General features: G+C 35.7%; 1 protein-coding gene across 6 annotated transcripts; it reads left to right on the top strand.

The window, feature by feature from the left end:
- The first annotated feature begins 20,373 nt into the window (after window positions 1-20,373).
- Window positions 20,374-47,141, top strand: LOC101900236 (transmembrane protein 135). 6 transcript variants are annotated; one of them, XM_059123343.1, is made up of 7 exons: window positions 20,374-20,820; window positions 20,884-21,017; window positions 44,885-45,059; window positions 45,128-45,931; window positions 46,010-46,150; window positions 46,276-46,442; window positions 46,504-47,141. In XM_059123343.1, exons 3-7 carry the CDS (start codon window positions 44,916-44,918, stop codon window positions 46,634-46,636), a joined length of 1,389 nt encoding a protein of 462 aa, XP_058979326.1. In that variant the 5' UTR covers window positions 20,374-20,820; window positions 20,884-21,017; window positions 44,885-44,915; the 3' UTR covers window positions 46,637-47,141. The 6 variants fall into 6 exon arrangements, with proteins under 6 accessions (XP_058979326.1, XP_058979324.1, XP_058979327.1 ...); XM_059123341.1 differs by having other exon boundaries at window positions 20,881-21,017; XM_059123344.1 differs by having other exon boundaries at window positions 20,374-20,826.
- Window positions 47,142-62,640: the final 15,499 nt, after the last annotated feature.

The following is a 62,640-nucleotide window of genomic DNA, read 5'->3' as shown; positions in this document are numbered from 1 at the left end:
TTTCATCCGAAAACTTCCAGAATATGCACTTAACCCATTTAAACTTATTGCTAATGTTTAATTATAGAATAATGCTGAAGTTTCCAATTAAACTGTCATAAATTGTCGATTAAGCTTATTCATTGGAATCCCTCATCGAGACATCCATTCCCACGGTCGCTCGCTCGCTCATGACCACATTAGAGGCAATTGGTTCTATTGTCCTATGGCTTTTTGTCTATGTGATGGTAATTATTATTACTATCCGCTTCAAATTTCCTTGGAAAACCAAAGCAACAACAACATCAGCAAACTTTGTGAAAAGAGATTGCTCTGAAACTGAACTTTCTTGTAGTCTTTGGACCAACTTAACTTTACCTAGCTATTGCCTAGTATTTGTAGTTGTTGTAACTGTCATTTAAGTCGTTAACATGGCAGACTCGTCGCTCTTCACACACTTTCTCATGTAAAACTATTTTAAATAGGCAAAATAACTAACACACACACTCATATACACATATACACATGTATGCAAATACAAACAAACATTTGTAAACTAATTTTTGACCAACAATTACCCATTGATGATGACGACATGTGAATGAATGTGTGTCAATCCAGCCAGTCCATCGATATGTAACAGAGGAGTAAGTGTGTGTGTGTGCCTGTCTAAGTGTGAATATATGCTCGAATAGAGAACATTTCCGGTTCAATAAGTCCAAAATGAAATTTATATCTTGCATTACTTAGTCCAGTCTTCGAATTCATAGAATGTTTTGCCACAGGGCTTACGGCCGCAGGAACAAATGACCATTGGACAGGACAGTAAACCATAATAAATTATGGTCCGAACCGAAACGAGAAACGAGTTGATAGGCTGTAAGTTGTCAGTTGGTCGATAATAATAGTTGTAGTTGTAGTAGTAGTTGTGGGCATTGTTGGTATATCAAACATATTAAACCAGTTATAAATTTCAGCTGGGGCAAATTATTTTCAAGAAATGGAGAGAAATTATAGAGGGCGCTCATTGGAGATAGAAGTAATTTATGAGTAATGATATGAGAGAGGAGTTCAATAAATAGAGTAACATTGAGATATATTTTTGAGAAAAGTCTTCTACCGATAGAAGGCCTTTGAGAAATATTTTACAAATCAAAGTTTTTGAATAACCATCGATTTTCAATTTCTAAAAGTTTTTTTATATATTTTATTTTTATTTTTTATATATAATATTTTTGTTTATCCTTAAACCACTTACGTCTATTTTTATTATTTTTTTAAGCTGCAATAATCAGGATTTTTTATACTACTTAAGGCATAACAAGCCAAAAACTACAAATGTCTCACAAAAAATATTTGAATGGCCAATATTCGTGTATTTTTTAAATTGGGAACTTTTCAAATAATTTTATCAAGGACCAGTTGTTATGAATTTTTTTAAATTATTCTTTTCCAGTCAACAATTTTTGTGGGGGTTTAAAAAATATTTTTTAGAAAGGGGGACTTTTATACCCTCAGTCAAATGGCTAGAGAGGTTATATATCATTTTATACGGCCAGAACGTGCCTCATCGAAACAAGGGTTTAGACCCTAGGTGTCTGTAGACCAAATCCGTTTCAGGACATTTGGAGTTGATCTAGTCAGTACGTCTGTCAGTAGGGCGTGTCCAATTTGGTCCAAACTTGGTACATCGTAATATTATTATCAAACTTAGATCGAGTTCGGAGATGAGCAATATCGGTCCACCTTCCGGTACTTTCCCCACAAAAGGTAGAAATTAAAACAAAAAAAATATTTTACTGCACAGAAAAAAAGGATAATCCGATCTTGCTCCAACTTTGCACATCCTAATATTTGCGTCAGTACTAGATCTAACAATATCGGTCCACTCCTTCTGGCACCTCCCCCACAAAGGGTTAAAATTTTAAATAATTACAACTCTTATAAAATGATATGGAAGAGTCCGATTGTCTTCAAATTTCACAGATCCCAATATTAACCCAAGGTATGGTGTTAAGATGGAATATATCGGTCTACTCCTTCTGGTAACTCGCCCACAAATGGTCGAAATTTTCAAAAAAAAAAAAATGCATATATAATATAATATCAGGTGTGCAAATGGACAATTTGGGTCCACTCCATCAAGTACCTTCCCCACAAATGGTCGAAATTTTGAAAAATTACAACTCTCATAAAATGTGATGTTAGAGTCCGATTGTCTTAAAATTTCACACATCCCAATATTTATATTAACCCAAGGTCTGATGGAATATATAGGTCCACTCCTTCTAATACCTCCTTAACAGAGGGTCAAAATTTTGAACATCCATGAAGCTCATAAAACGCGAAATTAACATCAGATTCGATTCAAACTTGGTACATCTCAATATTTCTATCAACACAATATCTGTTACAAACATGGTAGAGATCGGACCATTCTTTCCGGTACCTCCACACAAAGGGTCAAAATTTTGAATAACTAAAACAATCATAAAATCCGAAATCAGAACGCGGTTCCCTTCATATTTCACACGTTTCATTATTTTTACTAACACAAGGTCTGGCGTGAATATGGAATATATCGGTACACTCCTTCTGGTACCTCAGCCACTAAACCTCAAAATTTTGAGTAGCTCATAAAACGTGAAATTAATATCCGATTCTATTCGGACTTGGTACATCTTAATATTTTCATCAACGTAAGATTTGATATGAAGATGGTAGAGATTGGACCATTCTTTTGGTACCTCACCCACAAAGGTCGAGTTTTTGAATAATCAAATGATTATAAAATCCGAAATAAACATCCGGTTCTTTTCATGTTTCACATATCCCATTATTTCTATTAGCGCAAAAAATGTTTTTGCTAACGCAGGATTTGTTATGAAGATGATATATATCTGCGAACCCCTGTTTGGTACCTTTGGTATCTCACAAAGGATTACAATTTCCAATTCTAAAATCTGTCATAACTTGCGAAACAATTCGGCGATTTTTTTACAACTTGCTATATTTCTCTTAACCAGAAATCTGATAAGAATATTTCATTTATCGGAATCTATGATTTAACATAAAAGTGGATATAAATGTTCGTTATCCTTCAAACTTTGCACATATCAATATTTTTTCTATATTAGATGAAGTATGAAAATAGGCTACTTCGGTCCGCTACATCTGCTACCTCACACATATTTCCACATTTTCCAAAAATTTGCACATCTCTCATATAAAATATAGGAAGTAGTCGATATAGCCCTAATCTGGCACATTGTAATATTTATATCAGTCTTAGGTCAGAAACGAATTGGCCAACTGCTTCCAAATCTCCCCCATAAAGTGTCAACAGCTTGTAAAGGATTATAACTCAAGGCTGGGGGTATACATCTGTCGGAAAAAACAGATTGATACTACTTTAATTGTTTTAATGTCATTATGTACTTTAGGCCAATATTTTTAAAAAATAATTTTTAAAGGACTTCCAATATTTTTTAAGGACTTAGAGAACAATAATTGTGTATTTTTTAATATTTTTGGAAAGTTTTTAAATATTGTTTCCAAAGGATATGGCTAGAAGATCTTTTACAAACCTTCTTTAACGAGGAGTTTCTTTACCGTTCTAAAAGCCATTTTACCTGTCTTCAATAAGTCTTTTGTACCTTTAAAATCATTTGCTGATCTTTTATGGGAAGACCTTTTGCAGGCGTTCTGTGCCAAAGAGGATTTTATCAGGTCTTGCCTAGAAAATATTTTACAGCTGCTATATGACGGGAATACCATTTAAAGATGTACATATACAGGGTGAGATGATACAACTGCAACCAACTTCCGACTGTTGTCATTTCTAAGCCACTTGCCTGACAGCTGTTAAAATTATTCCAGTTACAGCTCATTATATTCTTTACAAGCGTACAAAAGCATTTTGGTGAGAATTTTCCAGAAGGAAAGTAATTCGTTATGGAATTCAAGCGTGATAGTGTGATTTGTTTATATTTGGCTGGAAAACCACAATTGGCTATCGTTAGAGCACTCCAGCATTTAAATGTGAATAAATCTTTTGTGTCTCGTACCATCGCTCGTTACCGTGATACTGGTAACGTAGCCCGACGTCAAGAAAGTGGACGGAACAAAACAGCAACATCAGCAGAAATTGTTGGAAAAGTAAAGAAGCAACTTTATCGAAACCCGCATAGCAGTGGCCGAAAAATGGCTCGTAATCTGAAAATATCGCAATATTCCATTCGGCAAATATTTAAAAAGGAGCTCTGGGTAAAGTCATTGAAACACAAAAAAGTCCAAGAACTTATACCGCAACGGAAAGAAAATAGATTAAAAAAAATAAAGAGTTCCTTCACTTGGCCGAAAGTGGTGAACTGCCGAATTTGGTTTTCTCCGATGAGAAAAAATTCGTTGTTCAGCAGTTTGTAAACAAACAAAATGATCGTGTTTACTTGCCAAAGAGGTCAGCTGAAAATGTGCACCTTCGGCTGGTCACTAGAACTCATGCGCCGGCCATGGTGTGGGCCGCCATAAAAGCCGACGGTTGCTCTCCGCTCGTATTAATCGACCGTGGCATCATAATAAATGCCGAATATTATCGCGAAAATATTCTGAAAGGTGTATTAAAGCCTTGGGCACGCAAACATTTTGGCCGCAGACCTTGGACATTCCAACAGGACTCAGCACCATCGCACTCAGAACGCGCCACCCAAGAATGGTTACAAAATGAGGTTCTTCTCTTCATTTCCTGCGCAAAATGGCCACCAAAATCTCCGGATACCAATCCGTTGGGCTATTGTATCTGGAGTATTTTGGAAAGCAAGGTTGGTACTAAAAAATATCAAAGTGTCAATCACCTAAAGCAAGCGCTTCGCCGGGAATCGGCCAAAATACCGCAGAGCAACATTCGGGAAGCGTGTGACGGTTTCATTGGCCGTTTGAAGGCCATAATTCGTGGCAAAGGTGGCCAATTCGAATAAATCTAATCTTATTCTAAAATTTGATGCTATTTCCGACATATTTTGCTTTCATTCAATGAAATTAAAAAAAAAAAAAAAAAAAACTAAAAATTATATCGTTTGACTTTGTTGCAGTTTTTTTATTTCACCCTGTATAGTACAACTTTTACAGTTTTCTTACGACTGAATTTCCTTTCACATATCTGCTATGGCTCAAAATCCTTTAACTGGTTGTTAAGAATAAATTCCTTTTTACCTATCTTCAACGACTAGAAAGCTTTTTATAGGTCTTCCAAGACCAGTAGGCTTTTTAAAATTCCTCTGTGACGAGAAGACATTTTTACACGTCTATTATGATTGGTGGTCTTTTTACTGCCTATAAGTATTTTTACAGATCCCCATGACTAGAAAACCTCTTCCAAATCTTCTTAGACCAAAAAGTCTCTTCTAGAGATTTTCATAGACTAGGAGAGCTCTAAAGGTCTTCTAAGACTGAAAGATTTTTTATGAGTCATATACGGCTAGAAGTGCTGTTACGGGGGTTCTATGGCTTGTAGACATTTTCAGGTCTTCTGTGGACAGAAGACCTTTTGCAGGTCTTCTATGGGTAAAAGAATTTTTAGTGCCTTTAGCAATAATCAATGTCTTATTATAGTGTTTTTTATGGTTAATAAGCATTTTAAAGGTCGTCCCGATCTTTCCCCCAAAAGTTTCGCTGGATATCCTTGCTACCAACCATTGCGAAAATCACCATTATCACTATCAACATAATAAACGATTACTTGAAATTACTTTGAACTGCAACAACAACGATATCCTAATATGCCACTCATACACACTGATAAACAAATATCAGGCACTCTCAAACACACACACTCATATATCCATGTATACACACACGCACACAATTTCCTAATATCCTAATGCATTGATGGATTAATAATCATTGTCGTATCTGCAGCTGTGTGATTTTACTTATGGATGGATATGAGTGGTAAGTCATTTGGCAGTTCATTTATCCCTTTTTGTTGGGTACAAACACACACACACTCACACATCTACATATCATATGCCTCCCTACTCTCAATTTACTCCCAAAATTTTTAATGTTTTTGAGGTCACTTTAGATATTGGGTCTTTGGGTCTCTGCTATGGCATTTTATTAATTATTGTCTTTGTTGTGCTGACCGTCTGTCTGTCTGTCGGCCGAACATATAATGAAGTCGATGCTGAATTATCCCTTGGGTTCGGACAACATCAAGGAAGCGATGAAAGGACATGTGAGTGTGTGTGTATGTTTGTGTATACATTGTAGTATTTGTTTTCGGACACAAACTCCAGATATTTACACATCTTTCTTAATATCAATAAATTGCATGAAGTTAAGTGTTTGCTTTCGAACATTTATCCGCATGTTTGATAAAAATTTATCAGAGATGGGATGTCGGAAATCGGGGTGTTTTTTGACATACGTTTTGGAATGATAATATTTATAATAATAATAATAATAATAATAATAATAATAATAATAATAATAATAATAATTATAATAATAATAATAATAGTAATAATAATAAAATAAATTATAATATTTATACCTTCAGCAATATGGCTACAGAGGCTATATATCATTTGATACGGCCAAAACGTGCCTCATCGAAATAACGGTTTTAGACCTTAGGTCTCTTTGGGCCAAATCCGTGTCAGGACATTTGGAATCGATCTAGCGATGTCCGTGGATTTTCAAAATTTTGACCCTTTGTGGGGGAGGTTCTACAAAGACCAATCTTCACAGCAGATCTTGTGTTAGTAAAAATAATGGGATGTGCGAAATATAAAGAGATCCAGATGCTAATTTCGGAGTCTATGATAGTTTTGGTTATTCAAAACTTTGACCTTTGTGGGGGAGATACCAGAACGATGCAAATATTGGGAATAGCAAAGATGGAACAAAATCGGATTATCCTTTCTCTTTCTGTGCAAAAAAAATATATATTTTTTTAAATTTCGACCTTTTGTGGGGGAGGTACTAGAAGGAGTGGACCGATATTGCCCATCTCTGAACTCGATCTAAGTTTGACAAAAATATAACAATGTACCCAGTTTAGACCAAATCGGATACTCCCTTCGAGAGTTATCGTGCGTACCAACCAGCCAGACAGACAGACGGACGGACATCGCTAAATCGAATCCAAATGTTCTGAAACGGATTTGGTCCAAAGAGACCGTATTGGATCGAATTGTATATACCCTCTGTAGCCATATGGCTGAGGATACAAATATATATATATCGGTGCAATAGATATACCGAATCGAGTTTCACCAAAAGGAAAAATTCGGTTGAATATGAAAAAATCTATCCAATTTAGGCTTATATTACATATATGGTGGACAATGACCCCAAAATCAGATGAAGCTATATATCGAAGGTATATACAAATCTGAACCGATCTCGATAAAATTTGGCAGAATTATTTTCGAGCTGTATCTGAAGTCTGGTATCAAATATATTTTGGCTCATTCCCGGCGAAGAGCTTGCTTGAGGTGATCGGCACTTTGGTATTTTTTAGTGCCAACCTTGCTTTCGAAAATACTCCAAAAACAATAATCCAAGGGATTGGTATCCGGAGATTTTGGTGGCCATTGTGAGCTGGAAATAAAGCGAGAAACCTCATTTTGTAAACACTCTCGGGTGGCGTGCTGAGTGCGATGGTGCTGAGTCCTGTTGGAACGTCCAAGAACTGCGGCCAAAATGTTTGCGTCAATTATTCTGATGCCACGGTCGATTCATACGAGCGGAGAGCGACCATCGGCTGTTATGGCGGCCCACACCACCACCATGGCCATCGCTTGAGTTCTGGTGGCCAACCGAAGGTGAACATTTTCAGGTGACCTCTTTGGCAAGTAAACACGATCATTTTGTTTGTTTACAAACTGCTGGACAACGACTGTTTTCTCTTCGGAGAGAACCAAATTCGGCAGTTCACCACTTTCGGCCAAGCGAAGCAACTCTTTAGCTCTTTTGAGTCTATTCTCTTTAATTTCCGGTGTAAGTTTTTGCACTTTTTGGAATTTCAATGGCTTTACCCCAAGCTAATTTTTCAACATTTGCGGAATTGAATATTCCGAACTGTTCAGCTCACGAGCCATTTTTCGGCCACTGCGACGCTGGTTTCGATCAAGTCGCTTCTTTACTTTGGAAGCATTTCTGCTGACGTTGCTGTTTTCTTCTGTCCACTTCCTTGACGTCGGGCTACGCTACCAGTATCACGGTAACGAGCGATGGTACGAGACACAAAAGATTTATTCACATTTAAATGCTGGAGTGCTATAGCGATAGCCACTTGTGGTTTTCCAGCCAAATTTAAAGATATCACACTATCACGCTTGAATTCCATCGCGAATAACTTTTTTTCTGGAAAATTCTCACCAAAATGTTTTTGAAAGCTTGAATGAGCTTTCACTGAAATAATTTTAACAGCTATCGGACGAGTGGATTAGAAATGACAGAAGTCGGAAGTTGGTTGCTGTTTTTCCATCGCGTCCTGTAGATTGGCATTTACCCTATTTTCAATGTTTATACCCTACACCACAATTTGGTCAGGGTATTATGTCTTTGTGCATTTGTTTGTAACATAGAGAAGGAAACGAGATACACCCATAGTTCCTTTTGATGATCTGCATAGAATCACTTTCTGAGTTGATTTATGCATGTCAGTCCGTCTGTCCGTCCGTCCGCCCATCTGTCCATGTATTCTTGTGAACAAAATGCAGGTCGCAGGTTTATGCAGGTTTATTATCCGATTGAGATGAAATTTTCCAAACAACACTTGTTTGGCCCAAGGACGAACCCTATTGAAATTGGAGATAATCTTTGTCCGATTTGCCTTTTATTGTGCACCAAATGTGTAATATCAGCCCGAATATTATGGAATTTTGCACATACAACCAAATTAGGCCTGAAAATAAGTATGCCAAATTTGATCGAAATCGTTTCAGATATAGCTGTAGCTCCCATATATTTTGTTCATCCGATTTGTTATTTTAGTCCTCCGCAGCCCTAATATGCACTCCGTAACAACGATATTCAGGGAAATATATAAAATACAGCTCAGGAATATATTTGCCAAATTTTATCGAGATCGATTCAGATTTGGATATAGCTTCCATACATATCTTTATCTGATTTCAAATTAATTTTGCACCAAATGGGCAAGACAAGTCCGAATTTAAAAGATACAAATGTTTCGGCATATTTAGTCCTTTGAATTTTAAATTATAATTATAATCATAGGGTGAATGATTGAATTCTCCCATAAAATATGTGGAGCTCAACTAAATTAGCAAAGTGGTGTAGGGTATCATAAAATCGGCCCCGCCCGACTTTAGGACTTTCTTTACTGTTTTTTTTTTTTTTTTTTTTTAATTCGGATGAAGATTCCTTGAAATCCGTTGATTTAAGGCATATTGTATCTTCAGCAATATTGCAGATAAAAACAAGAGAATTATTTTGATCTAAAATTTTAAAAACATATGTTAATATATTGGCTGAGGGTATAAATCTGTCGGTCAGACCGACTGATCCTTTTTAACTTGTTGGGTTCCGTTTAGAAATTTTGCATCTTCCAGGGTCTATAGTAAATTTTTAAATTACGATCTCGTTTAATTTCAAAAAAAGAATATTTTCAAAAAAGGCCACAAGTACCGATCTGTCGTCTCGTTACCATTCCCTATGTTTTTGTCGGCAATATTGCCCAAAACCAATAGATCCCAAGGAATCTTAATCCGAAATTTAAAAAAAAGAAGTAGAAATGCGTAACTTTTCTCCTCTATTTAGGTTACATTTTCAAAACAAACTTTAAACATTTTTAATAATTTTTCATATATTTTCCTTGCCCAGTAGTGTTATCTGTAATATTTGACCTATATATACCTGTATTTTACATTCATACATTACATTTTCGACTTTAAGCCTAGCAAATCTTCTCCGATATACAATCTATAATATTTACCCACATATACCTATAAATATATATATCCACAAAGACAAAGATATATATGTACACATGTACGAGTATGATATTCATATGTTATACTGATGCTGAAGGATATGTTACGATAATATCCTTACAGATAAACACGCTCACACACACTCCATAAAGATATGAAAGAACAATGAGATCGTACAAATATCCATTGTATACACAGATATGAATGTGTAAGCATGTTTGCTTGTATGTATGCTGCCAGCGAATGCTTGTCGATTGGCCATTGTCGGCTATGGCCTGTCGACTACTGACTACTTCTGCTGAATAAGCTTTCAAGCATTTTAATCGTAAAGATATATTAATTATCAATTTAAAAAGGCATTAATTAATTATTTCATTATGTGTGTGTGTGTGTGTATGTTGGTATGTATGGGGGAAATATTTATTATTATCTCTGAGCTGGAGCTGAGATATATGACACAATACCGAGACATACACACACAAAGGGATGTAGGAGCATATAATTCCCAGAAAACCGCAATACCTTGAGGTGTGTGTGACAAAATATACATTAGAGAAATTTAATGGAACTCTTTTATCGTTTTTTTAAAGTGACTATTAAGTTTCCTATTTTGGCAATAACTTTATTATTAAGTTTTTCGAATTATTGGGGTATTTCAAATCTTGGGTTTCTTATTTTTATTTCCAGAAAAAAGTTATTTTTGATGGAGTTCAAGCGTGATAGTGTGATTTCTTTATATTTGGCTGGAAAACCACAAGTGGCTATCGTTAGAGCACTCCAGCATTTAAAAGTGAATAAATTATTTGTGTCTCGTACCATCGCTCGTTACCGTGCTACTGGTAGGGTAGCCCGACGTCAAGGAAGTGAACGGAAGAAAACAGCAACATCAGCAGAAATGGTTCGAAAAGTAAAGAAGCGACTTGATCGAAACCCGCGTCGCAGTGGCCGAAAAATGGCTCGCGAGCTGAATATATCGCAATATTCCATTCGACAAATATTGAAAAATGAGCTCGGTGTAAAGCCATTGAAATTCCAAAAGTTCAAGATTCGGTTCAGCGCAACGGAAAGATAATAGACTCAAAAGAGCTAAAGAGTTGCTTCGATGGGACGAAAGTGGTGAGCTGCCGAATTTGGTTTTCTCCGATGAGAAAACATTCATTGTCCAGCAGTTTGTAAACCAGCAAAATGATCGTGCTTACTTGTCAAAGAGGTCAGCTGAAAAGGTGCTCCTTCGGTTGGCCACCAGAACTCAAGCGCCGACCATGGTGATGGTGTGGGCCGCCATAACAGCCGATGGTCGCTCTCCGCTCGTATTAATCGGCCGTGCCATCAGAATAAATGCTGAATATTATCGCGAAAATATTCTGGAGGGTGTATTAAAGCCTTGGGCACGCAAACATTTTGGCCGCAGACCTTGAAAATTTCAACAGGACTATGAACAATCGCACTCAGCTCACGTCAGCCAAGAATGGTTATAAAATGAGGTTCCTCGCTTCATTTCCAGCGCACAATGGCCACAAATATCTCCGGATACCAATCCATTGGACTATTGTGTCTGATGTATTTTGGAAAGCAACGTTGGCTCTAAAAAATACCAAAGTGTCGATCACCTCAAGCAAGCGCTTCGCCGGGTGCGGTACAAAATGCCGCAAAGCAACATTCGGGCAGCGTGTGACGGTTCCACGGCCGTTTGAAGGCCTTAATTCGTGCGAAAGGTTACCATTTCGAACAAATCTAAACTTATTCTAAAATTTGATGCTATTTCCAACCTTTTTTGCTTTCGATCAGTAAAATTAAAAAAATGTAAAAGTTATGGCGTTTGACTTTGTTGCAGTTTTTTTAACTCACCCTGTATACCTGTATCTCCCTATATTCGGTATTTTGATGATTTAACCCTACTTTTTAATGGAATTATCTGAAATTCTACACAAGGACATTGTCATGCCTTCTTTACCCCCTGAAAAAGAATTGTCTATAGGTCCACGATATTCTATATACCTCATATAATTGAACCTCCAGATATTCGGTATTTTGACGATTTTGACGATTTTAATCACATTTTTATGGAATCGTCTGAAATTCTACACAAGGATTTCCTTGTGTGTACTTTACCTCCCGGAAGAGAATTGTTTATATAGGTCCACGATATCATATAGCCATCATATAACGGTAACTCCCGATATTCGGTATTTTAATGATTTTAGCCCCATTTTTCAATGGAATCGTCTGAAATTCTACACAAGGAGTTATCTGTGAGTACTTTACCCCCGGGACGAGAATTGTCTTTATAGGTCCACGATCGTACATCCCCCATATAACGATATATCCGAACATTCGGTATTTTGATGATTTCAGCCACATTTTTAATGGAAACGTCTGAAATTCTACTCAAATAGTTCTCTGTGAGTATTTTACCCCCTTGAAGAGAATTGTCTATATAGGTCCAAGATATCGTATAATCCCCATATAACTGTACCTCCCAATATTCGGTATTTTGATAATTTTAGTCACATATTTTAATGGAATCGTCAGAAATACTACAAAAGGAGTTACTTGTGTTTACTTTACCCCTGAAAGGGAATTGTCTACATAGGTCCCCGATATCGTATAGCCTCCATATAACGGAACCTCCCCATATTCGGTATTTTGATGATTTTAACCATATTTTTTAATAGAATCGCCTGAAATCCTACACATGGAGTACTTCGTGACCATTTTGAACCCTTAAAAATAATTGTCTATATAGGCCCACGATATCGTATAACACCCATATAATTGTAACTCCCGATATTCGGTATTTTGATAATTACAGCCACATTTTTTAATGGAATTGTCTTAAAATCCACAAAAGTAATTACTTTTGGGTACATTACCCCCTGGAAGAGGATTATCTATATAGGTCTACCTTTTAGTATAGCACCCATATAGCAGGACCTCCAGATATTCGGTATTTCCATGATTTTAGCGACATTATTCCCCGGAATTGTGTCAAGTTTCGTATTTGAAGTTCTTAATGGGTACTACAGCCTGTGAAAGGAAATTGTCTATGCAGTTCCAGGTCTTCGTATAGCCCCCAAATATGGGTACCTCCCTATATTCGCTATTTTGGCGAGTTTAGGTACAATATTCACTATAATTGTTTGAAAATTCGTATTTGAAGTTCCGAATAGGTACTACAGCCTGTGACATACAATTTTCTATGACGGTAGAGGTCAGCATGTGACATGCAATTTTCTATGAGGGTACAGGTCTCTGTATAGCTCCCACATTGCGGTACCTCCCTATATTCGGTATTTTAATGATTTTAGCGACATTATTCACCGGAATTGTTTCAAGTTTCGTATTTGAAGTTCCCAATAGGTACTACAGCCTGTGACATAAAACTTTCAATAACGGTAGAGGTCTTCGTATAGACCCCATATAAGGGTACCTTCCAAATTTCGATATTAGGATGATTTTAGCGACATTATTCAACAGAATTGTTTCAAATTTCGTATTTGAAGTTCGTAATGGATTCTACAATATGTCGCGGAAAATTACAGTACCTCGGTACCTCCCAGTATTCGGTATTTTTATGATTTTAACAACATTATTCATCAGATTTTTTTCAAGTTTCGAATATTCTAATGGCCTAAGCAGCTCCACGTCTTCGTGTAGGCCCCAACATAACGTGACTTCGTATATTCGGTATTTTTAAGATTTTAACAAAGTTTTGAACGGAGTTTGTTTTTTGGAAAATTTCCAAATTCGTCGTATTCTTCAATAAATTTTTAATTTTCTTATTTTGGCCATAACTTCTTTATTATTAATTTTTTCGCATTTTTGGTGTATTATTTTCTAAAGTTATACGATATCTGTTCCACACATACAGATGCCATGGATTTCAATTATTCCATTATTATCCTTTATCTCCGAACATATCAATTTCAATAATCCATTCATTGTCTCTATTCTCTTTGCCATACGTCATACTTCTTATCGAACTTGGATCAATAAGGGATAAAGATAATTTTCCAAACACCTTTAATGCATATCATCCACTCCCCCATCGATAAACCATCTATGATGTGAAATCTTTGGAGAACCATTGACCTCTATATCTGATACAACAACTGCAACAACACCCGTGCTGAGCTTATTATTATCATCCGCATGTGTCCTTTCTGTCATTTTTGTTAAAATTGCATTCAACTGAATGCGAATTGGGAGAATACGACCCGCAAAGAACAAAGATTCTATTCGCATAATTACTGGCTTATGCGGTTTAACTGCTTTCTGAGTATGCGTGTGTCTGGTTGGTAGTGTGTCCTTCGATGTACCTCCTTTATGTATGTGACTGTGTCTAGTTGGTAAAGTGTCCTTCGATTTTGAAGTTGTTTTTTTCCTCACTTTTGTTTCCTGGACTCCTGACAAATCTATGTCAAATATACAGTGGGGCTGCGATAACGGGTGCCAGAGAGGTTTTCTTACTCTCAGCCATATGGCTAGAGAGGGTATATATCATTTAATACAGCCACAACGTGCCTCATTGAAATAACGGTTTTAGACCCTCTCTTGGGACCAAATCCGTTTCAGGACATTTGGAGTCGATCTAGAGATTTCGGCCCTTCCTCCCTCCGTCCGTCTGTCTACCTGGTACGCACGATAACTCTCGAAGGGAGTATCCGATTTGGTCCAAACTTGGCACATCATAATATTATTATCAAACTTACATCGAGTTCGGAGATGGGCAATATCGGTCCAATCCTTCTGGTAACTCCCTCACAAAAGGTCGAGATTTTTAAAAAGCTATTTAAGTGCACAGAAAGAGAGAATAACAAGATTTTCTTCAAACTTTGCAAATCCTAATATCTGCATGAGTGCTAGGTCACACACCCCTCCCCCCTCACAAAGGTTTAACATTTTAAATAAAAACATATATCTCTTATAAAATGTGATATAAGAGTCCGATTGTCTTCAAAATACACAAATCGCAATGTTTTTATTAACCAAAGGTCTGGTGTGAAGATGAAATATATCGGTCCACTCCTTCCGGTACATCCCCCACAAAGGATCAAAATATATCCATGAAGCTCATGAAACGTGAAATTAACATTCGATTCCATTCGGACTTGGTACATCTCAATATTTCCATCAACACAAGATCTGTTATAAACATGGTAGAGATCGAACAATTCCTTCAGGTACCTCCCCCACAAAGGTTCAAAGTTTTGAATAACCTAAAAGGTATCATAAAATTCAAAATAAGCATCCGGTATTCAGACTTGGTACATCTTAATATTTACATTAACCCAAAATCCGCTTTAATATGGTAGAGGTCGGACTATTTCTTCTGGTACATCCTCCACAAAGGGCCAAAGTTTTTAATAACCAAAACGATCATAAACTCTGAAATATGCCTCCGGGATGACCGATATCATGGGAAATGGGATATATCGGTCAACACCTTCTGGTACCTAATCTGCCAAGCGTCAAAATTTTAAACATCCATGTAGCTTATAAACGCGAAATTAACATTAGATTCCATTCGGACTTGGCGCATCCCAATATTTCTATCAACACAAGATCTGTAGTAAATATGGTGGAGATCGGACCTCTCCACAAGTAGTCAAAGTTTTGAATAATTAAAACGATCATAAACTCCGAAATATGCATCCGGTTTCTTTCAAATTTCACACATCCCATAATTTCTGATAACACAAGATCTGCTACGAAAATGGGATATATCGGTCAACTCCTTCTGGTACCTCTCTCACAAAGGCTAAAAATTTTGAATATCCATGGAGCTCACAAAACCCGAAATTAACATCCGATTCCGATCAGACTTGGTACATCTTAATATTTACATCAACCCAACATCCGCTATAATATGGTAGAGGTCGGACTATTTCTTCTGGTACCTCCTCCACAAAGGGTCAAAGTTTTCAATAACAAAACGATCATAAACTCCGAAATATGCATCTCGTTCCTTTCATATTTCACACATCCCATTATTTCAGCTAACACAAGATCTGATATGAAAATGGGATGTATCGGTCGACTCCTACTGGTAACTCCCCCACAATTTGTCAAAATTTTGAATATCCATGAAGCTGGCGATCTCAATATTTCTATCAACTCTAGATCTATTGTAAATACTGTAGAGATCAGACCATTCCTTCTCGAACCTGCCCCAGAAAGGGTCAAAGTTGTGAATAACCAATACAATCATAAAATCCGAAATAAGCATATCTTCATATTTCACATATCCCATAATTTCTACCTACACAAGATCTGCTGTGAAGATGGGATATGTCGGTCCACTCCTTCTGGTACCTCTCCCTCAAAGGGTCAAAATGTTGAATATACATGAAGCTCATAAAATGCGAAATTGACATCCGATTCCATTCGGACATGGTGCATTTCAATATTTTCATCAACAAAAGATCTCTTATTAAGATGGTAGAGATCGGATCATTTCTTCTGGTATCTCCACCACAAAATTTTGAATATTCATAAAGCTCATAAAACGTGAAATTAACATCCAATTTCATTCAGACTTGGTATATCTTAACATTTCAATCAACGAATCATTTGTTATAAATATGGTGGAGATCGGACCATTTCTTTTCCACAAACCGTTTAAAATATTGAGCATTAAATTCTCTTCAAATTTTACTCATACAAAAATGTTTGCCAACACAAGATCTGTTGTAAAGATTCGCTACAACTTGCCATATCTAAATATTTCTCTCAACCAAAAACCTGAGATGATTATGGAATTTATGATTTCGTATAAAATTAGATATAAATGTTCGATTTTCTTCTAATTTTGTCAATACCAATATTTGTATCTGTATTAGATGAAGTATGAAAACGGAATACTTCTGTCAATCCTTTGTTGTTATTCGATGTTCCCAAGTTCCACAGTACATAAAGTGAACAAATATGATACAGATGACAAAAACTTGGTTATGTCTCTTAACTCTTTCATTCTGACGTTTGTTCTTTATGTTGCTAGTGCACCGTATCCCACTAGCTGTCTGCTTTATACGCTGACCCACACAATACGAAACGGTGTAAATATCTGATAAGCAACCCATACTTACATACTCACCATACACATGTGTATTTGTGTAGACAGCGTTGTTGCATGACAGAAAAAAAACCAATGATGTTCGCCTCCTCTTTTGGACTCTCGTCCTAATGAGAAACTTCATTTGAAGTTCAAAATGGAAATTTCTCGTATATCAATCAATGGACTGATACTGGATTGATTTTGAATGACAACAAAGGCCCAAAAGAAGAGATATTTTCCCCAAGTTCATATGAGTGTGTGTTTGTTTGTATTTGTAGATTTCGATTTTTTCTCAAATTTCTTCGTTATTTTGGAGCGTGAAATGCAAGGGTTGTGTTGTCAGCTGTCTGCCTAATTAGCAATAGGGACTTCCATGTAATTGCCAATGTTTGTTATAACTTTCTATGTTCTCATTTTCAATCAAAGGCATAATTCGCGTATTTCAGTTTCATTTTATAATTGAGATTAACTTCTTGGTGCAAACTTGAAAATATACCTTTAAAAAATTTTGAAACTTTTGATGAAGTTAAAATAAAACAGTTTCATTTCGTATGTCTCTTTAAATGCAAATTATTGCTTAAAGTTTAAAGTATGTAAGGATGGGAGATTTTTTTAATTCCGAATCGTTTGGAAAAACCGCTGTTAAAAAATTATTCGCACAGACTAATCTCCTACACACAATTATTTAGAATTGTTACAACTTAAGGCTAATATACACATAATGCTAGTCATATGTAAAGCTACCTTTTCTACATTTATGTTAGGCATTTTATAGCATACTTTGAGGCGCTTCACACAATTTGTTATCTGGAAGGAAATATCTAATAGGGTAAGTGTGCCTAAGTTCGGCATGTCCCAGTAGTCGGCACTTTTTATTTTTAAGCCCAAATAAATGAAACTATTATAACTAAATGTATTTTGCTTACTTCAAATATATTGCCAGCTATCTTTGTGCACAATTTCGCTAAGAAAAGATGATTAATTCTAATAAAAATTAAATTTTTGTCTGTGAAGGTCCTCAACAATCCATATTCTTTAGAAAAGTACAATAAAGACGTCAAATCAATTTAACTAAACAAAAATATTATATTTTAATGAATTAATTTTTTATTATTATTATTAATTATTCTTACAAAAAATTGGTATGCCGACTGTTGGAACATGCCATACCGATAATTGGCAAGTGGTGCCGACTACTGGCAAAAAACATTGTTTTAATAAAACTACAAATTTATGAAATTTAATAAAAAGTTATTTAAACTTTATTTATTATTGCAAAATTTATACAAAATTTCGAATCTGAATAAATTAACTTTGTAATAATCGAAAAGTTCCACTCAGAATGGTTAGCAATTAAAAACGCGAAAATCCTAAAAATGCCGACTACTGGTACACTTACCCTATATGTATTTTATACCGGGTGAGATGAAAAAAAATTCAACCAACTTCAGACTGCTGTCATTTCTAAGCCACTCGTCCGACAGCTGTTAAAAGTATTCCAGTGACCGCTCATTATATTGTTTACAAGCGTACAAAAGCATTTTGGTGAGAATTTTCCAGAAAGAAGTTATTCGTGATGGAATTCAAACGTGATAGTGTGATTTCTTTATACTTGGATGGAAAACCACAAGTGGCTATCGTTAGAGCACTTCAGCATTTAAATGTGAATAAATCTTTTGGGTCTTGTATTTTCGCCCGCTACCGTGATACTGATAGCGTAGCCCGATGTCAAGGAAATGGGCGGGAGAAAACAGCAACATCAGCAGAAATGGTTCGAAAAGTAAAGAAGTGACTTGAGCGAAATCCATGTCGCAGTGGTCGAAAAATGGCTCGTTTGCTGAACATATTGCAATATTCCAATCGGCAAATATTAAAAAATGAGCTTGGGGTAAAGCATTGAAATTCCAAAAAGTGCAAGAACTTACACCGCAACAGAAAGAAAATAGACTCAAAAGAGCTAAAGAGTTGCTTCGCTTGGCCAAAAGTGGACAAATTGCCAAATTTGGTTTTCTCCGACGAGAAAACATTCGTTGTCCAGCAGTTTGTAAACAAACAAAATGATTGTGTTTACCTGCCAAAGAGGTCAGCTGAAAATGTGCACCTTCGCTTGGCCAGCAGAACTCAAGCGCTGGTACTGGTGATTGTGTGGGCCGCCATAACAGCCGATGGTCGCTCTCCGCTCGTATTAATCGCATCAGAATAAATGCTGAATATTATCGCTAAAATATTCTGGAAGATGTATTAAAGCCTTGGGCCCGCAAACATTTTGGCCCCAGACTTTAGACATTCCAACAGGACTCAGCACGCGCCACCCAGAACGGTTACAAAAGGAGGTTCCTCACTTCTTTTCCAGAGCACAATGCCCACCAAAATCTCCGGATACCAATCCGTAGGACTATTGTGTCTGGAGTATTTAGGAAAGCAAGGTTGGCACTAAAAAATACCAAAGTGTCGATTACCTCAAGCAAGCGCTTCGCCGGGAATGGGCCAAAATACCGCAGAGCAACATTCGTGCCAAAAGTGACCAATTCGAACAAATCTCAACTTATTCTAAAATTTTATGCTAATTCCGACATTATTTGCTTCCATTTGATAAAATTTTAAAAAATAAAAAATGATGGCGTTTGTCTCCGTTGTATATATAATTTTTGAGTGGATGATGAGCTATTTTGCTAAATTAGTGCTCTGTTCCAGAACCTGCAAACATTGACCATATTTTACAATTCTTCGATGTCATAAAGAGAAAATCGGTTATCGTAGTAAAAACATTTACATTCTTGCAGTTCTGGAACAGGTCATAGGTGTCGAATCCAGCTAAAAAATTGTCAATTGGAGATGCAGGGATAATAGGTATTTGACGGTATATTTGTGCATGGAAACGGTGGAAACATTGGTATCTATCGGTAGTTCATAGCGACTTCTTTGATTTCGTCGCTAACTTATCGACAAATTTTGTTAATTACGAAATTATAAGGATTTTAATTTACCGACATTCGACATGAATTAGAGTATTCCACTACTGATTTATTTTTTTATATTTTAAATACCGCGGAATTTCCCACGAAATATATATAATATTATTATTATGGAAAAATATATATTATATTTATTTTTCATATTTCTTCCCCTAATTCTATGTATTTTTCATTTGTTTAATGACAACATGACTTTTTCCTTTATTACCACAATAAACAACACGATTTCACCTTTATGCCTCTGCATGTTATCGATAACAAACTGAAACAAAACGATAGCACACATCTAAACAACTCCCACTCATCGACGACCATGACATCATACTCACCATTACTCACCACACCACACAGACAAAACAGCTGTTCAACGATTGTCAAAATATGAATTTTTAACCATTCCATCTCCTCACATTCGTATTGGGAGTGTAAAATCAGATGATTCGTTTGAACAACAAAAGACAGACGACAACAATAAACACAACAAAGCTAAAATCAAAATACAAAAATAGAGCATTAAAATTATTACATTTTTTCCATTTGTGCAAGCAAAAACAAAGTGAAATAACAACTAGTTGTCGTCTTCTTCTCTTGTTGTTATTGCATTTAGTCAGTGAGAGATAATTGTGTTCAGTGCTTAACCCAACGGTGGGTCATTCCATAACGCGGAAGTGGGGTCATTCCATGTTACAAATCAATAAAATAACTCCAAAAGTTAAACAAATGACATCCATGGAAAGTTTCTAAAGTCTTCCAAATCGTTACGCTTCAGTGTCTGAACTTTCTTCCTAAAAAAATACGAGACAAAAAAAACAAACCGGCCATCGACAATTTAATAACAACAAATGTGTGTGTGCGTCGTCTGTGTGTAAAATAGTTTCGTATTAATAATTAATGAGTTTTCTAGTAGTTTTACCATTCTCCGTTGGTCAATGGTGATTTGCAGAAAATTGGAGGGGAGTTGACCGGAGCTTCAGCATTAAATTCGAATTCGACAACATCATCCGTCAGTGGTTGTAGACAACAACGTCTGAGTTTTATTTGGTAAGTAATTGCCGGTTGGTTTGTTATTATCACATAAGTGACGTATTTGTTTAAAATGCGAATAAAATGTATGGGGTGATTGTGGCACTTATTAGAATGGGTATTTTTTGTTTGAAGATCACATACCTTTATAGAGAAACAAGACTCATTTTTTGTTAGCAGTGCCGAATATTTAGCTTTGAAGACTATTTGAAAAGAAAACGCCCTTAATAAATAAATATTTTTTTTTGGAAAATTTCGATATATCATCTAAATGTGCACCCTTATCAGAATTACCTCTTATTGGCGCTCAAGCTAATTTACGGCCTTTGATAGGTATACAATAAGTTTTAATAAATAAGTTTAAGCTGTAAACTAAATAAAAAAATCATATTTAATATGATTATATTATGTATAAACTTGGTTTTGGGACCAGCAATTTGCAACACTTTGAGCCGCATCGACCTAGCTTTGTTTGTCCGTCTATTCCTATTAATTTGTAATTTCTCTGCGGGTCATAATCCTCACGAAATTTTGCAAGATGATGATAATCGATTTGAAATTGTAATCACGCTAGAGTCAAAACGAATTAAGGTAGGTAGCCAAAATTTTGCCCACATCAGTATTTTGTGTGCAGCATGTCAAGTTCGAAGATGGGCTATATCGGTCCACGATATCGAATGGCCCCCGTGTAACGGTACCCCCCGATATTCGGTATTTTGATGATTTTAGGCATATTTTTCAATATAATTGTCTGAAATTCTATACAAGGAGTTATTTGTGGAGGAAGAGAATGGTTTATATATGTTCACGATATCCCCCATATAACGGTACCTCTCTATATTTCACCGGAATTGGGTCAAATTTCGTGAGAGAATGGTTTGGGGTTCTTAGACCAAACTTTTTTAAGGCCTATTTGAATTGCCCACATATTTAATATTGGTATTTAAAATCCTTATCCGCAAAAATTTTTGTGTGAAAATTTCCAAATTTTTTACTCAAATTCGGAATAAAGTTCCCCTATGGCAACATCTCGGAACAAATTGAAATGTTTCTTAAAAATATTATTTTCCCAAGATAGAGTCTTTGTATATGACCTATCTTCAAGATTTTCACCAATGGACAGGCATGAAACTCGGCTACCCGATCAAATTGATTTTTTCTTGGAAATGTATATACTTTCCCAAATAGGGATCTTGGTATATGGGCGACTTTCACCTCACGGATTGGAAACATTTACCAATTGCCAGGCGCAAAACTCGGCTTCGCTATAAAATTAAAAAAAATCTGAGTAATGTGTACTTCTCCTCACGAATTTAAGACTTAAGACTCACAATGGACACGTGCAAAACTCAGTTATGCGAACCATTTTTTTTAATTCATAAATTTGACTAGCCTAAAATTCTGCTATGATATAGCCGATTGATATATCCGATATGATTTCGACTGGATTGTTAAATCTTTAGGGCATATTTCCGCCTTTGGTTCGGGGTTTTAAGGCGTTCCCCTTTAGACAGACATCCCGCTATATATTTGGAAATTACTCAACAACAACAAAAAAAAGTGTCTATACTTGTAACCAACATATCAGGGAATACCAATTTTCAATTCAACTTGAGAGGCGAACTTAAAAGAAACTTTAGCTTGGACTTATAGTAATAGAAGATCTATAGATGACTTGCAGAATGTCATCCATCAATAGAAAATTCATTGATCTATTGACAACATATATATTGAAAATAGATAGTGACTGCTAAATTTGTCCAGTCTCAGGAGACAAGAATAAAAAGGAAATAGGATGCTGGTAGATTACTCCAACGGATGAATCTCCAAGATCCATCCTTCAGATGAAAACATTAAATTTGTAAGAACTGGGCCAAATCACCTCAGACAGAGTTTTTCATACACAGTATTCCTTAACTTAACTCTTAAGAGTGATCTTCAGCGGAAAGGCATTTTCAGCCTGATAGGATGCAACCGTATTAACGAGATTATGAAGGTGTCAAGTCAAATGAAGCCCTGACCTATACCCATTAAACATATGTTTATAGTTGAATTTTAAAGTTTGGAAAGAAACAAAGCCCTTCAGAACCATTCTCCAGAATATAAGCCTACTTTGCTCACATTGACGTATAGTCCGATTTCATTTGAAGCTTATCAGAACACTTTCCAAAGAATTTGTCAATAATTGTATGTATGGGGCTCTTATTTGGTAAAGACTTTTTACCCCAGAACATTTTCGAAATTGTTTTGTTATAGCCTCTCCATAGAACATTTCCTTCCGATTTTAGGTATTTTTTGTAGCAATAAATTTTAACAGTTTCTGTGATTTGTTTCCCAAGAATTGAGAACTTCATTTACAAGACCATAAACTTAATATATTCCTCTTGACGTTCCTTGATGGTAGTACTGCGTCACTTTCTCGATTAAATAAAAAAACTAATGTATTAAATGTTCCATCTCTGTATCTATAAAACTTCGTGCGCCTTTATATTTACATTAATCTTCGTCTGCGGTATTTTTAAATACAGAATTTATGGTAATAAGCTTTTGCTGTTATTCCCCATACATATATTAAATAACCATATTATGTGGACATGTGGTTTGATAACCCATATTTAGATGGAGGTTTCAATATAGTTGTTTTTATTTTCATTTTAAACTTTCCTCAGATGTTCCAAAGCGGTTCTTATCAATAATTTAATGTACCCTACATTAAGTAATCATTGCATTCGAAACATTTGGAAAAATTTACATTAGAAATAATAACATTAATTCCTATTTGGAAGTTTTTACCTACATTTTTTTAATACGGCGGACATTTTTTTTTGGAGAATTTGTTGATATGTTAGAGTCGTACGTACATATGAATATTTCATGTTATTTAAGAACTTAAATCTGACTGTAAAACTTCGTTCAAATTTGAATGGGTTTTTTTTCTGTTTATTTCTCTTTTGAGTCGTGTTGAATAATCAGCAGGTTACAGTGAAAAGAAAAAGCCACAGTGACACTATCACACACTCGACACTATGTGTTGGGTTTCGAGATTGGTTAAAATGCTCATCAAACAACCCTACTGTCTTAAAAAATATTTAAATATGGGCTAAATTGTTGCACCTGCTCTTATTATACCCTCCACGATAGTATGGAGAGCATATAAAGTTTGTCATTCCGTTTGTAGCGCCTCGAAATATACATTTTAGACCCCACAAAGTATATATATTCTTGATCAGCATAAACTTCTATATCGATTTAGCCATGTCCGCCCTTCTATCCTTCTGTCCTTCTGTGGAAATCACTCTAGCTCCGGAACAAAATGAAGTAAGTTGATAAAAATTTACACAAATGTGTGTAAAACGGTCCACGTTTTCCTTTGGCCTTCATATAGTGGTACCTCCCTATAGTCGGCATTTTGATGATTTTAGCGACATAATCTAAGAGAATTGTTTAAATTTTCGTATTTGAAGTTCGCAATGGGTACTACAATCCATGATAGAACATTTTCTCTGCAGGTCCACGTCTTCTTCTCTACAGGTCCACGTCTTCGTATAGCTCCCATACCTCCAATATTCGGTATTTTGATTATTCTAGCCAAATTTGTCAATGGAATTGTCTAAAAATCCACACACTTTACCCCCTGGAAGATAATTGTCCACGATATCCTATATCCCCCGACATTCGGTATTTTGATGATTTTAGTGACATTGTTCACTGGAATTGTTTAAAATTTCATACTTGAAGGTCTTAATGGGTACTACCCACGGGTAGACCCACGTCTTTGTAAAGCCTCCATATAGCTGTACCTCTCAGTACAGTATACGTCGGAATTGTTTTAAATTTCTTATTTGACGTTCGGAATCGGTACAAGAGGCTATGGCGGAAATTACTTATGCAGGTCCACGTCTTCGTATAGCTTCCATACCAGAGGGCTGCAACGAGTATGCAAAAATTCAAGCATACTCGGTTTCTTACCTGATTTTTGTTGATGCAGTCGTTTAGTTTGATCTGAATGAAATGACCGTTTTCGCTTCGGATCGAATCGAACGCTCAGTTTGAATCACTTCACTCACAATCAATCATGAGCGTTCGAGACGGTTTGATGTGTTCAGCAACGTGAGTTGATCGAACACATGAATGTAAATGAGCAATCACAACCGTGATTGTCTTCTTTGAATCGAGTTCGCTCAGCGTCATTGTTTATTCAACCATTTAATCAAGTTAGGACAGTTTATTTTGACTTTTTTAATATTTGAAATGGAAGAATATTGTGATAGTGCGAACGAAATTGTTGCAAGTAGAAACTACACAGGTGTAGGTAAACGAAGAGGTCGAAGTTTGTGAAAAATCTTGACCAATATTGTAAAATAAAAAAAAATATTTAAACATTTTTAGTTTTCTAAATACCAATGATGTGTTTCTTTATTAAAAAATTTAATTTTTTTTTCAAATAAGTCACTGAAGTCTAACCCACCAAAAAACCAAATAAATTTAAATACCAAATAAGTTTAAATATAATTTGCACCAATTTTTTTATGGGGGCAGCTTTTAGTTATGAAATCCTTTGTAAAATTACAATCATGATTTCGCTCAGTTTCGAACATTTGTGTTTTAATCAAATCAAATCACTCACTTAACTGGGATGAATCAAACCGACAAGACTCCTCATAGATGATCGACCCGTTATGAACAATTCAACATAAGTTCGTAAACAAATAACTCATGTGAGCTGTTTGATTGCGATCACAAAACTTCGATCAATACATGTTTGATCACAACTTTTTCGTTTGGCTTGAGTAACTCGAATGAACATGTTGCATCTGACCGACTGATTGAGTTTGATTGTATTTCCAATGTGTGTGATCAAGCCTACTCGATCATACTCATTGCAGCCCTCTGTTCCATACAATGGTTTCATTTAAGCGGTGTTTTCCGGGGTATTTTTATACCCTACACCACAAGATGGTCAGTGTATTATGTCTTTGTGCATTTGTTTGTAACAGGCAAAAGGAAACGAGATAGACCCATAGTTCCTTTTGATGATCTGCATAGAATCACATTCTGAGTCGATTTATGCACGTCCGTCCGTCCGTCTGTCCATGTATGTTTGTAAACAAAGTACAGTTCGCATTTATTTCCCTATCCAGATGAAATTTTGCACAAATCATTTGTTTGGCCCAAGGACGAACCTATTTAAATTGGAGATAATTGGTCAAAATTTAGATAAAGCTCCCATATATATCTTCGTCCGATTTGCCTTTTATTGTGCACCAAACGTGTAATATCAGTCCGAATAGTATGGAATTTTGCACGTACGACCAAATTGGGCCTGAAAATAAGTATGCCAAATTTGATCGAAATCGGTTCAGATATAGCTATTGCTCCCAAATATATTGTTCATCCGATTTGTTATTGTTGTCCTCCGCAGCCGTAATATGCACTCTGTAACAACAATATTTGGGGAAATATATCAAATACAGCTCAGAAATACATTTGCTAAATTTTATCGAGATCGGTTCAGATTTGGATATATGGGAGCCAATATATAACTTCGTCCGATTTACCTGGGATTTTGCACCAAACGTCTAATGTTCGCCCAAATTGGATGAAATTTGGCACTTAGACCGAATTGAGTCTAAAAGCTAGTATGTCAAATTTGGTGAAGATCGGTTTAGATATAGCTATAGCTCCCATATATACTGTTCGTTCGACTTGTCATATTTGTTACCCACAGCCGTAATATGCACTCCGTAACAACGATATTCCGGAAAATATATCAAATACAGCTCAGAAATATCTTTGCCAAATTTTATCGAGATCGGTTCCGATTTGGATATAGCTTCCATATATATTTTTATCCGATTTCAAATTACAAATGCTTCGGCATATTTAGTCCTTTGAACTTTAAATTATAATTATAATCATAGCGTGTATGATTGAATTCTCCCATAAAAACTTTTAATTGTTATGCGGAGCTCTACTAAATTAGCAAAGTGGTGTAGGGTATCATAAAGTCGGCCCCGCCCGACTTTAAGACTTTCTTTACTGGTTTTGTTTTGAAATGTGTCATGGTCCTTCTAAATGGTGAAGGGTTATAAAAGATCGACCCGGCTTAACTTGGCTTCTTGTTTACTTGTTAGAATTTTTCTTCAAACACTTCGCCCTCCATAAAAGTGTTTCTCTCTTATCAACATAAATAAAAATTGATATGAAGGTTTTCGAATATTGAATAATCACACCTGATGTGAAGTGGATATGTTTGACGTTAGAAGTTAACTATAGAAACACAATATGTCGAATATGTTTCTTTTTCTAAACGAGGGACTAGAAATAAATTACAGAAGAATGAGTTGCTAAATTTTTGCAATAAGTTCAATTGTCCTGATTGACATGTAAATTGCGATGGAACAAAGTTGTATCTTTAGAATATAATTAAAACTATTCTTTTATTGTGATTCCTGTTTTATTAATCGACAGTAGCAATGCATAGGATAGGTAAATGCAGTTTAATTGGATTAATCATTTTCTTCATGAGTGCACATTCAATTGTAAGCTTTTCTTTATTATTTTACTAACGCTTAACAATAGCATCTAAAAATAGCAATGCATAAAAAAGTATTTCGAGAATACAAAGCGTTAGTTGGAGAAACGACAATACACACTTCTAATGTTGATTGACGTAAACAATATTAATAATGAGAATAGGAATAATGTCTTTGTAATTTCAATCACGTTATGAAATCAGCTACAGGAGGCCATATACGGCGAACTTATTCATTATTTGTTTATTATGGGAAAAATGTATGAGGATATACAAAATCAAAGCAACAATGTCAGAATCATTATTTGCACCCTCAGAAAAAATGGAGATCAAAAAGCTTCTTTAGTGATTTGATTTTTCCACTAAATTGTGAATACCTTTCATATAATGTGGAAGATTTGTAATGACCTTATAAGAAATTGGAATCTGGAGAGACTGTGCACTATGTAATAATGCAGACATACAGTGATTGTGTAGACAGGCCGACGATAATGAGAAATGATAGTTTGACAATACACTTATTGAATCTTATGCCGTGAAAGGTAGCCGGATTGTGACAATAATCACATACCTGTAAGGGTATGGTTCTATAGTATTTTTTAAAAATTACCAAGCATTTCAAGAAATTTGTTTCAAATATTACACAATTTTCATTACCCCACAGTCTTTTTATACCCTCCACCATACTATGGAGGGTATATTAACTTTGTCATTCCGTTTGTAACTCCTCGAAATACTCATGTCAGGCCCAACAAAGTATATATATTCTTCATCAGCGTAAAATTCTAAGTCGATCTAGCGATGTCCGTCTGTCTGTCTGTCCGTCTGTCTGTTGTAATCACGCTATCTTTCGAATGAATTGAGATAGATGGCTAAAATTCTGCACACATGTTTATTTTTCCAGTAGGCAGGTTAAGTTCGTAAATGGGCCATGTAGGTCCACGTTTTCATATAGCCCCCATATAACGGTACCTCCCGATATTCGGTATTTTAATGATTTTAGCGACATTATTCACGGGAATTGTTTCAAATTTGGTATTTGAAGTTCAAAATGGATACTACACCCTAAGACGGAAAATTGTCTGTGCAGGTCCACGTCTTCATATAGCCCCCATATAACGGTACCTCCCTATATTCGGTATTTTGATGATTTTAGCGACATTATTCACGGGAATTGTTTCAAATTTGGTATTTGAAGTTCAAAATGGATACTACATCCTAAGACGGAAAATTGTCTGTGCAGGTCCACGTCTTTGTATAGCCTCCATAAAACGGTACCTTCCGATATTCGGTATTTTGATGATTTTAGCGACATTATTCACCGGAATTGTTTCAAAATTGGTATTTGAAGTTCGTTATGGGAACTACAGTCTGTGACAAAAAATTGTCTGTGCGGGTCGAGGCCTTCGTATAGGCCCCATATCTCAGTACCTCCCTATATTCGGTATTTTGACGATTTTAGGTACAATACCCACCGAAATTGTTTGAGATGTGGTATTTGAAGTTCGTAATGGATGCTACAGCCTGTGACAGAAAATTGTCTATGCTGGTCCAGGTCTTCGCACAGCTCCAATTTAACGGCACCTCCTTATATACGATATTTTGATGATTTTAGCTACATTATTCACCGTTTATTTCAAGTTTCGAATTTGAATATGGTAATGGCTTATGACAAACAATGCCTATGTATGTCCACGTCGTATAGACCCCAATATAACGGCTATATTCGGTATTTTTAAAATTTTAACAGAATTTTTTAAGGATTTTATTTTTTAAAAAATTCCAAATTCGTTGCAAATGGTGGAGGGTATTAAAAGTTTGGCCCGGCCGAACTTACTGCTTTTTTAACTTGGTAAATTCTTCTCTGTGGTAGAAATTATTCTGTCTTTGAGGATTTATTGTTAATATGCTGGCCATTATTTTTTGAATAATTTCCCATAAATTGATCGGTTTGCACATACACTCTGTAATCTAGGTACAGGCGGTACTTCAGAGTTAGAAACAGGAAAAGGAAACTGACGAAAACTGTCAACAGAGGTAAATAGGTAGGAGAAGTTCTCTCGCCTCCTGCTTTGGCTATTGGTGATCAGTGAAATATTATTGGGTTTCGAGAATAAACATAGTCGGCTATGTCAAAGACGTAGTAGTACTGATAAGTAGTAGATATGCCTTCCAACTATTTCTGATCTGCTGAAAAATTCACTAATCCAGCTCTCAAGTTGGGCCCATGATAATGGTCTGGGATTAAACCCCACCAAGACCGAACTACTAGTTTAAGGAAACGCAAAGTGGATAAATTTTCGCTACCAGTACTAGATGGATTAACACTGGATCTTTGTTTGTGCCACATATCTCTTTGCGATCATGGACCAGGGAATAGACGGGAACAGCAACATCGACGACCAAAAATGTATTTTTGCCCTCTATTCCTGCAGGAACGCCATAGGGTAAACAGAGTGCGTGGGCCACAAGTCATATGTTATATGCCGTTGTTACATGCGATTAAATTCATATCGTTTATGCCCACATGCCGGTTCCTAATGGATAGTCCCGACTTTGACAGAAAATTGTCTGTGCAGGTCCAGGCCTTCGTATGGCCTCCATATATCGGCACCTGCTTATATTCGGTATTTTGATGATTTTCGCGACATTATTCACCGGAATTGTTTCAAAATTCGTATTGAAAGTTCCTAATGGGTAGTCCCAACTGTGACAGAAAATTGTCCAGGCCTTCGTATAGCCTTCATATATCGGCACCTCTCTATATTCGGTATTTTGATGATTTGAATTTGATATTTGAAGTTTGTAATGGATACTACAGCCTATGACAAAAAATTGTCTGTGCAGGTCCACGTCTTCGTATAGCCCTCATATAACGGTACCTCCCTAAATTCGGTATTTTGATAATTTTAGCTACACTATGCACCGATTTTTTCAAGTCTCGCATTTGAATATTGTAATGGCTTATGAAAAACCATGCCTATGTAGGTCCACGTCGTTTGACCCCAATATAACGGCTATATTCGGAATTTTTAAAATTTGAACAACATTTTTAAAGGATTTTATTTTTTGAAAATTCCCAAATTCGTTCTAAATGGTGGAGGGTATTCAAAGTTCGGCCCGGCCTTAAAGCTATTTAATTTGTTCAAAATTATTCTTTCATTTCCAAATGACGTCTGAGAATTTTGGAATTAATTACACCAATTGACTGTATTTCTTTCATTTTCTACAATTCCCTAGCTTCAAACACTAAATTCTAAATTAAAACTGTTTCAGATTGCAGACTACCTACCTTAAGTATTTCCTTATTCACCTTTCTTCTTCCTCAATACCATTATATAATATATATTTCATTTATTTCAATACTCATTAATTAATTGAAAGTGTTTTTTTTATTTTACTTTTGAGTTCAGTGACTTTTGCCAAGAAAACACAATTATTCTTAAAATGAAGTTCTGCATGCCTCCAAATTTCCATATTACCGAGTTTTTTTTTTTTTTTTTTGGTGCCAAGTTGAATGCCAATATTTGTTTGTTTTAATTAAACATTTCATTGCGCCATGCATTGCACTCAAACCTCTACTACATTTGCCAATAACAACAACTTGGTATTTTAAAATTATTCCAACAACGCCAGCTTATAAAATTTATTCGATTAGTTGACCTAGTCTTATCTATTGCGCCATGGCATGCAATGCTGTTACAACGAAACGCATCGATGCATATGCGCTTGGACATTATCGGCGAATTTAGAACAAAACCAACAAAAATATGGAAATATGAAATAGTGAAACTATTTTATGGAATATATAACATGCCTTAAGGGAGTAGAGCAACGTGTGCTACACAATCAATAAAATGAATGGGCAACGGTAGGCAATTGCAGTTGTCACTGATGGGGAGATGATATAAAATTTAGGAAATATTTCCTCAAATAGGCCACTAATGTGGATAGAGGATTTCTAGAGAGACTTTTAAGCGGTGTTCCATAGATCAAAGCCATTCAGGAGGTCTTCTATAGACAGAGGACCTCCGATGTAAGACCTTCAACAGGTTTTCTATGGATAGATGATCCTTAATGGGTCGAATACCTTCAATGGGTCTTCTCTGGATAGAATATCTTCAGTAGGTCTTCTTTGAATAGAAGACCTTCAATAAATCTTTTTTGAATAGAAGAATGGTGTTTTTTTTTTTGGATAGAAGACCTTCAATTACTGTTTTATATATAGAAGCCCTTCAATATATCTTTTATCGATAATAGTCCTCCAAAAGCTCTTCTATGGATAGAAGACCTCAAATAGAAGAAGACCCTCAGTAGGACTTCTATGGATGGAAGATCTTAAATAGGTCTTCTATGGATAGAAGACCCTAGAGACTACTCTATGGATTGGGAGCCTTCTATAGGACCCTTAATAGGACTTCTATGGACAGAGGCTCTTTAATAAGTTTTCTATGAATAAGTCATCAATAGATCTTCTATCGATAGAAGTCCTCCAATATGTGTTCTATGGATAGAAGACCTTCAATAGGGCTTCTATGAATAGATGTCCTCCAAAAGGTCTTCTATAGATAAAAGATCTCCAATGAATCTTCTATGTATAGAAGGTCCTTAATAGACCTTCGATGGATAAAACAATTTCAAAAGTCAACTATGGTTAGGAGACCTTCTATAGATCTTCTATGGATAGAAGGCCTTCAGTGGAAAACCATTACTCGAAAACGATCGAAAACGTTCACCGACTCTTCGACAGATAAAAGACCTTCAAAAGTCTTCTATGATTAGAAGACTTTCCGTAGGTCTTCTATAGTTAGAAGACCTTCAATAGGTCTTTTATAGATGGAAGATTCCAATATATCTGCTATGGATTGAAGACCCTGGGTATGTCTCCTATGGAAGGAATATCTCTGTGGATAGAGATCCTTCTACGGATAGAGGTCCTTCAATAGGTCTTCTACCAACGCAGGACCTTTTAAAGGTCCTATGGATAAAAAACCATCAATAGGACTTCGGTGAAGAGAAGACTTACAATATAGATAGGTCTCCTATGGAGAGGTCTTTTATGGATAAAGGATCTTGTAAAGGTCTGTTATGGCCTTCAATAGGTCCTATGGATAGAGGACCTGTAATAGCTATTCTATGGATAATAGGTCTTCTATGGATGCAGGACCTTTAACAGGTCTTCTGTGGATAGAAGGCCTTCAACATGACTTCTATGGATAGAGGACCTTCAATAATTCTTCTATGGATAAAGGGTCCTCAATATGTCTTCAATGCATAGAAGACCTTCAATATTTCTTTTATGGAATAAGACCTTCCATAGTTCTGTGGATATAAAGCTTTCAAATGGTCTCATATGCAGGGCCTTCAACAGATCTTCTATGAATAGAAGAACATCGATAGATGGTATTTTATAGAAAGAAGAACTTCAATAAGTCTGCTGTGAAAATTGGACATTTAATAAGTCTTCTATGCCTAATCAATCACCCTTTAATTTCAAATAATCATTTCTGTCATTTCATGTTATCGCTTGCGTGAGAAAATATTATTTCATAAGTTTCTGTCGAACATGTGCGCCACAATTGTACGTCTCTGTCGAAAATCAAGTGAAAATATACTTCCCCCATTATAGTAGCTTTAATTAAGTTCTCCACCAAGTGACGACGTCCGCCTCAATGCAATCGAATTTTAATCGCATTTTCTATCAACTTTTATTAAAAACTTTACCAGCAACATCATTAGCCGGGGTATTTGTGGTGGATTATAAACAGAAGCCAGAAGCCAATGACGACGGCCAGTAATTCTGTATTTGACCCGACGACGACTGGTGGCTATATGGAAGTGATTGCCTTATCTTATCCCCCGCTTTTGCTACTTCGTTACGTTGTTGTTTTTGTTTTTGTTTAGATTATTTATTTATGGAAAAGTTTACTTTGTTGCTGCAATAGTTTGGTGGTCGGATAGAACATTAACTCAGCGACCGGAGTAGATTTTTGGCCTTATGCGCTTTTCAATGTCCAACTCAACTTTTAGTTAATATTTTGAAGTAACTTTGTGTGTTTGACAAGCGTTGGAAGAATAATTTTTTGGGGGTTTCCTTGGAGTGTAATAAGTTTCCATACTATTTTTAAGGTAAAGAAAATTTTGGAAAAATGCCGTGTTGAAGTGCTTTAAATTTGTGGTGTACATATTTATAAAAAAAAAATATATTGAAAATGTGAATCTTATGTTTATCAACTTGGAAGCGTACGTAAAAACACATTTTTTGATATTTTTGAATGTATCAGTACTCAGAATACAGTGAAATGTTGATTTCATCTCAGCTGTGTATTTAAAAACAAATTTAAAAAATAATAATTTCAATTAGTCACAGAATTACAATTTAATGTCTCGACAATTTAATAAAATACGACAAGCAAAAAAACTTAACAACATTTGTAATTAAATGTGCATTGTTTAGCCTTAACCTCTTTAATGTGACTTTGTTGTGATTAAACGAAAAAAAAAAAACAAGTAAAAAAGCAGTAAGTTCGGCCGGACCGAACTTTGAATACCCTCCACCATTTGGAACGAATTAGAAATTTTTCAAAAAAAATAAAATCCATTAAAAATTCTTTTAAAATATTTAAAATATCTAATATAGGAATGTGCCGATATATGGGGGGATATACGATATTGTGGACCTATATAGACAATTCCGTTTCAGGGGTAAAGTGATCACAAAGTACTCCGTGTGTGGATTTTCAGGCAATACGATTGGAAAATGTGAATAAAATCATCAAAATACCGAATATCGCGGGGTATCGTTATATGGGAGCTATACGTTATAGTTAACCTATATAGAGAATTCTCTGTCGGGGGGTAAAGTGTATAAAGAAACCCTTGTGACCATTCCGTTGAAAAATATGGCTAAAAACATCAAAATACCGAATATCGGGGGGTACCGTTATATGAGGGCTATACGATATCGTATACCTATATAGATAATTCTCTGCCGAGGTATAAAGTACCCACAAGGAACTCCTTGCGTCGATTTTCAGACAATTCCGATGAAAAATGTGAGTAAAATCATAAAAATACCGAATATCGGGGGGTACCGTTATATGGGGGATATACGATATCGTGGACCTGTATAGACAATTCTCTCTCAGGGGGTAAAGTACTCACAAAGAACTACTTGTGTGGATTTTAAGACAATTCCATTGAAAAGGTGTGGCTAACATCATCAAAATACCGAATATAGGGGGTACAGTTATATGTGGGATATACGATATCGTGGACCTATATAGGCAATTCTTTTTGAGGGGGTAAAATGCCCACAAGGGACTGGCATTTCTGGAATTTCAGACAATTTCATTGAAAAATGTATATAAAATCATCAAAATACCAAATATCGGGGGTACCGTTATATGGGGGCTATACGATATCGTGGACCTATATAGATAATTTTCTGCCGAGGTATAAAGTACCCACAAGGAACTCCTTGCGTCGATTTTCAGACAATTCCGATGAAAAATGTGAGTAAAATCATAAAAATACCGAATATCGGGGGGTACCGTTATATGGGGGATATACGATATCGTGGACCTGTATAGACAATTCTCTCTCAGGGGGTAAAGTACTCACAAAGAACTACTTGTGTGGATTTTAAGACAATTCCATTCAAAAATGTGGCTAACATCATTAAAATACCGAATATCGGGGGGTACAGTTATATGGGGTATATACGATATCGTGGACCTATATAGATAATTCTCTGCCGAGGTATAAAGTATCCACAAGGAACTGCTTGTGTGGATTTTCAGACAATTCCGTTGAAAAATGTGGGTAAAATCATCAAAATACCGAACATCGTAGGGTACCGTTATATGGGGGCTATACGATATCGTGGACCTATATAGATAATTCTCTTTCAAGGGATAAAGTACTCATAAGGAACATCTTGTGTGGATTTTCAGATCATTCCATTAGAAAATGTGGCTAAAATCATCAAAATACCGAATATCGGGGGGTACCGTTATATGGGGGCTATACGATATCGTGCCGATATAGACCATCTACGAACTTGACCTGCCTGCAGACAAAAGAGAGATCTGTGCAAAAGTTTAGCTTCCTATCTTAATTTGTTTAGACTGTAGCGTGATTACAACAGACGGACAGACGGACGGACATGGCTAAATCGTCTTAGAATTTCACGCTGATCAAGAATATATATACTTTGTTGGGTCTAAAATGATTATTTCGATGAGTTACAAACGGAATGACGAACTTAATATACCCTCCATACTTTTTTGGTGGAGGGTATAAAAAAACAAGTTAAAAAGTATCAGTCGTTTTGGCCGACAGATGTACACCTTCAGGCAATGTTCGATTTTTGAAATATATTTTTACTTATGCTATGATTATGAAAATCTAGTTGGTTTCGAAGAAATGGGCCAATATTGTTTATTTCATATCGGACCTAAATAATAAATCTATATCTATAAAAGAGGAAAATGTGTGTTAAACACGATGTGTACGCCACATTTCAGTGATGGAATTTGTCTAATAAAGTCGTTTGCAACGTTATATGAAAATCGGTTCAGATTTGGATATAGCTCTTCGCTTATAGCTTATCGACCCATTTTGTTCACATGATGCACCAAACACGATATGTATGTTCGATTCCAATGATATTCTGCAGGAGTGACTAAATTTTGTACCAAAAAAAGCACACATTTTGTTTTGAAATCGGTTGAGGTTTGGATATAGCTTCCATATATATTTCGGCCGATTTCATGTATGTTATGCACCAAACACGATATGTATGTCCGATTCCAATTAGATTTGGAATTTTCGGCTGAATTTATTTACAATAATATATTTGACAAATTAATTAGAAATCGGTTAAGATTTGGATGTAGGTCTTATATACATTTCGACCGATTTCCCATATTTGATGCACCAAACACGGTATATACCTTCAATTTCAATGAAATATGGAAGGTGTGACGGAATTTGGTGTAAAAGTAAATTTTGTCAACTTATATTGAAATTGGCTCAGATTGGGATATGATTTTATTAAAAAGCATTGACCCACAATGCCATTGAAACTATATTGCTTACTTCCTTCACTTCATATGAGATAAGTGATAATTTTTAGAAAATGTTAAAATGTGCGTGAGGTACCTGATATTGTCGTCCGAAGTATTCCATTTTCATATTTCATCTAATACAGATAAAAATATTGGTATAGGCAAAATTACAAGAAAATCGAACATTTGTATCCAATTTCATGCGAATTCGTAAATTTCATATTCAACTCAGGTTTCTAATTGAGAGAAATATTTAGATGTAAAAAAGGTGCATATACAATTTTTGAAAATTGTGACCTCTGTGGGTGAGGTACCAGAAGGGGTCACAGATATATATCATCTTCACAATTGATCTTGTGTTAGCAACAAATTTTGTGTAATGAAACTTGAAGAGAGTTGGATGCTTATTTCGCTTGCTTTGATCGTTTTTTTGTTTTAAAATCTTGAACCCTATATAAGGGAGATACCAGAAGAAATGGTCCGATCTCTCCCATCTTTATAATAGATCTTGTCTTGATAGAAATATTGCGGTGAGCCGAGTTTGAATAGAATCGGATATTAATTTCACCATTGATTATTTGTGAAAGAGGTACCAGACGGAGGGGGACCGATATATGCCATCTTCACAGCGGATCTTGTGTTATCAGAAGTAATGGGATGTGTGAACTTTGAAGAGAACCAGATTTCGGATTTTTTAATTGTTTTAATTGTTTTGGGTATTCAAAACCTTGACCCTATTTGGGATAGGTACCAGAAGGAATGGTCCGATCTCTACCATCTTTAAAACAGATGTGCTGAAAGAAATATTGAGATGTGTCAAGTTCGAATGGAATTGGATGTTAATTTCGCGTTTTTTGAGCTTCATGGATATTCAAAATGTTGACCCTTTGTGGGTGAGTAACGTGATGGATTTGACCAATATATCCCATCTACACACCAGACCTTGGGTTAATAAAATTGTTGTGATGTGTGTAATTTGAAGACAATCGGCTTCTTTCATCACATGTCATTAGAATTATAATTATTCAAAATTTTGACCCTTTGTGGAGGAGGTACTTATTATCCATTTTCGCACCTGACGCAGCAGTGATGGAAATATTAGGATTTGCAAAGTTGAAGCAATATTGGGTCATTCTCTTTCTATGCAGTATTTTTTATACCCTCCACCATAGTATGGAGGGTATATTAAGTTTGTTATTCCGTTTGTAACACCTCGAAATTTACATTTTAGACCCCACAATGTATATATGTTCTTGATCAGCATAAAATTCTATGTCGATATAGAGATGTCCGTCTGTCCGTCCGTCTGTGGAAATTACTCTAGATCCCGAACGAAATAAAGTAGGTTGATATAGTTTTACTCAAATGTATATTATGTCTGCGGGCTTTTGGTATTGAAAATGACCCATGTAGGTCCACGTTTTGGTATAGCACCCATATAATGGTACCTCCCTATTTTCGGTATTTGGTAATTTAAGCGACATTTTTCACAGCAAATGTTTCTAATTTAGTATTTGAAGTTAGTAATGGATATTACAGCCTAAGAAAAATAATTGTCTTTGCAGGTCTACGTCTTCGTCTAGACCCCACATACCGGTACCTCCCGATATTCGGCTTTTTGATGATTTTAGCAACATTATTAACCGGAATTGTTTTAAATTTGGTATTTTAAGTTCGCAATGGATACTACATCCTATGACAGAAATGTGTCTGTGCAGGTCCACGTTTTGGTATAACCAGCTTGGTGACTCCCTATATTCCGTATTTTGATGATTTTAGCTACATTATTCACCGATTTTTTTTTAAGTTTTGCATTTGAATATTGTCATGGCTTATGACAAAGTTTGCCTATGCAGGTCCACGTCGTCACCCTAATATTATGTTTACATGCGTTATTTTTAAGATTGTAACAGAATTTGCAAAGGATTTTATTTTTTTGAAAATTGCCAAATTCTTTCCAAGTGGTGGAAGGTATTCAAAGGCCCGGTCGAACTTACAGCTCTTTTTTTTTTTGAAAATGTGGCCCATTTTGTTGGTGTTGGGCTACTATAAGGAAAGGACCGATATTGCCCATCTCCGAACTCGATTTAAGTTTGATAATAATATTACGATGTACCAAGTTTGGACCAAATCGGATACTCCCTTCGAGATTTATCGTGCAAACGTGAGGCACGTTTGGCCGTATCAAATGATATTTATCCTTTCTAGCCATATGGCTAAGGGTATAAAAATTGTAGTTATACCCTGCGAGGCATAAAACGTTGATTTGATAATTATTTGGTGCTTGGAAATGAATGAATGAAATGAGGAAGATTTGGTATCAATATGTTATTTAATTCAGATTATAACTATATTTTGTTTTGTTATTTTTGGTCCCGACATTGGTCGCCATTTTGTCTATGCCAACTTTTCGTTTTAATTTTTGGATGTATTAACTTTTGGGGGGATATATATTGATTAAAATATCGACTAAGTGCAAAACTTTTAATCCAAAATCGCTGTTTTATATGTCCCTACATTGGGCGCCATTTTAAGTATGTTGAAGAAACATGTACAAAATTACCATACATTTTATATTGAACTATTGGTAAAGTCTTATAGTGCACTTATACTCGCCTGTTTTCGCATTGGCCGCCATCTTCTCCATACAAATACCAATTCCTCGTGTTAGGTTAATTTAATAGATTTAGAATCAAAGCTAAAAAAATTATATCGTGAAAGGATATATGTTGATTCAGATATCGACTTTGGTGTAAAACTTTCAATCTATCTTAGTTATTCTATAGGCCCATACGTTGGGCGCTATTTGAGGTATGTGGAAGGAATTTTTTCACAGTTATCAAACGATTTTTATTTAACTTTTGTTATTTTACTGTAGTTCACTTAATAAAATAACATACATTTGGAACAAAATAAAAACCTTTATTTGGTGAAATGTCAATTTTAAATTCTTCTTCGTTGATTTATATGTTCTTACATTGGACGCCATTTAATATATCTCGAAGGATTCTTTTGAAAATAAACATAACTCTTGATATTATATTATAGTACCTTTCTCTGGCATGTTTATAACATTAGGCGTCATTTTGTCTACAGGGTTGCCCATATTCGACGGACCCATCTGGCAACGCCATAACTTTTGACAGAGATGTCACATCGCTTAATGACATACCGCGTTTGAAGCGTCAGTCCAAGCAGATTTTTACCATGAACCAATACACGCCAGCGCTCTGAAATTTACATTCAACAGAAGAAGTCAATTGTGAAAACTCAACGTGCTTTTAAAACATTAAAAAATGTGAGAAGTGCTCCTTCTAAGAACACCATTAAGCGTTTATACGAAAAATTTTCAACTGGTAAGGCTCTTTCTAATCCGAAGTGGCCATATAAAAGTCGACCAAGGCGATCGGCCGAGAATATCGCTGCCGTACGAGCCAGTGTTGAGAGGTCCCCAAGAACATCCCAAAAACGCCGTTCTCAGCAGTTGGGCATGGCTCGGTCCACTTTACAACGGATAATTTGCATTGATTTGCATTTGTTCCCGTACAAAATTCAATTGACGCAAAGAATGTTGCCTGCGGACAAGCCTCGTCGATTGGAATGGGCCCAAAAAAAAAAACATGGGTCCGTCGAATATGGGCAACCGTGTATACAAGTATCAAGTTAATTTTATACATTTGGAATCCAAGCGAGATACAAAAATTTATTGAAAGAGCTTTTGTTAACACAATTATCGACTAGAGTGTCAAAATTCTCACCTCCTTTCCATTGAATTATATGTCCTTACGTTGGGCGCCATATATTCATGTGTCGAAGAATTTTTTTCAGGATAACCATAAAATTTTATACTGCGCTTTATCTGGCACGTTTCTCACTTTGGGCGCCATTTAATCTATTCAAATGTCAACTTCTTGTGTTAAAGTATAAAAGCTGGAAACAGTTACTTTGTTACAAGACAGATATTTATCGATTCAATTATCGACTTAAGTGAACACCTTTCAATCCATCTTCGTTGGTTTATATGTCCCCACGTTGGGCGCCATTTAACGTATGTCGACAAAGTTTGTTGAAAATAATCACACAATTTTGCATTGAACTTTTGATATGATACCATAGTACACTTGTTCTGGCACGTACTCATTGAGTATGTTATTCTATTAAATAAAACTGTGCCCGGTTTTCAATGACCACCAACGAATTTATTTATTTTAAATTCCATAATTTTATCAGTTTTACTATGGTAATTGAAATCGCAGTGATGTCAATGTACGAACAAACTCCTAACTAAAATTAGAACTATTATTCGGAAATTGCATATCTTTGTTTGTAATCTAATCATAGAACAATTTTTTTTCTTATAATCAGTATTTTTAAACAAATCTACATATCATCATATACATATATATACATGTTCCCAAACAAAGTATAGCAAGATTTTCAAAGTGCATTAAAACTTGCCTAATTATCGCAATTTATTATTGCTTTTGTTGTGGCGGCTGACCATTGAACTGCTGGTGTGATTTGTGTTAATAATTTATTGCTGTGTAATTTTCAGAAAAACACAAATGTATGAAATTATTTTTCATATTAGCATATTTATGGGGTCAGCAGCGTAGTCAGGAAATGGATCAATGGATGGTTGAGACACAATCTGCCTCATCAACGTCCCCAACGCGGCTGAAGCTGGAATATTCACATGTCGCATTGAATACAGTTTCTCTTTATAGTGAAATGAACCAAATGTCTTAAATAATAGGATATATTCGATTTGTGACCCCTCGAAAAGTTACCCATCAACAATCCTCGGTTAGGTGTTTGAACTTGGGATATTTGGTCATACCACGCACTCAGCCACTGTTACGAACATTAATTGTATTTTTTTAACGACTTATACAAGGTTGCCCATATTCGACCTTTGGGCCCATTCCATCGACGAGGCTTGTTCGCAGGCAACATTCTTTGGGTCAATTAAATTTTGTACGGGAACAAATGCAAATCAATGCGAATAATCCGTTGTAAAGTGGACCAAGCCATGCCCAACTGCTGAAAACGGCGTTTTTGGTATGTTCTTGGGGACCTCTCAACACTGGCTCTTACGGCAGCGATATTCTCGGCCGATCGCCTTGGTCGACTTTTATATGGTCTCTTCGGATTAGAAAAAGCCTTACCAGTCGAAAATTTTTCGTATAAACGCTTAATGGTGTTCTTAGAAGGCGCACTTCTCACATTTTTTAATGTTTTAAAAGCACGTTGAGTTTTCACAATTGACTTCTTCTGTTGAATGTAAATTTCAACTATTTCAGAGCGCTCGTGTGTTGGTTCATGGTAAAAATCTGCTTGGACTGACGCTTCAAACGCGGTATGTCATTAAGCGATGTGACATCTCTGTCAAAAGTTATGGCGTTGCCAGATGGGTCCGTCGAATATGGGCAACCCTGTATGTGCGACAGCCAACTCTTCGTACTTCTATATTTTTTTTTTGGCATTTGTTTTATTGTCGCTGAGGTTCAACCCTTAGGTACAGAAATGCGACATTTTTGGATTGTGTAGGATGCAGAAGGTATGCAGTTGTCCTTACTAGTATTGTTGAAAGTAACACATGTGCTTATCATATTTTTATTTGTTATTCTTGATCAGCATGAAATTCTATGTCGATTTAGCGATGTCCGTCCGTCTACAGTCTATCCGTCTGTGGAAATCACTCTAGCTTCCGAACGAAATGAAGTAGGTTGATAAAATTTTACTGTATTATGTCTGCAGGACTTTTGGTATTAAAAATGGGTGATGTAGGTTCACGTTTTGGTATAACCCCTATATAATGGTAACTCTCTTTTTTCGGTATTTTGGTGATTTAAGCGACATTTTTCAACGGAATTGTTTCAAATTTGGTATTTGAAGTTCGTAACGGATGCTACAGCCTATGAAAAAAAATTGTCTGTGCAAGTCCACGTCTTCATATAGCACCCATATAACGGTACCTCCCGATATTCCGTACTTTGATGATTTTAGCGACATTATTCACCGGAAATGTTTCAAATTTGGTATTTGAAGTTCATTCGTCTACGTCTTCGTATAGCCCCAATATAACGGTACCTCCCTTTTTTCGGTATTTTGATGATTTTAGCTACATTATTCCCCGAATTTTTTATTCAAGTTTCGCATTTGAATATTGTAATGGTTTATGACAAAAGTTGCCTATGCAGGTTCACGTCGTCGTATAGACCCTAATATAACGGCTACAATCGGTATTTTTAAGAATTTTAAACGGATTTTATTTTTTTGAAAATTGCCAAAATCGCTCCAGATGGTGGAGGGAATTCAAAAGATCGGCTAGGTCGAACTTAGAGCTTTTAGTAAAAACGTTTAGATTCTTGCAGTTTTGAAATTTGGAGTTTAGTATTGTTAGGATATAATTTTTTTAAACATCCTCAAAAAATATTAAATGGTGGCCCAGTATTTGTAATAAACCCCCATTTAACACTTGAACCCAGTCTTGTCCTGGGTAAAATTTTCGAATAAAACGACTAGCATTTTTGAACATACAACACTGTGTGCTGGACTAAGTGTTTGATTGGACTGAGATATTTGACACACCTCGAAAAATTTATCCTAGTCGCACCATGTCTTTCTATCTGGCTGATCTGAGTCGATCTAGCTATGTGTACCCGTCCGGCTGTTCTTCTGTCCATGTCCATAATTTCAGTTATCACTCTACAGGTCGCGTCCTCAGGAAGTTTTGCCTGAAGTTAGGGTTAGGATCAGAATAGAAACCTATTGCTTTCGGAGATGATCGCAAAACATTTAGGTATAAATGGACAAAACATTAAAAGTTTCCTGATTTTTCCGCAGTCCTGAAGGTCACAATTATAGACCAATCGACATGTAATTTTGCGTGCGGTTAGAGTTTGAAAAAGGACAGAAGCGTGTCATTTTGGATAATAATCAGATAATATTAAGAGGATAAGATCGATTCTTAACTTTTGTAATTTTTGGAGATCGTAAGATTTATTTCTAAAGATATTGTGATTACAACAGACAGACAGACAGACGGACATCGCTAAATCGGCTTAGAATTTTACGCTGATCCAGAATATAAACTTTGTAGAGTCTGCCATGAGTATTTTGAGAAGTTACAAACAGAAAATTAAAGTTAATATAACCTCCATAGAATGGTGGAGGATATAGAAACATACAAAGCGAAGAAGAAAGTCGGATGAAACTTCCAATTTCGGACGCGTACTTCTTTCCGATGGTTGATGTGTTCTCAAACCGAAAAGTCGGATGAAAGTCAGAATTTTAGACGACTTTCAAATCGAATTCAGGCCAAACTTACACGGATATTCATGGAAAATTTGGTTTGCTTGGTTCATACAAATAAAAAGTAAAGGTGAGATGACCTCCTCTGGCGACTTTCTCCAATACTGGAGTTGATTTGCTGTCTATCTTGTCACTTCAGTCAATTACGATAGGTGGTACTCCTGAATGTTATAGGGTTTTTTGCATGGATTCAAATTTCGAGTAATTGAAGACAAACTTTTGAATAATTATAACTCTTATAAAACAAGAAATAAGCATCCGACTCTCTTCAAATTTCAGGCATTCCACTATTTTTATTACCGCAAGATCTGTTGTAAAGAAGTAAAAATATATCGGTCCACTCTTTCTGGTACCACCCCCTCAAAGGGGTCAACATTTTGAATAACTATGAAGCTCATAAAAAGCACATACCAATATTTTTATTAAGACATAATCACGATGTGAAGATGGAATATGTCAGACTACTTTTGGTACCTCCCCCACAACGGGTCAAAATTTTGAATAATTATATATCTCATAAAATTCAAAATAACATCCGATTCTCTTAAAATTCTTCAAATCGTAATATTTTTATCAACACAAGATAGAATATATCGGGCCACTCCTTCCTGTACCTCCCCACAAAGGATCAACATTTTGAATAACCATTAAGGTCATACAATTCGAAATAAGCATCCGATGCATTCTAAACTTCACACATTTTAATATTTCTACTAAGGCGAAATATCCTTATCGAAATATCACTCCTTCTGCTACCTCCCCCATAAAGGGTCAACATTTTGAATAACGAAAACGCTCATAACTGCGAAGTAAGCATCCGTTTCCTTTCAAAATTCACACATACCAATATTTCTATTTCCATATCATCTGGTGTGAATATAATAGATATTGATCCACCCGCCCAAAACCCAAATATCCTTATTTTTAATTTAATTTTTTTATCCTCCCCTTTTTATTTTCAGTTAAAATCCCAACCATACACAGAGCTTCAACATGACAGTTCAAAGTAAAATGGTGTCACTTTGTACCTGCAAAGATTTTCAACATTGCTGGACGGATAAATGTGTCAATGCGACGGCTGGTATTATATTGGCCGCCACACCCTATTGCCTTAGAGTTTATACCATGGTTTATGCGGTAAGCAAAACGAAAACGCCTTCCTCAATTTTCCCTTTTTACTAATAATCGAAGTATTATTCTTCCAGCTTTCTCTCGTTATGCGTGGTAAAATTCCCACTTTGGATGATTTGAAGAAAACAGTCCGGGGCATTTTACAGTCCACAGCCTTTTTGGTGACAAATGCCTATGGCTTTATTATGTACAATTGTCTGATGCGTCATCTTATGGGTTATTATACAACGGCGAGTGTGGCATTTTTGCCTTGTTTCTTGGCCAGTTTAATGGCCATTGTTGTGGAGAGGGAGCCGAGAAGGCCAATGTTGGCATTGTATGTGGCAAATGTGGGCACTGAGACCCTGTGGAATATGGCTGAGGCCCGTGGTTGGGTGAAATCCATACCAAATGGCCAGGTTCTCTTGTTTGGAGCCAGTATTTCGGCATTACTGTATTTGTATAAATTGGGTCTACACAAAACCACCTGCAAAGATTCGCTATTTGGTCTACTGAAAATATTTGTGGGTAAAGCCGAGGAAGGTCCAGCAACCAAAGAGAGTATAGAGGGTAATCCTGCTGCTCCCACAACGCAGCAAAGATCCCGTCCTCCAATAAATTTTGCCACCATCAATGGTTGGGTGCAAGCCTATTCGAGGTTTATTGAAAAACTGAAAGGTAAACATGAAACCTGTAATCACAAAGAAAGCTGTGTTCACTATTCCATTATGGGTGGCCTCAAACCATTGGTGGGTGGTATCGGTGTCCAGGTTGCCTTGAAACTTTTGTTGAATATCAAAAAGGTGGCCCAAAATAAATTGGACTGGCGAAAAACGGTGTTCACCAAGAAGACATTGAATTTGGGTCTGTTTTTGGGTGCTTTCTCATTCCTATTTAAGGTAAGGCCGGTGGAGGAGAGAGGATGTTCTAAAATCGTTTGGAAATTTATTTGAATTATTTTTGTGTTAATTTTCCAGTCTGTTTCTTGTGGCCTTAGACATGGTTTTAATCGTGACGATCCCAGATTTGCCTTACCAGCTGGTCTAATTGCCAGTACAAGCTTCCTTTACTATCCCGACAAAACAGTAGCTTTATACGTTATGTGGAAAACACTACAGGTAAGGTGGAACGCCTTTTCATATTATTTCACATGAAAATAAATATTTTGCGCCCATGACAAAATCCATATAGAATTCTATCTATAACCCACTTTCGGGTTTTAACCCATATTATTTCCTCACAGATTGTCTACAATTTGGGTATTGAAAAGAAGAAGGTACCCAAGGTCCCCGGTTTTACGATAATGTTATATGCCTTCTGCACAGCGGTACTTTTCCATGCTGGCATCTTGGAACCCAAAACATTGAGACCTAGCTACTACAAATTCCTGCAAGATATTTCCGGTGGAAGGTAAGCAAAGATTCTCCCCTCAAAATATATGAATATGTAATGATATTTTCCTTCCCTCCAGATTTAATCACTTCAACATGAAACCTCTGGATGTCTTTGGCTTGGATACCGCCCGACAAACGGAAGAAGTTTTGATTAGTCTAAAACTAACCGATAGATCCAAATTGCCCATGTTTGCCTTGGCCGATTGGTAGTAGAGAAATCAAGAATTTACTTCTTATGAACTAGTTGTTTTTTTTTTTTGTATCTAATGTAAATATATAGGAATTGTGTAACGGGTGTTTGTACAAAAATTGTAATTGTGATGTGAACGAGTGATGTGAGAATACCAAAGGATATATAGCCTTTGATATCTTTTGTGTTTATCTAACTACCTAAATGTATAATAGTATAGTTTATTATTTTTTTAATTTTTGTATTTTGTGGCGCTAATGAGAAGCAATGAATCGTTAATTTCTTCTTTTGCAAGAAATTTTAAAATGATTTCCATCCTATTATTCTTTCATTCTAATATAATGAATTTAAATATTTTAAATAGTTAATATTGTTTTAATAAGGAAATAAATATATAATGTTTAATTGTCACGAGAGTGCTATTTGAATTTTGAACTGTTAACAGGTTATAACATTATTTATAAATATAAATATATATTTTTGTACTTCCAGAAAATAATAAAAGGAAAATGAAAGAAGATGTGATTTTTAATGAAACGCCTTTTTGAAGATAACATTGAGTTTGCTTGAAAACAATCAATTTTTGATCTCAATAAATATTATCAAGAAATCGTCGCTAAAGGCTTGGAAGAAAAATATTGAATGAATGATGTACTTCCGCTATTTAAGGCGGAGAACTGAAAAGAGATGAAAATAATACGTTAAATAGATTAGATCTCATATTCGCTTCTTATCTCCTCTACAGGAAAATTGGGTTAAAAGAAACTTCACTCCTTTATACATAGAAATATTGTTAAAGAGAGGACATAATCAACTATAAACAAATTAGTTCATGCCCAATGCATATTTACAACCCGAAAAAAAACCTTAGAGTATATGGTAGCAAATCCAAAACCATTCAACTGGACAATATAAGGATTTTTGACTACCTCCTTATAACACCAGTGGACCACGTACAGTAGGAGACTCAAATTCTTCCCGTACGTCAACATAAACCCATACCATGGTAGAAGAATACAGGTAGATGCACCAGCGCTTGGAAACATTGATATGTCAAAATTTTTTGAATGTTTATGCTTTTTTAAACGACGTCATTCGGAGGTTATTATAATACGTGTTTTTCAACAATTTTTACAAATTTTAATAATTTTTCATTTAACATTTTCAATTCTAAAATTGATTTGACAGTTCATTGTCCCACCAGCTGTGTCGATGCGTCTACCTATATTTTTCTACCATGCCCCATACATTTGTTGTACTGCCCGCTTCGCTATTGCAGTGGTATAAAGAAGCACACGTTCCACAGAGGAAGGTCGAACGATGTTTTAACTCACACGGGTTCAAAATGAGAATAACGTTCAGAACTACAGGATCGCTAACCAGACTACATCTATTCGATTTTATCGCCAAACGTACACAACATACGACCGAAGACCTTGGACTATTACCTATCAAATACTTAACTTCCTCCTAAAAGTATGCTATATAATTTTGTAGTTTTAAACACACAACTCAAATTAATACCATCTCCGTCATGATTTGTGCTATATTATTCTGTTCGGATCTTCTTAGTGCAATAAATGTATTTATGACTGCTACAATCTTAGGCACTGTAAAGAAGCGGACATCATAAGACCAATAAGTCTCTTCGTCCACCGCCCACCATACCATGAAGAATATATTAAATTTGTAATTCCATTTGTAACTCATCGAAATAATAATTTTAGAACTAATAATGTATATATATTTTTTATCCGACTGTATTAATTAAGCTGACCCCAACCGTCTTGTGATATAAAGCAAATACCTTGCAGTGAGCTGTCATTTATATGCAGGAAGGTTACGTTTGAAGAGGGACTACGTCATTCCACCATATCACTCGGTGATTTTCAACGAAGAGAAAACATTCGTTGTCCAGCAGTTTGTAAACAAACAAAACGATCTTGTTTACTTGCCAAAGAGGTCAGCTAAATATGTGACCTTCGGTTGGTCACCAGAACTCAATCGCCGGCCATGACAATGCTGTGGGCCGCCATAACAGCCGATGGTCCCTCTCCGCTCGTATTAATCGACCGTCATAAGAAAAAATGCCGAATATTATCGCGCAAATATTTTGGAGGGTGTATTAAAGCCTTGGACACGCAAACATTTTGGCCGCAGACCTTGGACATTCCAACAGGACTCAGCACGCACCACCAAAAAATAGTTACAAAATGAGGTTCTTCGCTTCATTTCCAGCGTACAATGGACACCAAAATCTCCGGATACCAATCCGTTGGAGTTTTGTGTCTGGAGTATTTTGGAAAGCAAGGTTGGCACTAAAAAATATCAAAGTGTCGATCACCTCAAGCAAGCGCTTCGCCGGGAATGGGCCAAAATACCGCCAAATTGGCCTAGTAAGAAGAAGCAAAAGAAAACTCCCTATTAGTGTGTCCTCTCCTCATTTGGCAAGTTTTGCTAGCATTTCTTGTACGGGAACGGCGATCGGTAAAAATAGGGCAACATAGTACCCATGGTACAATAAATTAAAGGTAACCTCATTTAAAATTAGCATTTCCAAATCTGCATTTTCTGTAATTTACCTTGTCAAATTTTAATGCATAAATAACAGTTTCGATCTCTGATCTTGTGTGTATACAATGGATTTGTAAATAAGAATTTTGACAATGATATGTTGTCAAATTTATAAATTTGAAAAAAAAAAAAATTGTAAACATGTGATTACATAAATTTACCTTCTTAGTTGTACCATGATAGTACCGTATTGCAGGTTCTGTGCTTGAATTTATTATTTTGAAACATCGAAAGATATTAACCAGTTTTGCCATAGCATTAAAATATTGAATAGTTTGAATCATAATTTTAAAAGAAAATCCAGACATTTCATTCATCTTTCTTGCTTTTTAATTCATTTTTAAAATGAGGAAGAATCTCAAATAAATGAAAACAGGTTGTTGAATCTAATTTTGAATAATTCTGTCAAGTTGGGAGCATAGTCTCAGGGATGTATTTCAATAGGTTTACGAGTCTATTTTACCTGCTTATTGGCTATTTTACCTCTGAATGTTATGACTAGCTAATTTCAACATTAGTATGGATAGATGTGCAGGCAAAAACTTCTTCTGAGCAAAAGAAAGATTTGAGTAGCTGGACTAAATATCGTAATTCCGTATAGCGACACTTGTGAAAATGTGAACTCAAGTGCAATGTCTTGGTGAAGTTTTTTCTTTGTTATACCCTACACCACAAGGTGGTCAGGGTATTATGACTTTGTGCATTTGTTTGTAACAGGCAAAAGGAAACGAGATAGACCCATAGTTCCTTTTGATGATCTGCATAGAATCACATTCTGAGTCGATGCATGTCCGTCCGTCCGTCTGTCAATGTATTTTTGTAAACAAAGTACAGTTCGCATTTATTGCCCTATCCAGATGAAATTTTGCACAAATCATTTGTTTGGCCCAAGGACGAACCCTATTGAAATTGGAGATAATCGGTAAAAATTTAGATATAGCTCCCATATATATCTTCGTCCGATTTTCCTTTTATTGTGCACCAAACGTGTAATATCAGCCCGAATAGTATGGAATTTTGCACATACAACCAAATTAGGCCTGAAAAAAAGTATGCCAAATTTGATAGAAATCGGTTCAGATATAGCTATAGCTCCCATATATATTGTTCATCCGATTTGTTATTTTTGTCCTCTGCAGTCGTAATATGCATTCTGTAACAACAATATTTGGGGAAATATATCAAGTGCAGCTAAGAAATACCTTTGCTAAATTTTATCGAGATCGGTTCAGATTTGAATATAGCTCTCATATATAACTTCGTCCGATTTACCTTGTATTGTGGTCCAAACGTCTAATATTTGCCCAAATTGGATGAAATTTGGCACTTACGACCGAATTGAAGCTAGTATGTCAAATTTGGTGAAGATTGGTTCAGATATAGCTATAGCTCCCATATATACTGTTCATCCGATTTGTCATATTTGTTACCCACAGCCTTAATATGCACTCCGTAACAACGATATTCAGGGAAATATATCAAATACAGCTCAGAAATATCTTTGCCAAATTTTATCGAGATCGGTTTAGATTTGGATATAGGTCCCATATATATATCAAATGGGCAATATAAGTCCGAATTCAAAAGATACAAATGCTTCGGCATATTTAGTTCTTTGAACTTTAAATTATAACTATAATCATAGCGTTTATGATTGAATTCTCCAATAAAAACTTTTAATTGTTATGCGCAGCTCTACTAAATTAGTAAAGTGGTGTAGGGTATTATAAAGTCGGCCCCGCCCGACTTTAAGACTTTCTTTACTGGTTTAACTATTTAACATCGACGCCTTCGACGAAGATACCTCATTTACATGATCGGTATCAGTTAGGCTTAAGCATAGCAATCTATCGAGTTCATAGTTTTCAACTAACAATGTAATATATTTGCATTTAAATTCCTGAGAGCACGTTTTAGCACTCAATCACTTTGTTTTCACGTTTTTTTTTTTTTTTGTATCACTTGCCTGACTAATACGAGTGTCTGTATTCTGATTTGTTATTAATTAACAAAGTTGACGTTTTGCTGTTTTTGCGTCACTCACACTTCTATTGTCTGGTAGTTTACAACACAAGTGTGAAACTTGTTTTTCTATCATTGGCCTATTTTAACCATTTTATTTTTATAATAATATAAATATGCATGCATTATGTATATTGTTTATCGTTCCACTTTGCATAAATGGTCATATATTTATACCCTCAGCCATATGGCTACAGAGGGTATATATCATTTGATACGGTCAAAACGTGCCTAGTCGAAATAACGGTTTTAGACCCTAGGTCTCTTTGGACCAAATCCGTTTCAGAACATTTGGAGTCGATCTAGCGATGTCCGTCCGTCCGTCTGTCTGTCTGTCTGTCTGTCTGGCTGGCTGGTGCGCACGATAACTCTTGAAGGGAGTATCCGATTTGGTCCAAACTTGATACATCGTAATATTTTTGTCAAACTTAGATCGAGTTCGGAGATGGGCAATATCGGTCCACTCCTTCTGGTACCTCCCCCACAAAAGGTCGAAATTTTCAAAAAATTTATATTTTGCACAGAAAGAGAAGCGATAAACCGATTTTGCCCCAACTTTGCAAATCTTAATATTTGCGTCAGTGTTAGGTCAAGTGTGAAAATGGACAATATCGGTCCACTCCATCAAGTACCTCCCCCACAAATGGTCAAAATTTTGAATAATTACAACTCTCATAATATGTGATGTAAGAGTCCGATTGTCTTCAAATTTCACACATGCCAATATTTATGTGAGCCCAAGGTCTGGTGTTAAGATGGAATATATCGGTAAATTCCTTCTGGTACCTCCCCCACAAATGGTCGAAATTTTAACAAATATATATTTTTTGCACAGAAAGAGAAACGATAATCCGATTTTGCTCAAACTTTGCAAATCTCAATATTTGCGTAAGTGCTAGGTCAAGTGTAAAAATGGACAATATCGGTCCACTCCTTCTGGTACCTCCCCCACAAAGGGTCGAAATTTTAAATAATTACAACTCTCATAAAATGTGATGTAAGAGTCCGATTGTCTTCAAATTTCACACATCTTAATATTTATATTAACCCAAGGTCTGGTGTTAAGATGGAATATATCGGTCCACTCCTTCTGGTACCTCCCACACAAATGATCAAGATTTTCAAAAAAAAAAAAAAAAATAAAATAAAATATATAAAAAATATATATAAAAAAATATTTTCTGCACAGAAAGAGAATCGATAATCCGATTTTGTTCCAACTTTGCAAATCATGATATTTACATCAGTTCTAGGTCAGGTGCAAAAATGAATAACATAGGTCCACTCCATCAAGTACCTCCCCCACAAAAGGTCGAAATTTTGAATATTCATCACGCTCTTAAAACACTTGAACACGATTCCATTCCAAAGAATTCGAAATAAACATCCAGTTCTCTTCATATTACACACGTCCCAATATTTCTACTACCTCAAGATCTGGTGTGAAGATGGGATATATCGGTCCACTCCTTCTGGTACCTCCCACACAAAAGGTCAAAATTATGAGTATCCATGAAGTTCATAAAACGCAAAATTATCATCCGATTCTATTCAAAATAGGATGATGTACTTTATCTGTATTAGATGAAGTATGAAAATGGAATACTTCGGTCTGCTGTATCTGTTACCTGACGCATATTTCCATTTTCCGAAAAGGTGCACATACCTCATATAAAGTACAAGAAGTAGTCGATATAGTCCAAATCTGTCACGTTCGTAACTCAAGGCTGAGGGTATACATCTGTCGGCAAAACCGACTGATACTATTTTACTTGTTTTAACATAAATATTGTCTTGTTTTGCAGCTGTGAGGTCAAAAATCCTCTTAAATCGTACCAGGTTTTGCAAGAGATTTAAGAGATTGGTTAGTTAAAGTAATATTTAAATTAGTTGGAGTGGTGTTAAGATGAAAAGTAGGAATTGAAGGTGAAAAATTTAATGCAAAGAGCATAACTAAACTCAAAGACTCATGTGCGCAAAAAATTGACAAAAAGAAATATGAACAAGTAAAAAAACATTAAGTTCGGCCCGCCCGAACTTTTAATACCCTCCACCTTAGGGTAATGGAAACATTAAAACCATAAATACCAATTTTTAGACATATTCGTGGGAAAAAAGGTACAGAAATCATCATACAAAAAAAATACAAAAACGTGGACCTATACATACAATGTTTCGGAGGTAGAACCAATTATGACCAACTAATTCCAATTTTTAGACAAATCCGTGAAAAAATGTGACAAAAACCATAGAAATACCGAATATTGGGAGATATCGTTATATGGGGTCTATACCCAAGCGTGGACCTATACATACAATGTTTCGCCACACTAACTAGGACCCATTATGACCTACAAATACCAATTTCAGACAAATCCGTGAAAAAATGTGGCAAAAAAATGCGTAATATTAGTCCGAATCATGTCAATTTTAAAACAAGCGGCCAGGTTCAGTCCAGAAGTATATCCGACAATTCTGGTGAATATCGGTTCAGATTAAGATATGGCTCCCATATATTTTTTTCGGCCGATTTTAATTTTATTGTGCCCACATGTCTTTCAAATTCGTCCAATATCAAGTGCTTCAAATTTAGTGCAAATCGGTTCAGATATGCCTATAGCTCCCATATATATGTTTCAACCGACTTGATTTTTAAATCCCTCACATTCGTATTATGCCCTCCACAACAATGATATTTGGTACCATATATCAGATAAAGCTCTGCAATAATGGTTTCAAATTTTATCTGTTCAGATTTGGATATAGCTCCTACATATATCTTTATCCGATTTCAAGTTTATTGTACACCAAATAGCTAATACCAGCCTAAATGCAGTAAATTGTGGCACTTTCGACCGTATTCATCCTAGAAGCAAATATATCAAATTTCGTGAAAATCGATTCAGATATAGCTATAGCTTACATGTTTTATCATCATTCAGTGTGCACTCCACAACAATGATATTTAATACCAGACATCAGATATAGCTCAGTAGTACCTCTGCCAAATATTATCGATATCGGTTCAGATTTGGATATACTTTCATCCGATGTGATGGCACCAAATATGTAATATCAATTGATCTGAATTTATCCTGGAAGCAATACGACATTTGTTGAAACTCGGTTCACATAATTCTAGTGCTTCGATATCTATTTTTATACCCTCCACCATATATTCTTGATCAGCATAAAATTCTAAGTCAATTTAGCCATGTCCGTCTGTCTGTCTGTTGTAATCACGATATCTTTCGAACGAAATGAGGTAAAAGGCTAAAACTTTGCACACATGTTTATTTTGCCAGTTGGCAGGTTAAGTTCGCAAATGGGCCATGTAGGTCATATAGCTCCCATATAATGGTACCTCCCGATATTCGGTATTTTTATGATTTTAGCGACATTATTCACCGGAATTGTTTCAAATTTGATGTTTGAAGTTCGAAATGTATACTACAGCCTGAGACAGAAAATTGTCTGTGCATGTCCATGTCTTCGTATAGCCACCATATAACGGTACCTCCCTATATTCGGTATTTTGATGATTTTAGCGTCATTATTCACCGTAGTAGTTTCAAATTTCGTACCTAGAGTTCGTAATGGGAACTACAGTCTGTGGCAGAAAATTGCCTATGCAGATCCAGGTCTTCGTATGAGCCCCATATATCAGTACCTCCTTATATTCGGTATTTTGACGATTTTAGGTGCAATACTCACCGAAATTGTTTGAGATGACGTATTTGAAGTTCGTAATGGAATCTACAGCCTGTGACAGAAAATTGTCTATACACGTACAGGTCTTCGTATAGTTTCTATATAACGGTATCTCCCTATGTACGGTATTTTGATAATTTTGGCTACATTATTCACCGTTTATTTCAAGTTTCGAATTTGAATATTGTAATGGCTTGTGACAAACAATGCCTATGTAGGTGCACGTCGTACAGGCCCTAATATAACGGCTATATTCGGTATTTTTAAAATGTTAACAGAATTTTTGGCGAATGTTATCTTTTTCAAAAATTCGTTCTAAATGGTAGAGGGTATTCAAAGTTCGGCCTGGCCAAACTTACTGCTTTTTTACTTGTTTAATATAATCCTTCTCGAAGTCATATTATGCGCTCTTTAACAATGTTACTTGGTACGAGAGGTACAAATTTTGTGGAAACCCTGGTTCCATATGTTTTCTGATTCCAAATAATAATTGCTCTAAAGCTATAAAAGCTTTCAAAAAAGGTTCATGATTGGTATAATCTACTTCAATAAATCCCCAATATAATGTTGTTTTTTATTACGGGTAGCTCTACTAAATATGCATAGTGGTGTGGGGTATTGTAAAGTCAGCCCGCCCGTCTTTTGACCTTTCTTCACTGGTTAGTTTTGGAAAATGCACCATAAAAAGTCTTACAAGATACGTTGTCAAAAAAAAAAAAAAAAAAATAAAAAAACTAGACATAAAAAAATCTTAAACCAATTTGGTTTTTGGTTTCGAAAAGTCAAAATCAAAAATCGATTTTTAGCTGAGAGATCGAAAAATCGACTGTTTTGTTGAAAGCAAACATTGCAAAGACAAAAGTTGTCCGTTGGAATTGCAATTTTCGAATTTCGAAAAAAGGAAAGTTGTGCTGAATTGTGCTAGGTTTGTGCTCAATTGTGCCGAAAATTTTATTTCGAAATTCGAAAAATTTCTGAGATATTCGAAAAAAGATTTTTTTTCGAAAAAAATCTGAGAGAATTGCAATTTTCGAATTTCGAAAAAATTTAAGTTGTGCTGAGTCGTACTCGGTTTGTGCCCATTTGTGCCGTTAAAATTTTTTCGATATCTCTTACCAATTTCGAAAAAAACGATAATTTCGAAAGTATGTCAGAATTGCAATTTTCGAATTTCGAAAAAATTATAATTGTGCTGGGTCGTGCTTGGTCGTTTTCAAGATATGGCAATTTCGAAAAAAGCAGTATTTTTCAGAAAAATTGCTTTAATTTTTGTTAAAATTCAAATATCGAGATGCGGTAAATTGTGCTGAGTTGTGCTCACTTGGCACAATTTTTCGTCCATACATAACGAATTTCCACCTTTACTAGTTACACGCTAAAATTAAAAAAATGAATAACTTTTGTAATATGTGGAATTTTTGAAATCTGCAAGTTGTGCTGAATTGTGCTCACCTAGCACAATTTTTACTCGTATGGACGAAAAATTGTACTAGGTTAGCACAAATCAGCACAACTTTTGGGTTTTCGATATCTTGTTTTTAAATATGCGATTTTGATTTTTACGATTTTAACGAGTAACGAGTAGAGATACAAATTTCCAATGTATGGACGAAAAATTGTGCTAGATGAGCACAATTCAGCACAACTTGCAGATTGCAAAAATTCCACATATTACAAAAGTTATTCATTTTTTTTAATTTTTAGCGAGTAACGAGTAATGGTGGATATTCGTTATGTATGGACGATAAATTGTGCTAAGTGAGCACAACTCAGCACAATTTACCGCATCTCGATATTTGAATTTTTACAAAAATTACAGCAATTTTTCTGAAAAATACTTTTTCGAAATTGCTATATCTTGAAAACGGTTGAAAATATTGGGAAAAAACGGCACAAGTTAGCACAAATCAAGCGCGACCCAGCACAACTTTAATTTTTTCGAAATTCGAAAATTGCAATTCTCTCAGATTTTTTCGAAAAAAAATCTTTGTTCGAATATCTCAGAAATTTTTTCGAATTTCGAAAATAAAATTTCGGCACAATTGAGCACAAACCTAGCACAATTCAGCACAACTTTCCTTTTTTCGAAAATTGCAATTCCAACGGACACCACATGACTAAAAGCCCATTTTCGTTTTTAGCTGATCCAATACCATGTCTTCAAAGTGATGTAATTTATTTTAAACGTATCAAGCGTATTAAAACAAGAAAATTTGTTCAAAAAGAATTACAGTAGACAAAGAACTCAGTTATTAACCACAAACGGCCATTTTTTGACAGCGTCAGCTTCAGTACCAAGAAGCAGATGTGTGATGATGTGCCAAAGTATAAAACGTCCATTTAAACTGAACATCCATTTGTGGGATTGTGAGAGTTCGTTTAAGCAAGGGGACATGATGAATGGAGTACACAAAGGGAGAATGAATATAAAATTGTTTTCTTTATTAACATTGGAATTGGTCTCGGGATGATGGGGGTCGGGAGTCAGTATGTAAATAAATGTTGTTGTAAATTGCACACAGATGAGCTGAAGAAAAATGCCACGACATAATCTTGAGGAATTTTCACTGGGAATTATGGTGGTCGTTTTTATACCCTACACCACATAGTGGTAAGGGTATTATGTCTTTGTGCATTTGTTTGTAACATGGAGAAGGAAACGAGATAGACCCATAGTTACTTTTGAGAACCTTCATAGAATCACTTTCTGAGTCGATTTATGCATGTCCGTCCGTCTGTCCGTCCGTCCGTCCGTCCGTCTGTCCATGTATTCTTGTGAACAAAATGCAGGTCGCATTTATTATCCGATTGAAATGAAATTTTCCAAACAATATTTTTTTGGCCCAAGGACGAACCCTATTCAAATTGGTGAGAATCGGATCAAATTTAGATATAGCTCCCATATATATCTTCATCCGATTTCGGGTTAAATGAGCACCAAATGTCCACTATCAGTCCAAATTACCTGAATTTTGGCACACCCAACCGAGTTCGGCCTAGAAGCAAGTATATCAAATTTGGAGAAAATCGGTTCAGATATAGCTATAGCTCCCATATATATCTTTCATCCGATTTGATCTTTAAGTCCCTCACATTCCTACTATGCACTCCACAACCGTGATATTTGGTACCAGGTATTAGATGGAGCACAGAAATAGCTGTTTTAAATTTTATCGAAATCGGTTCTGATTTGGATATAGCTCCCATATATATCTTCATCCGATTTCGGGTTAATTGACCACCAAATGGCCAATATCAGCCCAAATGGCCCGAATTTTGGCACATGTGACCGAGATTAGCCTTAAAGCAAATACAACAAATTTGGAGAAAATCGGTTCAGAAACAGCTATAGCTCCCATATATATGTTTTATCCGATTTGGTGTTTAAGCCTCTCACATTCGTAATATGCACTCCACAAGAATGATATTTGGTACCAGATATAAGATACAGCCCAGAAATAGCTGTTTGTAATTTTATCGAAATCGGTTCAGATTTGGATATAGCTCCCATATATATCTTCATCCGATTTCGGGTTAATTGTGCACCAAATGACCGATATAAGTCCAAATGGACTGTACATCGGACCAAATTCAGCCTAGAAGCAAGTATATCAAATTTAGTGAAAATCGGTTCAGATATAGATATAGCAACCATATATATGTTTCACCCGATTTGGTGTTTTAGTCCCTTACATTCGTAATATTCACTCCACAACCGTGATATTTGGTACCAGGTATTAGATGAAGCACAGGAATATCTGTTTTAAATTTTATCGAAATCGGTTCAGATTTGGACATAGCTCCCATATATATCTTCATCCGATTTCGGGTTAAATGTGCACTAAATGGTCAATATCAGCCCAAATCACCTGAATTTTCGTACATAAGACCGAATTCAGTCTAGAAGCTAATACGTCAAATTTGGAGAAACCCGGTTCAGAGATAGCTATAGTTCGTAAAATGCACGATAGAATTAGATAGATTTTGATTTTGTACCAAATATCTCATAGAGCTCTGAAATGCCCTGTATAAAGCTTTTTACGAGAGCTCTACTAAATATGCATAGTGGTGTAGGGTATCATATAGTCGGCCCCGCCCGACTTTTGAGCTTTCCTTACTGGTTTTTTTTTGGCGCAGTAATAAATAGGACTTATTGTGTTAAGGCCGATATAAATATTATTTTTAAGCTGCAAGTTAATTTTGGGAAAATGGATGTAAAAAGGGAGATTTTTAAATTGATCTGTTAAAAAATTACCATAAAGTGGGAGAAACTTCAACGAATTGAAATTTGTTTTGTTTTTTTTTTCTTTTTTTCCAAGAAAAATTACAAATAAAAAATAAAATACAAATTAGATGATGTATTTATGCACTTATATGTTGCTATCGCTTTGTAACGTCAAGAACAACTCTTTCATTCATTTTAATTTTGCATTTTGTTTTTTTTTTTCAAATTTTTTTCAAGTTCATTCAAAAAAATTCTCTAGAACTGCCATGACTTGCCTTCATTGCCACGTCATACGAAAGATATGAACGTTCATGAAACCATTGACGTTAAGTAATAATATCAAATAACTGGTTACATTAAGTCGTAAATTTTAGATGCATAAAAATCCACTACATGTTGCTGTCGTCGAATGTAGGAAAATACTACAAGACTTGTCCGCCAGCCATATACCTCGCTTTGTTTCAAGGTGTTAATTCGTCAATTTTCAATGGCAAGGCCTTGTTAAACTTACCGTTGATTTTTTAAGATTTAAAAAACTTGTTTGGGAAATATGTTGAGATTTCGGCACGCCAAGTAAACAGGTGACTTGCATTTATGTAAATAAATGTGTACTTAATTTTGAAGTATTACAGGCTACTTTACCAGCAAAAATTAAAAGAAATAATATATTCGATATCTTAATTTTTATGCCCTCTACCATACATGGTATGGAGGGTATATTAAATTCGTCATTCCGTTTGTAACTCATCGAAATAATAATTTTAGATTTAACAAAGCATATATATTCTTCATCAGCGTAAAATTCTAAGGCGATTTAGCCATGCCCTTCTGTTGTAATCACGCTAGAGTCAAAACGAATAAATATAGGAAGCTAAATTTCTGCACAAATCAATCTTTTGCCTGCAGGCAGGTCAAGTTCGAAGATGGGCTATATTGGTCCAGGATATCGTATAGCCCACATGTAACGGCACCACCCTTTATTCGGTATTTTTATGATATTAGCAAAATTATTAACCGGAATCAAATTTCGTATTTATAGATCTTAATGGGTACTACAGTCTATGACAAAAAATTAAATATGCCGGCCCAAGTCTTCGTATAGCCTCGTATGACGTAACTCCTAATATTCGGCATTTTTATGATTTTGGAGACATTATAACCGGAATTGTTTCAAATTTCGTATTTGAAGTTCGTAATGGCTACTATAAAATATGACAGGAAATTGCGTATGCAGGTCTTTGTCTTAGTATGGCCACCATATAATGGTACCTCCCTTTATTCGGTATTTTGATGATTTTAGCTATATTACTCGCCGGAATTGTTTCAAATTACGTATTTAGAGCTCGTACTGAGAACTACAGTCTGTGACAGAAAATTGTCTATGCATGTCCAGGTCTTCGTATAGGCCCCACATACCAGTACCTCTCTGTATTCGGTATTTTGACGAGTTTAGGTACAATACCCACCGAAATTGTTTGAGATGTCGTATTTGAAGTTCGTATTGGATGCTACACCCCATGGCAGAAAATTGTCTATGCTGGTTCAGATCTTCGCACAGCTCCGATGTAAGGAGGTATCCTTATATACGATATTTTGATGATTTTAGCTACATTATTCACCGTTTATTTCAAGTTTCGAATTTTAATATGATAATGACTTATGACAAACAATGCCAATGTAGGATATTTAGGGTGAGATGAAAAAACTGCAGCAAACTGCAAACAAACTGCCAGTTCATTATTTTGTTTACAAGCGTACAGAAGCATTTTGGTAAGAATTTCTCAAGAAAAAAAGTTATTCGTGATGGAATTCAAGCGGGACAGTGTGATTTCTTTATATTTGGCTGGAAGACCACAAGTGGCTATCGTTAGAGCACTCCAGCATTTAAATGTGAATTAATCTTTTGTGTCTCGTACCATCGCTCGTTACCGCGGTACTGGTAGCGTAGCCCGACGTCAAGGAATTGGACAGAAGAAAACAGCAACAACAGCAGAAATGGTTCGAAAAGTAAAGAAGCGACTTGATCGAAACCCGCATCGCAGTGGCCGAAAAATCATTCGTGAGCTAAACACAACGCAATATACCACTCGGCAAATATTGAAAAATGAGCTCGGGGCACAGCCATTGAAATTTCAAAAAGTGCAATAACTTACACCGCAACAGAAAGAAAATAGACTCAAAAGAGCTAAAGAGTTGCTTCGCTTGGCCGAAAGTGGTGAACTGCCGTATTTGGTTTTCTCCGATGAGAAAACATTCGTTGTCCAGCAGTTTGTAAACAAACAAAATGATCGTGTTTACTTGCCAAAGAGGTCAGCTGAAAATGTGCAACTCCGGTTGGCCACCAGAACTCAAGCGCCTGCCATATTGATGGTGTGGGCCGCCATAACAGCCGATGGTCGCTCTCCGCTCGACCATGGCATCAGAATAAATGCCGAATATTATCGCGAAAATATTCTGGAGGGGGTATTAAAGCCTTGTACATGCAAACATTTTGGCCGCAGACCTTGGACATTCCAACAGGACTCAGCACCATCGCACTCAGCTCGCGTCACCCAAAAATGGTTACAAAATGAGGTTTCTCGCTTCATTTCCAGCGCACAATGGCCACCAAAATCTCCGAATTCCAATCCGTTGGACTGTTGTGTCTGGAGTATTTTGGAAAGCAAGGTTGGCACTAAAAATTACCAAAATGGCGATCACCCCAAGCAAGCGCTTCGCCAGGAATGGCCCAAAATACCGCAGAGCAACATTCGGGCAGCGAGTGACGGTTTCATTGCCCTTTGAAGGCCATAATTCGTGCCAAAGGTGACCACTTCGAACAAATCTAAACTTATTTTAAAATTTGATGCTATTTCCGATATTTTTTGCTTTCATTTAATAGAATTTTAAAAAAATGTTAAAATGATGGTGTTTGACTTTGTTGCAGTTTTTTTTTTATCTCACCCTCTATGAAAAATATAAAATTATAAAACCTCTAGATTGTCTTTTACAGAAGAAGATCTCTTGGCTATTTCATGTGCAACACAACTCGTGATATCAAAATAATTTCTAAATTGCTGAGACTTCACAGGTATTGTTGAATTTATATGAATGTTTGAAAATATTCTAAATTATATGGTTAAATATGTGCAAATTGAACTAATTTGAAAGAGAAAATAATAAGAAACTTGTTTGGATATTTGTTGTTATTTTTAATTACCAATATCCCATAAAATATTTGTTTTTTTGGCGGAGGATACTGGTATTTTAAACAACTGCCAAAAAAGACTGTCTGGTTTTTTGAATATCTTAAGCTTTGAATAAATGCAGTTAAGAAACAAAATTAATGCAGCAAAAAAAAGTCTTCAAAACAAGAAATTCTGTTTCAAAATAAACTTGCCATTTTTTTTTTTGGGGGGAGAGAGAACCATTCGCTATGAATACAAAATAATTTTGAACATTATCTTTTAGAAGTTTGACGTACGTACGAATCGGACGAAAGTTCTGTACTGT

The sequence above is a fragment of the Musca domestica genome, unplaced genomic scaffold, assembly GCF_030504385.1.
Source record: "Musca domestica strain aabys unplaced genomic scaffold, Musca_domestica.polishedcontigs.V.1.1 24, whole genome shotgun sequence".
In the NCBI taxonomy this organism is placed as follows: domain Eukaryota; kingdom Metazoa; phylum Arthropoda; class Insecta; order Diptera; family Muscidae; genus Musca; species Musca domestica.
This window is presented reverse-complemented; position numbering and strand designations above follow the sequence as displayed.

Bases quoted from the DNA above. Each gene is read 5' to 3' on its own strand.
- LOC101900236 (XM_059123343.1), top strand. From the start codon at position 44,916: ATGACAGTTCAAAGTAAAATGGTGTCACTTTGTACCTGCAAAGATTTT. The intron at 46,151-46,275 runs GTAAGGTGGAAC...ATTTCCTCACAG, and splicing joins TTATGTGGAAAACACTACAG to ATTGTCTACAATTTGGGTAT. The intron at 46,443-46,503 runs GTAAGCAAAGAT...CCTTCCCTCCAG, and splicing joins CAAGATATTTCCGGTGGAAG to ATTTAATCACTTCAACATGA.